The 72089-nt window shown below is 41.0% G+C and overlaps 2 long non-coding RNA genes across 3 annotated transcripts, besides 3 other annotated features; one reads left to right on the forward strand and one right to left on the reverse strand.

Moving 5' to 3' along the window:
* Window positions 11447–11866: an enhancer, noted in NCBI's record as "active region_5713". NCBI's record gives its function as "activates an Ori minimal core promoter by ATAC-STARR-seq in GM12878 lymphoblastoid cells {active_cell/tissue: GM12878}" and the evidence as "EXISTENCE:reporter gene assay evidence [ECO:0000049][PMID:35858748]".
* Window positions 11492–17352, forward strand: LOC124902786 (uncharacterized). 2 transcript variants are annotated; one of them, XR_007062945.1, is made up of 2 exons: window positions 11492–11527; window positions 14315–17352. It is a non-coding gene; the product is annotated as an uncharacterized LOC124902786 (long non-coding RNA). The 2 variants fall into 2 exon arrangements; XR_007062944.1 differs by lacking the exon at window positions 11492–11527 and adding an exon at window positions 11603–11995.
* A 6177-nt stretch (window positions 17353–23529) lies between these two features.
* LOC124902787 (uncharacterized) lies at window positions 23530–55484 on the reverse strand. The gene is made up of 2 exons (XR_007062946.1): window positions 55277–55484; window positions 23530–25678 (listed from the first exon to the last, which is right to left on the reverse strand). It is a non-coding gene; the product is annotated as an uncharacterized LOC124902787 (long non-coding RNA).
* Window positions 23842–23931: a silencer, noted in NCBI's record as "silent region_4053". NCBI's record gives its function as "represses an Ori minimal core promoter by ATAC-STARR-seq in GM12878 lymphoblastoid cells {active_cell/tissue: GM12878}" and the evidence as "EXISTENCE:reporter gene assay evidence [ECO:0000049][PMID:35858748]".
* Window positions 45427–46561: an enhancer, noted in NCBI's record as "amplified fragment containing the chr11:128194119-128195252 (GRCh37) CAGE-defined region". NCBI's record gives its function as "transcribed enhancer in T cells {active_cell/tissue: T cell}" and the evidence as "EXISTENCE:reporter gene assay evidence [ECO:0000049][PMID:24670763]".
* Window positions 55485–72089: the final 16605 nt, after the last annotated feature.

The following is a 72089-nucleotide window of genomic DNA, read 5'->3' on the forward strand; positions in this document are numbered from 1 at the left end:
TCATCATAATATTTCATAGTCCCTGTCTGATAAGTCCAATCCTGGATCTTTAGGGGTATGTTTCTATTGCTTTAGATGGTGTTTTCTTCCTCTAAAGAGGGCTTTATTGTTTTGTCTTGATTTTGTTGTCATTTGTTTGTTGGTTTGTTTTTCTCGTAGGCAGGTAGAGTACGTACGGATCACTTTAACCCTTTTTATAATGGTAGGCAAATATAGTGTGAGGGGTGCCGATCAGCTCAGTAGAGACTGAGCTGATTTAAGACTTCATATTAAATTTAGTAAGGCTAAGCCTATTTCTAGCTCACCTCTTTCTTATGGTGTTAATCGGGGCTTTTAACCAAGAGCTTGTGTGTTCACCGGGTCTCCTCTTCTGGTTAGATTTGTCTTCTCTCATTAGCAGAGTGAAATCCTCTCCTTTTTAGAGGTTTCTGACTTGGCTTTTTAGTGTTCCATCCCACACGGCTTTGTAATTCAGTGTCCACATCAACGACTAGTCTAGATGTGTGTTTTAGGCACCTCCGTCTTGTCACTGTAGCCCAAAGCTTCGATAATTACTCTGTCTCCAGCCATACGTCACTTCCCTGACTCAAGCCCAGGGTTGCTAGGAAAAAAAAAAAAAATACAGAATACCCAGTTAAATTTGAATTTCAGGTAAACAACAAGTTTATCTGCACCAGAATCAGAAACTACTTCCCAAAGTAGCTGCAGATGATCAACTCACCTCCCTGCAATTCCTCCTCTCCAGAACCTTCTTCTCTGACAGCTTTGTTGCATCCACAGCTCCCTGCCTTTAAATGTTTTTTTTATTTTAATCTGGCTTTTTAAGTTATAATTTATTAGAAACATTGCTTTGCCATTCATTATTCCACTTTACTGGAAGTTAAAATTTACCCTTACATTTTTAACTTACATACTCGTATACACATTCTTTTCCTAACAACACGTTTTTTGATGTCTCTGTCTATCTCTGACAATAACAGAAAAATTAGCATGCTTCATATTTCTCTTCCCCTATCACATCCTTGTTGCCTAGCAGTATGGGGTTTAAGCCCATGGAACCCCTGGGACTCCCTTCAAGAAGCAGAGTTTATATTAGCAGTTCACACACACTGTTCCATTGTGATACTGGTGAAATTTACAACCTAGTTCATGAGCCAGAGAGCAGCTGACAGTGACTGTCTTCCCATTCCTATGCTTAAGTCATAAACAGCAAATAGAGCTATTTTTATTCATTCTTCTTTCATGAGCTTTTTGCCCCACCTCTGCTGTTAAATCCTAAGCAATGCTCTGGCATCCACAATGCATAGGGCAATCGCAATCCCCAGAACCCCAAATGAGCTTTAAAAACACAAAGAAATGTTCCCACTCCACCCCATGCTGTCATACACAGCAGACTTCAGACTTCAGCCAGGTCACTGCTCATTATTTTCTCATTGATTTCTAAACTCTCTTTATACATGTTTATTCTGCTTTCTCTCTTTCTTGTTAAGCTATTTTAATTTTATCTGCTACTGCTAAGTGTTAGCAACACAGAAGGTTTCTTGAATTATAAAATAACAGTATGTTTTTTTGTTTGTTTGTTTGTTTTAGGCAGAGTCACTCTCTTGTTGCCCAGGCTGGAGTGCCATGGCACAACCTTGGCTCATTGCAACCCCTGCCACTCTGGTTGAAGTGATTCTCTTGCCTCAGCCTCTTGAGTAGCTGGGACTACAGGTGCCTGCCACCACGCCTGGCTAATTTTTGTATTTTTAGTAGAGACAGGGTTTCACCATGTTGGCCAGGCTGGCCCCGAACTCCTGACCTCAGGTGATCCGCCCACCTCCACCTCCCAAAGTGGTGGGATTACAGGCATTGAGATACCATGCCTGGCCTAAAATAACACTAGATCTTTTTGCTGTTGTTCTTCAGAAAAAAAAAATATTTTATTATAGGAAGAAACTATTTTTAAGAGAAAGTGTCTCATTTAAACAGATACAGCTATTTATGGGCAGTGCCAAGACCAGAGCTGGGTCTTCTGACTTCTAACTCCTAGTCTACTGTACCATGTAATAGGGCTGAAAATAACACTACATCTTGACTGGAAATTCAATAGAGTTTTCTTTACTTTCTTTTATTCCTTTACTGACTTGAAAGACATACATTCTACTTCTGTTTTGTTGGAGTTTACATTTTTAAAATTAACAACTGGATCTTCTACTTTTTCTAACAAAAAAAATTGTTTTTTATCTTCCTTGTGAAGAAAGTAGTGACTTTAGAGTACATTAATATTCCCCCTAAACCCTCTCTTTGCGTCTTCTAAGCTGTATCTGTCTAATGTTTTCTTTCAATTCTTATTTTAAGCAGAAACCATTATTTTTACATTCTATACAAGTTTAGATTAATTAATGTTTAACCAATATTTTTATCTACCATTTCTCTATGCAATCCATTTTTTCTCTTCCTAATTTACTTTCTTCTTGCCATAGTATAACTTTAATAGTTCTTTAACTGAAGCTTTATTAATTTTTAGATGTCTAAACATTTCTTTATCTTTTTCTCATTTTAAGGCTCAATTAGGTAGGTATATAATTTTAGTTTCAAAGCTATTTAATACATTAAACATATCCTTTCCTTTTTTTCTATCACTCAGAGTTCTTTAGGAGAAGTTTTATATTCTCCCTTTATACGTAATATTTCTTTTCTCCATTGTAGTTTTTAATACTTTGTTTATCTTTGATATTCTTATATTTTATTGTAATGCCTACGATGTGGACTTTTAAAAATTTGCCTCTATACTTTGGGCACTTTTTAAATGTGAATATTCATGTGTTCAAATCTGAAAAATTCTCATTAATTAGCTTATCAAATATTGCTTCTTCACTATTCCCTGTGCACTCTTTCTGGAATATCTATGAAAGAAGGTTGGATTTTCTATACTATGTATTTCCTAACTTCTGTTTCATTTAGGAAAACTTTTTGATATGCATTTTCTATGATCTCTTCATGTCTATCATTTAACGCTCTAATTCTTTTTCAATATGTAAAAAGTCTCCATTTTCTAGCCCATCTATCGAGTTTTCACTTTCGATGACAACATTTTCCAACTTTAGTATCTTTTCGGTCCTTTTCTATATTTGTTTATTCCATTTTATAATCTTGTTTTATGAATTATATTTCTTACAGCATTTTTGATTTATTATAAAGTCACATATCTCTAGGTCTTTGAATGTAAATTATTCTGTTTATTGGATCAGTAGACTGTAGTATTTTCAGGCACGGTCATTCCCTGTTATTTGTGTATTCATATTTGTGAATTCGTCAACTCATTAAAATTTACTTGTAACTCCAGAGTCAATCAATATTAAAGGCAGTTTTGCTACGATCCATAAACATGTGCCTGTGGCACGCAGTGAGAAATGGGAGTCGCCTGACATCTTTGCTCCCAGCTGAAGTCACAAAAGGGGCGACGCTCTGCCTTCTTGTTTGAGCTTGCCTACTGCCAACACATGTCCTTTTTACAGAGTAGTTAGTTCCATCCTGTTTGCATTTTGTACTTCTTGTTAGTGATTGCTCTGTTTTAAATGGCCCTTAGTCTGTGCTGAGGTGCTGTGTAGTGTTCCTAACTCAAGAAAGCAGTGATGTGCCTTATGGAGAAATATGTGGGTTAGAAAAACTTCCTTCAGGCATGAGTTAGAGTGCTATTGGCCATGTGTTTAATGTTAAAGAATTAAGAGCATATATTAAGTAAGGTGTCTTTAAATAGAAACATACATAAAGCAAGGTTATGTATTGATTGGTTGACCAAAAAAAAAAAAAAAAAGTGACCAGCAGCTCAGAGTAACAAACCCTATATTTCCCCTAGGGGCAATAATTCAGTATTCAGTAATGTGGTGATTGTGGCTACTTCATAGAACATAACTAGCATGACTGGTGGATAAAGAAAATGTAGTGTATATATATACAATGGAATACTACTCAGCCTTAAAAAGGAATGAATTAATGGCATTTGCAGCAACCTGGATGAGACTGGAGACTATCATTCTAAGTGAAGTCACTCAGGAATGGAAAACCAAACATCGTATGTTCTCACTCATATGTGGGAGTTAAGCTATGAGGATGCAAAGGCATAAGAATGATACAATGGACTTTGGGGACAGGATGGGAAGGGAGTGAGGGATAAAAGACTATAAATTCAGTTCCGTGTGTACTACTCAGGTGATGAGTGCACCAAAATCTCACAAATCATCACTAAAGAACTTACTCACGTAACCAAATACCACCTGTTTCCCAAAAACCTATGGAAATTAAAAAGAAAATAGCTACATTTAAGACTTTAAAAAAAAAACTAGCAAGAATAAAAAGAATCAACTGTGTTAGATTTCTGTATATGTGTTAAGGGTTTTTGCCTAAGTGCTTATCTTCTTTTGGTGCCATCTTTCGTAAGAGTCATGTAGAGTCCCAGATAGTGATGATTCCTTAGGAGACACTTTTACAGTTTTCCTGGGCTGGGTCTTTTGTATTTCAAGAGACCTAGACCAGTATTGAGGTGAGTTTCTCAGCTCAGACTTTCCCCACCTCAATATTATTGTGAATTTGGGCCTTAAATCTTCTCATAATACAGAAAACAGATTCTGATTTCCCATGAGTGGTTCTATTTCCATCTGTGGTCTGGAATGGGTGGCTTGCATCTCAGCTAAGCTTTCAGCCCAGGTCTTAAAGATATTTCAATCTCAGTTTACAGACAAGCCAATGTTTTACCTTCTCCTGGTTTTATTCAGAGAGCCAGATTCAGAATTCCTGCCACATGAGAGATCTGTGCTTCAGCTTTCTTTCCGGATGGGGGTTTTCACTCTGGCCCTTAGTGGTATGCAGTCCATCTGGCTTTTCCCCTTGGCTGTGTAGCACCAGCTTCCTCCCATCACTGTCACAATGGATTTGTTCTTCTCAACATGGAATTGTCCACTTTTGCTTATAAGGCCAGTTACATTATATATTTAAAACTTTAAAAAATCTGGCAATGCCATAGCTTTGGAACAGAGTCAGAGAGATTTCTATATCTGGTTAGTCTAAAATCTGTAACAAAAGTCCTGTAAGGCACTTAAAAAATTCCATAATCAGAGATCAATTATCTGTCTTATATGTCTTCCAAAGTACCATGCCAAAAGCTCATATCCTTTCAGGTCATGATAGCTAATACTTTTGAGGGCTTAAGCACCATTCTAAGCATTTTATGTTCTTATTTATCTTTACAGTAATACCATGAGGTGGACTTTACTCTTGTACTCCATTTTACAGATGGGAAAGCTGAGGCACAGAAGGTTGAAAACCTCCCCAAGCTTACATAGTTAATAAGGAGTGGTTCTAAAACAACCCATGCTTTTAAACTGCTAAGCTACCCTGAAAATATATTTTTCAGCTTATTTTTCTCTCTTTCTGTAGTATCAGTCACCCCAATCTGTCCTCCCTGTCTTTTACTCATCTATTGAGACCCATCTCCCTGTAGCAAATGTCACATTCCTCTGCAACTTAAAACAGATACTCTCCACCTTCTCTGGATTCTATAGTTCTGTGTTCTATTAATCATTTTATATTGTTATTATCTACTTATAAGTTTGTTTTCCACATTAAATGTTGAATTCCTTTAAGGCATGGACTTTTTTTTTTAATCTCCTTTGATTGGCAGTGGTGATACGGTGTATGGCCATAGAGTAAGTCTTTGGCAGATCTTAATTGGATAAATAAAGTTCTGGAGAAGCAGCTTGCTAAGCCATTTTTACAACCATATTAAATTATTTTAACAGTTCAGGTACAAGTTTTTGTGTGACTATCAACATAATAATACTATATCGCAGCTAAATGTGCTAGGAAAAACACAGATTTTTGGAATCAGGCTGATCCAAATTTTGCTTACATTGACACATTGATTTTTGCTCCATTTCTGAGAGGCATGGATTTGGGTAAATTAAACTCCTGACAGAGTATCAGTTTCCCATCTGCAACACGAGCCTCATATGACTCCTCATGTGTGGGAGTCAATCTGCGAGACGGTCCCCAATGGCCCCTACCTTCTGATAATCATACCCCGTGTACTTCCCCTCCCTTCAGTGTTGGGAGGACTTAGGGACTTGCTTCTAATGAATAGACTACTGTACCAATGATAGGAAATCACTTGCAATATTTGGTTATAAGAAAACCATGCCTTCAGTCTTAGGTTCTCTCTCAAAACTCTCTTAGATCACTTCAGTTTGGGGGAAGCCAGCTACCCTGCCCACTTGGCATGCAGTTGAGGGCTGCTAACAGCCACGTGTGTGAGCTTGGAAGTGGATGCTCTCTGAGTTGAGCCTTGAAATGACTGCAACCCTGGCTAACATTTTAGTCGCAACCTTTTGACAAGACCCTATGTCTGAACGATGAGGCTAAGCCAATTCCAGATTCCTGACCCAAGGAAACCCACGGAGAAGAAGTGTTTGTTGTTTTCATTCAACAGCTAAGGTAATTAGGGGTAATCTGTCCCATAGCAATCAATAACTAATAGACTATGCCAGTGGTATTCTTATTCAAAACCTATATGCTAAGCCTTTGAGACAGAAAAAGCAAAACAAAACAGAAAGAAGCAGGCCTTGGGAAACTTACAAAATTAGAAAAGAATACAAACACCAATTTATGTCAATTTAGAAACATACTTATTACAACTTGCTTGTAGCTCATCAGTTAGCGAGGTGCCACCCCACTCTATGTGTGGGGTTTTAAGAGGAAATGGCAGATGTTTCTGTTAAGATTTCCAGGAGAGGCTGAACTAAAGAGAATGCCTAACTACATAGGACAGGATGGTTATCCACTCATTGAAGGACTGATTACCTCGGAGGGTTGCCCAGTAGGTCATCTGAGGTCCTTATTGAATCTCTCTTAATTTTATTTCCACTTTTAAACTTGCATGAATAGTTCTGATGATAATTACCAAATGTTGATATGTATGGAAAATCAGCATTCCACAAATATCCAACTTGGGCAGCTTTCATACACGTGTGGCTGCTTGAAATTCAGCAAATTTCATTAGAATCACATGTTTGCTTAGAGAAATAGTAGCCAAAAGCTGTGCTGGAAACACACACACAAACACACACACACAAACACACACACACAAGCAGTGCAAAAAAGAAGAAATCTTAGGTTGAACGTGTGCGAATTGCAAGCTTCAAGCTGGATCTTCTGAGGTCCCTCTCTGCCACTCTCTTAGGTTGTAAAATCTTGGATCAATCCCTTAATACTCTGCCTCCATAGTTACTGTATTTAATACTTTCACCTATTGTAAGGTGTCTCACTCCCTACATTTGATTTTTGTATGTACCTGTGCTAACAAGCACTTTGCTCAATTGCCAAATATTGTAAATATTGTTAAGGAAATATATTTAATTTCTATCAACTGCTACTATATATGGAGTCTACCTCCATATCCCTTTCCCAATTATCCATTATCCACTAGCCTTTAGGATGTCATCAGGACATTCAACCCTTGTTCCTTGCAATTTCAATTCAAGTTTATTGTTTTAGTTTTGGATTTTTCTTCTCAACTGGCATCCTGCCCGCATCTGTAACAACCTCAAGACATTGAACAAGAATGACATTTATGATTCATATTGCAAGCTAAGGTTCTTTACTCTTAATACTCTGACCTTAAAACCCTTTGGCCTTCATCTATGCTCTCTTTGTGCCTAGAACCATTTCCAGGACCAGCATTTGACATCTTCATGTGGCAAAAGAGAATTCCTGATTTTCTATAATGCCAATCCTCACCCTCACCCACTTCAAATCTGCTCCTCTGTAGTCTTTCTCATCTCTGTAAACAGGACCTGCAGTTGTTTGAGCCAAAAGTTTAGAAGTTATCCTTGATGCCTCTTTTCCTTTTATCCCCCAATGCTAGAGCATTTCTTGTGATCTCTTATCACATGGTTGCCTCTATCTAGTCATTCAGGTGTTGACTTAGCTGTTCTTTGAGACCTTCCTTTCCCAATTAGTGTATGGTAACCCCAGCCACCTTCAGTCACATCACTCTGTTTATATCATCATCACCACCTGATATTTTCTTTACTTATTTTTTTCATATTGTCTGTTTCTTTCTGCCTCCTGCCATTGCTATAGATCACAGCTCCATGAGGACAAGGAGCTCGCATGTCATATTGACTATTAGGATCATAATAGTGAGGCGCAGAGTTGGTAAGCAAAACTCACATGCATTCATGCTTTTGGAATTCACCTTAATATCAGGCCTCCTGCCTTCTGATCACAATAAGGCCACAGCAATTTCTCACCCTTCATTGTGATCTGTTGTCCCTCAGTGAATCCCTGATTTCCCATTTTCCTGCCCACTTCTGGTCCTGAGGTGGCCTTGTCAGTGCTTCTCTCTTTCAAACGCTGGAATCCTCATGTGCTTGGCTGTTCTTCTTACTTCTAGTGCTAGCTTCTGCCTCCTGTTTTCTCTTTTCCCACTCCCCAGCATCCAAGAGTAGCTCAAGAAATTCATAGCATGGTGCTGATTTGATCCATAATAAGCACATGTTATCTAAGGACCTTCTTCGTTACGCTTTGTCAGCTCTTGTTACTAACAAATGAACTATCTTCAGACCTTCCTCTCACGGTTATCCAGAAAGAGGATATTTATGGTTCTGGCCTCAATTGTCTTACTATCAATTCATTCATTGACACCTGGCTGTTTTGTTTTACAAAAGCCCTTGACTATTTTGGGTTCCTCTAACCTTGGAGTTCTGGCTAAGTCTTGCCTGATAATTTTCTCTAATGTTCTGGTTTGAGTCCACTTTCCTTCCTTTTTCTCCCCTTGATATTGTGCTCACCCTGATGGCTTCAATTACTTTCATTAGAACAATTCCAAAATCTATATGTGTCACTCGGACTCTCATCCTTAATCTCAATACTATGCTTACAACTCTTCATTATTTTATTAGGAATGTTCCTCAGATATCTTAAATTTATCAGGCTTCACTCCAGACTTACAGTCCTTATTTCAAAGCTACCTCTCATTTTTCCTATTTTTTTGTCATTGTTAATGATTCTCTCAAATTCTTGTTCAAGTAAGTACAAAACTTGGGAGTCATCATTTACATCACTTTTTTTTTTCTTTCAGCCTCCTGATCCATCATGTTTTCAGGTAAGCCTGGAACATACAGGCTGTAAAATGCCAATCTTAGAATAATATCAGACTTGTATATAATGGTTACTGGTCTGTAATGCAATGACAAAAATAAGACAGTCCAGTGGGTTAAGCACAAAACTAAAAACTTATTAACCTAGAGGACTGCCCTTTGTAGCGAGATTATGTCTTGTCTGCCTTTTCATGTGTTAACACCGTCTCATTTTCATAAAGCAGAATTGATGGTAGTGTTCATTTGTTTTAATGTCCTCATGGGACAAAATTACACAGGGTTATTTTTTAAAATAATCAGTTAAATCTAAAACTCAGGTGAACTCTGCTGTAAATTTCTATTCGCAGTTTCTCTCATTAATCCTTTCTTTCCATTCCCACTGCCATCACCCAGCTCAGGCTTTTATTGCCATTTTTCTTGATAATTACACAACCTCTTAACCAATTTCTTGGTTTCCATGGCTTTGCTCTTTTCCAATATCCTGCAAACAGATCACTATCAAAAGAAACTTATAAAACCATAACTTTGGTCATATTACTGTCTTTCACAACATCCACTGCCACCAGCACCGGGGCCACCACCACCAGTGGCTATCTCTTGCCTGCTATGATCCGAGATTCAGCTAAATGCAAGAGCTGGCACTGAGAGCTCTCCATGGTCCCTGCACTTTGTTCATGCTGACATAGTTACTCCCTTGCTCACTACCTTGTGTTAGTGTCTTCATAACATTATCACTATCAGGAATACTCATGTATTTGTTGCTGTGTACCATCCGTCCCTGTTGTACACATATACCAGAATACAAGTTACTTGACGATAGGAATTTATCATTGTTCGCTATTGATCCCCAAGGCCTACGCCACAGTTTAGGTGTGCTATAATTGTTGAAAATATAAACAGAAAAAAAGAAAGAATAAAATCTCTCTCATTCCCAGTACCTCTCCTTAAGTCAGTGGTTTTAAACCAGGAATAATTTTGCCCTCAGGGTAACATAGTATATAGGTCTTCCTTTCTACTGCAGCAAAGGAAAACAGACCAATGCTTCGGGGAAATTAGCACCGACATGTTCTTGGTGACAATCCACTTTAGAGGACAAAAAGTATCATGTACTACTCATGTGCCACAGGGAAACCAGCATTCTAGTCTCCCCATCAGTGGTTGCTGAAAGTTGGATAAGCTGTGGGCAGAAACATACAAAAATGGTGAACGTGAATACAGAGAAAAGGGCTGTCAGAGACGAGGCTGTTACTCTGGAAAACCAACCGCTCCTTCCGCAAAAGAACTCATAATGAATCAAGTGTCGGTTTAGCTGAACTCTTTGTGAATGGAATGCTTTCTGTTGAATGAATGCAGTTCTGTCATGTGCAAAGCCTGACTCAAAATGAGCTGAGATATGAGCATGATTTAACTGATTGATGACTTCAAGCGTTTTCCCTCTGGTCACCCACAGTCGTTTTGGTTTTAGTCTGCAGCTCAGTAACACCCAGGTTGTAGGAGAAATCCAGTCATTTATGATATGACTAGATCATTGTCCATTGACTATTTTCCACACTGATAAGCTCTGCTAATCAGAGGACTAACGTCTTCAGGCCAGTGACAATCTTTTCATTTACAGTTTTCTTCCAATCAGAGAAATGGGGCTGGATTGTAGAATCCTGGAATTGAGAAGGAAGGTCTACAAAAAGTCATTGCATTTTGTTCTGTTGTCATTTTGTGATTGTACCAAATTCACTAAGAAATATAATGATTAGAAATATGATTACAACTTTCAAAGAGAGACACACTTTGATGCCTCTTAGGTGTTTCTGGTCTCTCAAGTCTTACAATCAGAAGGCTTTATGTTGTTTTGTTCTGTTTTCTTGCCAACATTAGACTCACAAGTCCCTCTTCTAATTTGTTCTTCCTTATCCCATCCACTTATTTAGGAAAGTGATACATAGTACAAAATTACATGTAGGTCTTCTGTAGGGAATAAGTTTTATATAATCAAAGATATCCAGCAGTTTTACTATAACATCTCTTTTTCAAAATAGAATTTTATTCATCAACCCTTGCAGGGATAAGACAATGATGCAGAGAGTTTGTCCTATTAGTCTTAACACATGTTTGTACCTGTAAACTTAGGATTAAATCTGTCCTTACTTGGCATCAAACTAGAAGCCTAAATGTCAAGTAAAATTGAGTTATCTCAAATATCCCGGCCATTATAGAATATGGTTATTAGTCTGGGTCAAGGCAGTGTCATGTCTTCTAAAATCATGCCGCTAGAGGGAGTAAAACCCAGCAGTCTGCAAACCATCCCAGGCCAAAAGAGCAACGTTGTCTGTTTCACCTTTCTCTTTAAACAAATGATCCTCAGCTTGGTTGCCCCAGAAAAACACCAGCATCTGGTGAGTGGTGTTTATTCTGAGGTTACTCTTTCTAAAAATAGTTTTCTGAAAACTCGCCCTGGTCGGCTGGGAAGCACACAGGCGGAGTGGCGAGCCAGTGAATGGGAGGCTCTCCTGCAGCGGGGGCACCTTAGAGGCTGGTTGTGTGGGCCAAGAATGCACTCGAAGAGCAGGAACAGAGTTTGCAAGGGGGGCTGCCGGTGTCCACGGGAACCGTGGCAGGCCAGACACACCCATCCCTGGAGAAGCAGAAGGTCGGCTAGGAGCTATGAACATCCTTGCTGAGCCCCAGAAGTGAGGAGCAACAGGGGAGGAAGGAGGCTCCTATCTTGAAGCTGTTGGGCACCTACGCAAGTGGCACAGGGAGGGGCAGGGTGTTGGCTCCGAGTGAGAGATTTGCTTAAGCCAGATGGTGGCCGATGAAGGAGGCCCAGGCAACCCCTTCTGGTCTTCCAGACAGCACCACAGGTTTGTGTGGGTTGGAGGGGTGCTATCTGTCTGTCCATCCACAAGCACATGCCAGAAAGAAGAGGATGGAGGAGGTGAAGATTTTGGGGGGTTCTCATCATTTTCCCTTTCCAAGTTTCATCCTTATCCATGCTTCTAATCACATGGAGACCATTACCACTGGGGGAGTCATTTCCATTTTTCTTTAGATTCCATTCTAAAATCCCCTAAAGACCTAAAGTAAAGAACGTCAGCAGTGGCATTTCTATTCCTCTAAAGGGTATTTTAGACAATAATTTTGGATAGCCCCACACTGCATGAAGCAGGGAACTGCATGCCCTTCCTGCTCGGGAGCCCAGCCCTGCCTCCAGCAGCTCCAGCTTCCTTTCCTCTCTGTCATGGTGCTGCCTTCTGATGAGCAAGAAGTTAGTCCCGACTGGCCCTCGGCAAGCTGGGGCTTCTAAGAGAAGAAGGGCTGGGCTGCCCCCTGCAAATCCTGGATAATGCCACTCAGGGAACGGGAGAAGCTGATGCGCAAAATATGCCATACCCCGCTGCTTTCCTCTCACTCAGACCCCAAGTCAGGTCGGAAGCAGCTCTTCCAGACCTCCCCCAAGGCAAGTTGCTAGAGGATAAGGCTTTTATGTGTTTCCTGATAAATGTGTGGGAGAATCCAGCCTCCCTGGATACTGGAGAAGTCTCCTATCTGGAATTGCAGTGTTACTGCTGATCCAGCCTCCCTGGATATTGGAGAAGTCCCCTATCTGGAACTGCAGTGTTACTGCTGATCCAGCCTCCCTGGATATTGGAGAAGTCCCCTATCTGGAATTGCAGTGTTACTGCTGAAACATGTAGTTTCTGAGCCTTTGTGTTAAGGCAGAGAAAAATAGCAAACTTGGTATTAAGAGAATTCTGAGTTCTCATGCTTGCTCTATTCACAGCAAACTCTGATTTCAGACAATTCATTGCACTTCTCCAGGCCTCAGTTTCTTTGTCTATAAAATAAGAATGTTAGACAAGACTTTCTGTGATGGCTTTTCTGGTTCAAAATGTCCATGATTTCTGTCTGGTGAATGTACATGGGGTTTTATTGTTGTTCGTTTTTTGTTTTTTCTTTAACTATGTCTAGCCTACTACCCCACCTAAAAGTCAACAGAGAGAGCTCTGGGGTAAAGTGCATGCCAACCTCAGAGTGCATAGCCATACTGTGTAGGAGGAAGCAAATTTAGAAGGAAACAGGCTTCATTTATTCTGCCTGATATGGTTATCTCTCTGAGGCTTGTGCCCATGCAAGCGAGATGAGAGTGCGGAGGAAGGCGGGGGGACACGCTGTCAAATGTCAAATGTTTAGCAAAGACTTTGAACTCTGACAATTGAGTCTTCCGGTAACTTGTGTCTCTACTTTTGCAAAAATGGAAGACGGGGGAAAGAAAAAAGAGAGAAGGAGAGATAGGCAGAGAGAGAACAGAAAATGATTAAATATGACACCATGGTCATGTAGGTTTCATGCAAAAATTAGGCAAATAATATCTAAATTACTTGCAAGTAATTTCAGCCTCTTTTCTTTGGCTGTCTTTCAGAAAATCCCTGATAATAGCTCTGAACTAACACTGAATTCCAGGTCATCATGATACTCTTCCCAGCACATAGACATGGGGCCACCGCGCTTGTCCATGTGCTGAAAAGAGGCACAAATGTCCGAACCTACTGAGAATCATGCCAGTGTAGGATGAGAACATTCCTAAAGCCTCAGCCCTCGAGGGCTACATATTTGTTTAAGGAAAATAAGGCATGTGCATACACTAATGAACAATAAAATGGAACAGTGCAAGGTATGATTCGGGGCAATATTTTATAAAGGTCAAGTACACATAGGTGGGAAACACATCTAGGAACTCTCATGAGCAGGGTGGGAATTAAATGTTAAGGTGGGTGTGAGTTTATATATAATACAGAGGGGGTGTATTTTGAAGAAGAAATCATGAAAAAAATCACATTTAGCTGTCAGCCACCTCCTCATCTGCATGTTTTGCCAATCAAGGACATAAAATCTATCATTCTGTGCTTCAAGTCTCCACATAGTAACTAGAAGACACAGAAAATTCTTATTCATTTTGAATTCTGATAATTTAGTGCAGGAAATGGGTGATGGCAAACTGATTATGTATGAAGAGCCCTCATTTTGCTGGTGAAGCCTGGGTATGCCCAGCTACTAATAACAAGTGGTCAGGCAACCATGACAGCCTCCCTATGTGAATATAATGCTAAATGTATCTAAGCGAATTTAGGACCACCTGTTCTGATTTATTTTTTAATCCTTCAAATACAACATGGAGTTAGATGGCTTCTCCATCAAGACTTCAATCTCAAAGGGCAATACTGTGCGGCAAAAGAAGAGCTGGCTCCTGGAGGACTTCTGGGGCCCCAGGCATGGATCAATGTTTGCATCAGAAAAGAAAGCCTGTCAGCAATGGAGGTGCTGGAGGATTTCTGGAAGGGGGGGGCCTCATTCAAGACCACCAAGGGACTGCTGACTGTTCTCGTTCATGACGCCTCTCTTCAAGGAAATTGACCCTCCCAGAGTGCAAGACGGAGAAAAAGGTTCTTAAGAACTTCCCCTGGAAATCACCACTGAATGGATGCCAGGCAATTCTAGAATCTCCACTCTTTGGTTTTTTGGGCCCTTGGATGGATGAGAAGTGATGTGCAGATCTGATGGGAAAAATGGCAGAGACCACAGCTTCTCTCCTAAACCCTCATTCATTGCCCATCGGACAATTCTCCTGTTTCCGATCCTGTAAGGTCACAAGGATTTCTCATTTCAGGTAGACCAGAAAAGAAGCCACTGATGGAATGCTGCAAGAAGGGGTTTACCATGCGGTGTGATTTCTGGGACCCCTTCTTCCCTGTTGAAAATATTTCACAGGCCCCCAGGACCTCCCCCAAAAGACAAGGGCAGAAACCAAAGAAAATGCACTGTTCCAATTTTGTCCAGGCTGCCTGTGGAATGAGAAACCCATGAGAAAGTTATTGAGACTTCAGTTTTCTATTCCTCTCCTTATCCGGCCTCATTACCTCCCCAACCCCTGAGAGAAAAAATAAATAATTCACAAACAAAGGACGAGGGTGTGGTGGATTGAGAGCAGGTTTGCTTGGTGACAGGAGGACTCTGTAGAGGGGGTCTGTTGGGAGGTGAGCAGGAGGGAGTGGCTGCTCCAGAGCCCACAGTTCTGTCCAGAAAGGTGGAAGTAACACAGGCATCATGAAGGCTTCTGGAGGCAGGGGCTGAGCCCTCTCACCGCAAGGACCACAGAAGCCAGGGCTGGACTCCTGGCCCGGGAAGCTCCAGTCCCATGGACTCTATCCCACTCCTTTGTCTCTTTCTCCCTCCTGTGCCTGCCCCGCCTGCCCCTTGCTCTGTCTTCATCCTGGGAAGCCAGCTGCAGCATGTAGGAGAGAAGGGCTCTGTCACGGCTGTCTCTAGTGTGTTATTGTTAGTGTTACATTACAAATCCCGTTTCCATGCCAGGGTCCCTCGGGGGTCATAACCAGGAGAGGCCATGACCCTGTCAATAAACAGAACCCCAATCCTTAATGTAACCGTTTTGCATTCACTGAGCCGGCTCCATGGGTTTGTATACCAGATTCCGCTCCTAGGCAGGATCACTTCAGAGAGGCTCCCGTGGAAGTCAAGGTAGAGGGCACGTGGAGGTAGACCAGATGCTGCTCCTGCTGGCAAGAGGAAGTCAGGCATAGGTTTGGCTTGTGCTCCTCCAGAGCCCCCAGCTTTTCAGACCAAGGTGCTTTAGGGGTTCAACCATCACTCTGAAGTCTCTCTTGCTGCTCCCTTGCTGAAGTCTCTTTTCCCTTAGAAGACCCTCAGCAATAGAGAGGCCTTTGCTGATCTGTCAGATGTTTAGCCCTGGGGATTGTAAGTAAGACCATTGAGCAAAGAGGAAGCAGGGCAGGGAATGACCTGGCACACATTACTCAGCCAGGAGACATAGTTGACTTCAGCCCACTCTCAATTTTTTTTGTTGTTGTTGCAGATTAATCTGCCCAATATAGTGTGCTTTCCTTCCCAGTGCAGAGCCAGCTGATGAATGATGGGTAGAACCAAGTAAAAAGAAAAAAAAGAAGAAGAAGAACAGAAATAGAGTCTGCTCACTCATTCAACAAATATTTCTTGAGTACACAGTTCTGCACATGGATACCAGACAAGAAAAAGAATTATAGGGCAGTTTGATTGGCGCTATGGGTTGAGAAGCAATTTCTTTTTTTCTGTCTTGCATCTAACAGCCATGTATTTCAGAAGCTCTTGATGCCAATACTTGGCCTTCATAGCTATCACTCTCCATAGATCCCCTCTGCTTGGCCTAAAGATAAAATATTCCTGGGTGTCTGTTGTAGGGACTAAAATATTCACATTTGGAAAGAGATAGTAGTGTTAGACTTTGCCCGTCAAACACAGCCTCAAAGTTAATTACCATTGCCTGGCTTGTTTCTAAAACCACCAAGTGTCTATTTGAGTGTCTGGGGGAAGAATAAGAGAGTTGGGCTAAATGAGGTACTATTATTTCTGCTGAATTAATTAGACTCAATTACAGAGTTAGATGGGGTCTTGTAGCTCTAGGGATCAGCCCTTGTTTCCTAAATATGGGAACCAAAGCCTGGAAGGAGAAAGATGTTTGTCCCTAATCACAAACACAGTTCCTGGTCCTGGAAAAATGTGACCTAGGTGGAGAAAGAAACAATAAAAAACAGAAAAGAAGGAGGCAAAAGAGGAGCCAGTGACCAAAGGCAAGCTTCACTTATTTATCCTGGGTCTGCCCAGGAATCTAGCATCAGACAGTAAGAGCCAACATGGAGACAAGTCAGGCCAGTGACCTCAGAGGCACGCGGCCACTAGAAAGAAGCCCCCGATGGCATGAAGCTTTGTTCTCTGACATAACCTATGCATCTAGCACTGTGCCTGCCTACAGGAGGTGCTCAGTTACTAGGAAATTAACAAAACTGCCTTGCAGATCTTTCCTGGCTGAAGATGAGGAGTGAGGGAAGAGAAAGAAGACAACTAAATTAGGCCCTCAGCTCCTATTTCCAGAACAGTTCTGAGAGTGTCTGTTTCAGAGTTTGAGTTTCCACAACTGCCTTTGTTAACAGGAGGGATCTATAAAAAACCAATGGTCTGGACCAGGGGCTCCCACTCTGAAAGTCTGTGACTACCAGGGGCAGTGGAGTTCTTTCACGATTCGCCTAATGTTGTTGTCTTAGAAATAATACCACTTATACAAAATACAAAACCAGCAGGACTATTTCCCAAATAAATGTAAATGAGACTGGAATTAATAAAGGTAAATTCATTTTTTAAAATTACAAAATACATAAAATCCTTTTGCTATTAAGTGTCAATGAGCCATCATGAGTATAAAAACTATAGTATGTTTTATGACTGTATTGATATTTGGAAGGGATTTCCCTGTTCATAATGTTTGGAAACCACTGCTCTGGACCTGTCCCCTAATTTCATAGATAACATCTTATAAACTTCTTCCAGAGGGGAAGAAGGATGTGGCCAAAGCCACTCAGCCTTCTGGTAGCAGAGCTGGGTATCAAATTCAGGTCATCTCTGTCTTTTTCTTTACATCACATTTCCTGAGGTGGCATTTTCTAATACCTTGATCCAAAAGGACCACTCAGTTCAACTCAATTTATTTCCCAACTGGTGATGTTGGTAGCCTAAATGGTGTGCCAGGCACTGCATCCTCTAAGTGTATTATTGTCACCACCCTTACATCACCTCAGTGAGGCAAGTCCTATTATCATTCCCATTTTAAATGTTAAAAAAAAAAATGGGGACTCAAAGAGTTAGACAGTTTTTACCAGGCCACATGATCAGCAAAGTGCAAAGCAAAGCTCAAATTCTCTGACTCCAAAGCCCAGGCTCTCATGCACTTTACTGCACACGACTTAAGGAACACATTTATAACAAACACTGGTGTCCATTGAAATAAAATTTAAGGGCATTAAAGGCAGCCCTCGGCAGTGTCAGCGATGACCCCACAATGACTGCTGTGGGCAAGGAGTGGCAGGAGGCAAGAGGTCCCAAGAAATGCCCCTAGAGAGGCCGTTTCTCAAGTGGAGAATGTGGACCCCAAGACCAGAACCACCTGAGTGTTTCCTGAGAATATCATATCTTAGATTTCATCCAGAGCAGTTCAAACAAGATCTCATGAGTGGATCTGGAGTATCTGCAGTTACTACAAAAACCCCAGCTGCCTTTGAGCTCACCGTAGTTTGAGAATGAGAGGGCTGAGAGACCCCAGGCAGGGTGTCAGTGTGAGGAGATGAAGGAGCAAGAAAGTAAAAGTCAACAGCAGGCCCAGCTCCAGCTGCAGAGGAGCCTAGTTGAGCCTCAGACACACGCTTGATGCTTCACATAGGGCCATTCCCCACAGCCTGGCTTTCTGCAGAGGGAGGAGGGGTGCCTTTCATGGTTCTGGGTGTGCAGAAGGTTTGCGTGTGTTTGTTTAGAACAAAGCCTATACTTAACTGGCACAAGTGAAACAGATTTTATAAATAGATGTGAGCATGAATGGTTTTTATGATTAGCTTGTTTTTAATCACCATGCTTGACCGGTGTCTGTGTTCAACTAAGTAAATATTTCTATGGTGATAGTATACACAATACAATGGCCATTATTTAATGTTAATACAAGTACCATATGGGAGGTCTTATCATGCGAGAGCCCCAAAGCATAATAAAAGCAGATAGGAATAGATAGGCAAGGGTGGGCCTTGCTGTACAGCTGGCTTGATAAAACATCTGCTCTTACAAATGTTGGCCATGCAAGTATTTATGCAAGATGGTTCTCCTGGGGGATTTTGGGGACAAGATCAGAAAGCCATGGATTCTGCGTTTTCTCTGTTACTCATTTGGTGACCTTGGATAAGTCTCTATACTAATTGTTTAAACATTTGTGCTTTAATTTCTCAATTCTTAGGTCTTTGCCTGCCCTCCAGAGACTAATGAAGATTAATTAACACCTGGCAGAATCCTTGAGTTATATTTTTAGAACAAAGAAACAGGGAAGGGTGGTGCTGAAATAATGCCTCATTATTTTAACATATAAAAGGGAGACAATCCAGTACATTTTTCACTTACAACTGGAAATTTGAGAAAACTTGAAGCTTCCTGAGATTAGTAAAGCAGCCTTGTCATGAACAAAGCCTCTTAGGAAATGTACTAGGTTGCAAACCTCGCCAGATGACTTTTCACTCAGTAGGAACAACTAAGATGATAAAGGGCATGAAACTAGAATGATTGTCTCCTGAAAAAGGGCAAATGGGAAGGTTAGAGCTTTTAGTGTCGTGGAAAGGGACATTTGCCTGTTCACAAAGGCGTTACTCCTCTGATTTGCCTTTCATTTTTTAACTTGATGATACTACAATGTTTAGTGCAATCCAGTGCTCCTAGCCTGTTTATGTATTATCTGGCATCATCTTCAGCACTAGCTATGAATAGATAAGAGTGTTCCATTCTACGCCTTAGTCTTTTGCATCTATATGTTCTAATGAAAAGTATCAACAAGAACTTTTCATATTTGTTTTACACTTCCTGTCTGTAATATGCATTTGCATTCATGATGTCATTATAGGAGATGGGTACTATGACCACCCACAATTTAAAACTGAAATGACCTCCAAGAGGCGATTTATCTAAGTGCAGGGTTTAGTTGGTGTAGAACTGGAGCTCAGACCCAAGACCTGTGCTCTCTGAGTGCAATGATTAAGGAGACTCTGCTTATTTGTGAATTAGAAACTGGAATTTGGCCCCAGGAAGAGGAGCTCTCCTGGGTGGTCAGGCTTACTATGGGGAACTCTCAATTAGATTTGAGGGTGTGGGCTAGTGCATGTTTTCCTTCTGGAAGTGAGGGCCTCTCGCAAGCACCCCATCATCTCCCTGACCACTCTGGCAAATTAACAGAGTGTTAATTTGTTTCATTTACTATCAGGGTGCAAGTTAGACGTAGGTGAGAAGAGACAGTGCCTGACAAATGCTTAAGGAAAGAGATGTGAATTCCCAGCTGTGTTTTCTAAGGTAATAAGATTCTTTCCAGTTGATTTACTACAGTGACCATAAATCTAGAAACAATATGTTCTTAAATATATTTGGAATGGCCACTGGGGAATGGCTGGTTAGCGTAGTACATGGCATGTGGGCTGAGAAGGGAATTATACATATCTAGGTGGGTAGATGACTAGGTTAACCAACTGTTCTGCCTCATTCCCCGGCTTAAATGTACTAGTGAAAACTGAGAGAAGGGCAGGGAGGTGTCCACGTTCCAGGCAACATCATGGTCCAGTCCCTGTTCTGAAGACGTGTGCCTCATGCTTAGTCCAGAGCCTGCAGTCAAGAAAATCACCCTGTCTGACCCAAGGAAACAGCTCAGCCTGGTCAGAAACAGGCACTCCTTTAAGTGGCTGTGAGAATCATGTGTGCTTGTGTATTCACATGCTTGTGGCTCATTTAGTCCCAGAAGGAAAGAGGGGGTGGCAACGCAGGTTATTAACAGGATAGGCTGAACAGCAGGACCGGTCTGTGGCTGATTTCTGCTCTTCTCTGCCTTCTTGACCCAACCTCCATGCATGTTTCTTATTATGCTGTGGATTTGTTTTGCACTGATGGGTGGGAAAAGACCGGTGAAGCAATAATCGTGTAAGTGAAAGCAATGACTCTCTGGTGTCCTCTACAAATTTCCCACAGTCTTTGCTAAGGCCTCAGGGCCCTTCAGGGTTTAGAATTACAGCTTTCAGTAAATCTCCTTAGACTCACACTCACATGTGCTGTAGTGAGACAGCACCAAATCTGTCCTGACAATTCTTCACAAAGCCAGAACCAGGCCCTCTGTCCAAACACTGATCGGTGATGAGGAGTAACTGTGACAATAGCAGCTACCATTTAGTGTGCAGGGAGTGCATGGCAGGCCCTATTCTAACCCCTTAAATGGATTCACCGATTTAACCCTCACAACAGTTTTTGGTAGTAAGTGCCATCATTATCCACCTTTGACAAATGAGGAAACTGAAGCACAGAGAGAGGTGAAAGACTTGCCAAAGCTAGTTATCAGAAGAACCAGCACTCAGGCCTGGACAGTCAGATCTTAACCTATAAGCACCACCACTTTTCAGGGACCCAAGAATGAAAAAAGGACAAGAGTTTGGAGTTATTTCACTTCAACCTTAATATCACCAATTAAGGAAATGAAACATTCATTGAATAAGAACAAGAATGTTTTCCTTTACCAATGGAGACATTTTAAAGTAAGAATTGCACTTAGTTTCTGTCCCAATAGGGTTGCCAGCCATAAGTTTATGGTGTGGTTATCATATTTCAAAAGATTTTAGTGGAAAGATCTATGGGAAAACTGTTGAGTGGAGAAATCAGCTGTGTTTTGCCTATCAAGATGACACTACTGACCCAATGCAAGTTAGGCTTCTATGCTAAGTAATTTTTCTAGTTGTGTTGACAAGTTGTCTTGAACCATCCAAGCCTCATCTTTTCTTCCCTGTTGATTAGTTGGGGATGAGAGACAGATGATCTTGGTCTTTGGAGAAGTGTTTTATTTTCTTGTATTCAAAACTAAATAACCCAAATGAGGCAGCTTTGCCCTCACTAATTTTGTGTTTGTACCCACTGAACCATCCTCTTGCTTTCATAGGAATGAAGGAAAAGAACAATTTTGTGATGGTAGCTGGAAGCCTCCCAGGTATGGAACTTGAGCAAAATGCTTCTAGGAAGCATTTGGAGAAAGATAACAGCAGGTAAAATGCCAGTTAGAGGGTCCACTTATAAAGAAGAAGTCACAATTTTGATGTTTTCACCCAGCTTTTCTGTGGTCTCTTTTTAAAAAAATAAAAATACATACTTTTGATAACTTACTTTCTCTTAAGTGATAAAGTTCATGTAACTCTTGATGAGGTAAAATATATCCTAGGATAATATTATTCTAACCTGATTCTAAATCGTATGTTTTTTAAAAAAAATGTTGTAGTGTTAGTCAACTTTGGAGATCTAATCAATATAGACAGCTCTGAGGAGTAGATCACTTCCCCTACATTTTTCTTATTTTTTTTAAGAGCAAGTGTTCTTAAACTATTAGGAAGGTGTGTGTCATGTCATTTTTCATCTGTAGCCACATTTCCTTTGAAATTAAAAGGAGATAAAAGTCCCATCTGTATACTGCTAGCAGAAAAAAATTGCCATGAACTTTCCCCAAAGACATTATGAAAAGCCTTAACAACAAGCATACGTGAGAAAACAGCACACAAAAACCTTGGAGTCAACCTAAATGTCCATTAATACATAATATGTATATAAATAAATACAATAAAATAATATATAGCTGTGAAAAATAGAGAATAGTTAAATAACATAGAAACATGGCCATACTGCACTGTTGAGTGAAATAGCAACTTGCAAAGCAACAATATGTTAGCCCAGTTTATAAAAACAAAAATACATGTGTGTATATTTGTGTGATATGTGTTGTGATACGTGTAGAGAAGGACAAACTCAAAAGATTCATACAAAGCATACCAAGACAGTTTTTTCTTGGTTGTAAGACTGTATGATTTTCAGGCTCTTTTTTGTTTTGCATTAAATTTTGACTATAAAATGTAAAATAAATCCTTGAAAATCAATATTTTAAATTTTATTTCGCAGTACTTGCACTTCACTGTAATTCTTGGTGTTGCTATAAAGCTGGTTATATTTACTACTATAATTGATTCTCAACATTCTGTCCCATATTCAATTCTATGTAATGATTCTTATTCTGACCAGGCCTTTTAATAAAGATGGTTGCCATCTGGCCAGTTGTATCATTTAAGTTTTATCTTCTGCTGCTGATCATCATTAAGCTTTAAAAACCAATACTTTCATTAATATTTATACTTTTTTAAATTTTTTCAAGGTACAATAAATCATTAATTAGCCCATCTTCACGGTATGTTTTCCCATTTCCTGGGCTATGTGATTTCAGTCTAGCTGCAGTGTCTTCAAACTGCACCTCCTAAAAGCAACAGAATGATTCAACTGAACAACTATTCAACTATTACTTGACTATCCACAGGTGCAAAACATGACACCAGGAAGAGTGGGAACGACACCAATAAACAAAAATGAGCCCCTGATGTCAAGGAGCTCAGTCTAGGGAGCAAGAAAAACACAGGCATAAGTAATCCCAATGCAATGATTTGAAAAGCAGTAGACAAGCACTCATTCCAATTCCTAAATGCATTCTGCACCTCTGCCAACTTCTTACAAAATGCCCATTTGCTTTATTCTTATTGACATATTACAGATTGGAAATGTCTCAGAAAGGGAAAGCATGATACTGTACATCTTCAATAGACATAAATGCTCAGAAAGCAGGGACCTGCTTATATTTTCCTATGATGGTGACTTATTAACTAAAATCCAACCCACCCGTTTGGGAACCAAATTAGATAAGTTATCTCTTTGTGTCATCCCAGTTCACTGGCTCACCACTCTCTGGACATATAAACACTCTGTTTTATTTCGCAGATGAGGAAATTAGAAGACGGGGGAAACTGCAGCTTGTCCTTTTCTCCTCAAAAGCCCATTTCAAAGTCCACATTCGATTGCGGGATTACGCTTAAGAGGTGGGCTTCAGATCTTCAGTTACTTATCCAGCTGCAGGATGCCCTGCACTCCAGTAGGTGTTTAGAGTTTGAGACTGGACAAGTGAAGAGTCTCAAGGCAGAGCTGACTCCACCTACCGTTACACTGTTGAGCAGATGAGAAAACCAGGCTTAATGTTTGTTACCAGTGTCTCTTCCTATTTCTTACTGTGTGACAATGATCGGTATCTGGTTGCCTTAGAGACTGTCAGACCTGGCATCTCTGCGTATCTGCAGAACACTCAGTGGTTTCTGAAAACAGGTGTGGCCTGGTTGAGTGTAGCATAGCCACAAGTTTTTTTTTTTTTTTCTTTTTTTTTTTTGTTTAGGTTGCTTTGACTCTGGTGGCTTTTACCAACTTTCCAAATGTCACTCCCTCTACCTCAGGGGCTATTTGTCAAAGTTATTGGTAAACTAGTTTCTTACCTGTTTTTTCTCTTTATTTTAAGAGATAAAATACTAGATAGAAAAAAAAAGCTTACTGAAGCAAAAACTGGTTTTAAGTGACAATTGTGTGTTCGTTGTGGCTTGCACTTTGACAATTAGTTCTGGTCCTCTTGCTGATGGTGTGGCTTTTGAGGTAAATTGCATGAAGAAAACCAGTTCTCATTTGGTAAGCTCCAGTGGGTTGCAGAGTTGAGGGAGCTGATACTATCACCCACCACCATATATTTGGCCTTACTGGTATAGAGCTAATGACCAGTAAAGGTATTGAAAGTACATGGGTCAGATTAAGTAGGAAAAATAGACCCTATTCAGCTATGAACATTTCTCCAAAAAAAAAATGTACAAAAATGGAACTATTTGTAGAAAGTCTTAAAAATCAATGAATTTAGAAAAAGTTGGAGAAGCTGGGTATATTTTGAATAGAGAAGAGATAGTTTAAGGAAGTCAAGAGAGCTGACTTCAAATATTCAAAGAATAGCATGTGAATGCACAAATAACCATAATCTTTCAGGCCAAAAAAGTGGGCTGACGGCTTAAAAGGGGAAATAATTTGATCCCAAGAAGGCAATCCATTCTAACAACAAGAGCACATCTCACAGCAGTGGAACGGGTACCTCGAGACAATGAAAATTCCCATCTCAGGAGCCAACACCAGGTGGTGATTTGTCAGGCTTGCTAGGGAAGGATTCTTATAGCAGGAGGGAGATTGGATGAGACCTCTAAGGTCTTTCCCAAGTATAAGATGCTATCTATCTAATTAATTGTCAGTCAGACTCTTAGGGATTGTCCTGGGCTCTCATCTCTGTGTCGTTGAACTATAGATTCGCTTCTTCCTAACTGTGAGATAATTGAGTGGATTCACATCTTTAAGTCAGCATTCAGCAGAAAGCAGTGATGGTGGAGAGATAAATCCCCAGACTTTCCATCTGATTAATTGCTGTCCCAGAGCCTTGGTTTGGGAAGATCCAGGAGACCATGAGGTTCATCAGAGTTGAGAGTTAATCCCACATGAAATCAACCACTTGCTTCCCCTGAGAAAAAAATAATAATAATTTCCTTTTATTTTCTGGGTGTTTGGGTTTGAGAATGGGTTTGATCTTTAGTGTTTTTTTGTTTTGTTTTATATTTGTCTATGTTTGGTTTTAGGTCTGGAGTTCCAAAATGCAACATAATAAACACTTGCATGTCCAAAGCACTTTTGTCTGTTTTGCTGGTGAGAGTTGAAAGCAGACAATCTGCAGTCAAGTTTTGGTGTCAGATCAGTCCCCTGTGTAGCATGTAGTCTTGTGCATGCTGCTTTATTTTCTGGGTCGCCATTTTCTCATTTCTGAAATGGAGTAAGCACCGTTTTATAGGTTTATAAGAATCCAATGAGAAAATACATGTCAAGGTACTTTCTATGCTTTGAAGCACCTTTCAAATTTTAGTTAGGGTTATTTAAGTTTTCTGAACTGTGTGTTGTGGTCAGTGTAAGATATAAAAAGCTCTCTTCACTCCTTGCATTAGACATTTTTTTTTTCTCAGAAGTGACATTTCTTGATCTTCCCATAGGTTCTGTAGAAAAACAAATGATTGATTAGAACCATTGTTTTGGGTCTGCACTTGTAAGTAAAACAGAACATGAGTGAACACCTGGAAAATTATGTCTTTCTCAAACTTTCAACTCTAGGTTGGTATAAAATGACCAAATAGGCAAGCAGCAGGAACTATTGAGTTTCATTAAGCAAGGCTAACAACTAAGGTAATAAGCCTGGAAATTCACAGGAAAAGGAGATTCTCTCTATCAAACCCAAAGCTTTAAATCTTAGTGTTTATTAATGATTAGGATTTGACACCCCATAATTATTTTTGCTCTAGAGGGAAAATGTTCATAGAGAGTCCCTCGAACACCAGGCAGCAAAAGGAAACTCCCCCAGCAGAAGACAGAAAGCATTTCACAGAATGGGCTTAGCAGAGCTTCTCACGTGCTTGTGGAAAATAAAATGTGTGACCACACTGTACTAATAATCTCTACAAATAAGTATGTTGTTGCTTGATTCAGGCCTTGTGTGCATAACATTGTCTATATGTTTTGTTTTCTTTAAACAGAATCATAGAAGATAAGGAGCCACAAAGGTTCACTCTGTTTTCAAAGGTGCAGTCAAAATGTTACACTTCTAAACTGTGGCAACGAGACACACCCTGAAGAAAGAGAGCGTTACACCTTCACAAGAAAACAGAGAAACCAAGATACCTTGTGATGTCTTGTACATACCAAGAAAAATATGTCCTAACCTTGAAAGCCCATTTTGGGTGTGAGTGGAACCACATCATTACAAAACCAAAAAGCTGTATCTTTCTCATCCACTATACCCCTTCTTTTCCAAATGGACACCTGAGACTTTGAGCTACTTCATACAACAGAGTTTCACACTGGGACCTCCCACGTCTACCTGCATTTCAGGCCCGAATCTTTCCTGGCATCAGATTTATCATCAAGAACCTTTCTGTGGTTCATTTCTTGGGGCACAATTCTCTCGTGATGGGGACTAATCCCGTCAAATCATCCATTTTTGTTAACATTAATTGTGATATCCATTCCAGGTATCTGCTTTGTGTATAAAAAGGAAATTTCTGAAGATACAGCTTTATGTGAAAAGGAGTGATTTTAGTTGCAGAGGTTTCATACATAATGGGAGGCTGGTGAAAAAGATTATTCCTTGCTGAAAAACTCTGGAAAAATCATGCCATACAGAAAGCTGTCCACATGGCCTATGCATGGATTCAGTGCTGTGGGGGAAGGACATACTCTTTACACTTTTACAACTTCCTGATGTGAGTGGTTCACTCACAGGAAAAGGGGCAATGCCTTTGTACTGACACTTTCACCCCAAGTTTCCAGCCTGTGGAGTGGAAGGTAAAACTAAAGGCGGGGTAATCAGGCCATCATGAACAAAAATAGAAAATAGTGTCTTGGCATGCAAATACTGTGAATTTCATTTCTCTCTCTCCCTCTCTCTCTCTCTCTCTTTCTCTGCCCCCCATCCCCCAATCTTTTGAACAGTTCCAATGTTACTAGTATATAATTATGACAACTGGGCTTAAATTGAATACTAAGTTAATGCATTTTGACACTCTATTATTCATTAACTAAATTTCAGTTATTTAAGCATGAGATTAACAAACACTTTTGAGCATCTACTATATACTAGGCATTATGATGATTACTGGGGATATAGAGAGACCAGATGTGGTCCTTTCCCCAAGGAACTTACAGTCTACTGGACAGATAAAAATGAACAGTAAATGAAAATGCAGTTGCCCTGAACTCAGGGTACTATGGGAACTTATGGCAGAGATATCCAGTATAGTCTCACAGAGTCAGGAAAAGCTTCATGGAAGGCCATGATGTATGTGTTGAATCCTGAAAGAAACAGAACAGGAAAACCTGCAAAGAAAGACCAAGGATTTGCATTCTTGGCAATTAACCAGCCTAAAGGTAAGAGATATCAGGGTACCTGAGGGGAACTGTGAGTTTCCAGCTTGACCAGACACAAATAGATGAGGGAGAATTGAAAGACAAAGTCTGGAGAGAAAAGCACAGGGAAGATTAGATCAGATTTTGCATGTTTTTTGTATCATTTCCAGCCAAATGCCTGGTCGGATAGACCTTCTCAGAGGGTATGGCTTGAATGACTAAGGACACAGAATTATAATATTGTAAGGAATTTAGAAATAACTTAGTATTAACACCTACCCTCTGTGCATAAGTACTCTGTACAACATCCATACAGGTACCCAGAGCCTCTTCATTACCTTTGGAGGTAAATACCTCCAATGAGCAGGAACACACTATTTGGCAAAGCAGCGTTTTCCCTCCCAGTCTAAGAGCCTGTGATGTAACTGACCTTTCTTTAAGGAAAGATGATCTTATGGTCCCTGCCCTCAAGATGTTTACATTCTAATGATTGTGTGGCTTATCCATTAATCTGAAAAGAATCACAGATAAAGTAGATAATAACATAGACTAGGAATTAGCATTACCAGGTATTTCAGATTTGGGGATTTATTTCATCTTATTTCTGTGACTTAGGATATGATAGAGGACCAGATACAGTCCCTGCCATCAAAACCCTTACGATACAAAGGCCAAACATATAAGTAAGCATGTAGGCTGGGTGCGGTGGCTCATGCCTGTAATCCCAGCACTTTGGGAGGCCGAGGCGGCTGGACTGCCTGAACTCAGGAGTTCGTGACCAGCCTGGGCAACACGGTGAAACCTGGTTTCTACTAAAATACAAAAAAAATTAGCTGGGCATGGTGGTGTGCACCTGCAGTCCTAGCTACTTGGGACGCTGAGGCAGGAGAATTGCTCGAACTCAGGAGGCGGAGGTTGCAGTGAGCCAAGTTCAAACCACTACACTCCAGCTTGGGCGACAGAGTGAGACTCCATCTCAAAAAAAAAAAGAAAAAAGTAAACTTGTAAGGACACTTTATATAATTGATGTGTGTGAACAATATGAATGCATGTGGACACTGACCAACTAAAGTAAAGGTAGTTCAGAAATCCTGGGCAGTTCCCATTAGGGCTGCCTGAACGGAGGCTGGGAGCACAGAAAGGAGATGGAGCTACAAAACACATAAATGTAAGCTACACAGAAAAAGGGTCAATTAAACAAATCTTGTTGACTCTGGAGTCTGGCTCTGCATCCCTTTTAAGTGAAGGCCAGGGGCTTCCCACTGGGTTTAGGTTGGAGCTGGCCTGCAGGATAGATTGTGTACTGGATATCATGCAATCAAATCCTATCTGGAGACCTATTAACGGGCCTCATGTGGTGTTTTTCATAAGGAAAATCACCCTCTGTTATTTAATGGAGGTCTGTAGACTTTGAGTCTGTTTTATAGTGGGGATGTTCTTTGTAGATGACAACTACAGGGATTGGAGACATTACTTTAACCCAAACACTGTGGCAGCTGGGAAAGGAAGATTTTTGGAGGAAATGAGACTTGGAGAACACATCACATCTCATCATATAAAAAGCTGTTCATAGATTCTGTTCTGCACCTTCCTTTATTCTCACGTTGCGTATAAGTTACTTGCGGATATTCTCCTCCAGATCCATAAATTGTAAGTCAACTTCCATTTTAGGTTTCTCAGACCAAGTTTGTGTGGTCAAAATTAGCATGGAGTTACAAGCTCTTAACTCTGTACTTCTGCCTCAAGGGAACATGTTTTTCTGTAGATATTTAGAAAACTCAGCACTCAGTTTGTGCTTCACATTATGGGGTTCCCTTTTCTTCTCAGATAATCCAGGTCTTCCACCTTGGTGTTTCAGGACTATCATTATTTATACATTTTAGATTACACTGCCAGACCCTAAGGTTGTTCCAAGAGCTCTTGGCTGCACTGGACATTGTATTCTTTTCCTAACAGTGCTGTAAGAAATGGCCAAAAATTAGTGTTTAAAGCAATGTAAATTTACTATCTTCTAATTCGGAGTCAGACTTTCTAAAATCAGTGTGTTGGTATGGCTGCATTCCCTCTCAGTGCTCTAGGGGAGGACCCATTTTCCTTCCCTTTTTAGGTTCTTGATCCTATGTGCATTCTTTTGCAACCCTTGACCTGTGGCTTCTTCTTTCATCTTCAATGCCCACAGTGTATCTTCTTCAAATTTCAAGTCTCTTTCTCTTCCTTATTGTCTCTCATTTTTATAAGGCAAACAGTAAAAGCATATGGTCTCACGCCTTCCAGCCAAAACATAATCATTCTGAAGGGCAAAATATGGCATACAAATATTTTACATGTGGCCTCATTCTTTGGCTCGGTGGCGTCTTTTCTTCAACTTCAGCTTCTTCAGGCCAATCTGTGGGTATTTCTAGACATCTGCAGGAAAGCTCTGGAATTCTTGTATGTTGCACAGTGTTCCTAAAGATTGGTCATGCTACAGATTGTGCAGATTGTTTCTGTACCAGCCAGTCAATCAGCCAACAGATAATCAAGAAATATGTATTAAGTTTCTATTATTATACCAGGTACTCTGCTGCATGTAGGGGATACAGTGGAGAATAAGACAGATGTTCAAGCGTTATCAACAGACAGCATCAAAAAAGCAAGCAGAGTAGCAGAAACTGAATTACGGCTATTTACTAGGCATATCTTCAAGAGCAGAATAAGCAGAATGCAAACTAACACAATGCAAAGGAGGAAAGATTGGAGTCTGCGTCTATAATAAAACTGCACTGCACTAGTTGTTCAAGAATAATAGATAAAAATTAAAAGACTTAGATCCTGCATTCAGAAAGTTTTCAGTGTAAGTGGGCAGACAGAATATTATACATAAAATGATAAAATAAGTTAGCCAATTATAAATATAAATCAAGAGCAGGAGCAAGGGTACGGAAGGAAGAATTGTCTAGCAAGGTGAGGGAGCAATGAGCTCAGACCTGAGGGACTGTTGTGAACAGTCATGGAAGGAGGCTGGAGGCTGCCACATGTAGTGGGAGTAAAGAAAGATTTGGACTTTCAACAAAGCATTTTCAACGCTAAGGAATAATCGCTGTTGGTAGGGCAAAATCATTCTGTAAAGTACATCTGCACGGGTGTTGACAAATCTAGATGAAAGTTGCTACATAGATATCAGGTGTGGTTACAAAATCTAAGCTCCTTGATGGACGGGACTTTGCTTTATTCACCATTCTACCCATAGAACTCAAACTACTGCCTGGCACAGAGTAGGCAGTCAGTAAACATTTGTTGGTGGATAAGTGAGTGAACAAATGCAGAGACAGAGGAATGAGCAGAGAATTGCACTTTGGACCAAGGACAGTAATAAATAGACCCCTCTAGCTTACCTCTCTGGAATGCAATACTAATCACCCAAAAGCAGGTTATCATCAATTTCCTTTGCCTACCTGGAGAGCCAAAGAAATCAAGGCCAGACATGGAGGGTCTTAAGTCACAGACACAGCTTGTCCCTGCACACCGGAGCAGGAGTGGAAGCTGGGAGGTCTTTTTATTACATACATCCTATAACAGTTCTCATGGGCTTGGCTTACAAATCCTACAAAAATAAGAATGAGTAAAAGAACTGGGGAGTATTTCTAGGAACTCCCTTGTTCTTCCAACACCCTACTCTTGTCTCTTTCAAGTGATCTGCTCCAATGACTGCCCCATGTGGCATAAGTCCCCCACCCCAGCACTGAGAGCCACAGTGTCGCTATTGGAGGAGAAACCTGAAGACAGGGGAACTGACAGAGACAAGTGCGTTAGACTAAATCCAGCGTCTAATGAAGTTCCACAGCAATTACTTGCCATGCTGTTTATGGAAACAGTTTCCTGTCTCCTTCATGTGGCCTCAGCAGGCCTTTCAGTATCTCATGCTTTGCAGAGTCCCTGTGAAATTTTCCCTCAGCCTTTCTCAGGGTGCTCCCATACACCTTGGAGTTTCTTTTAGCCAACATCTCAATCAACTGGGGCTTTGAAGATGGATTTTTGTTAATAAAGTGAATTATGTGACACTATTCTTCCACAGGACAATTTTTCATCTATCAGGCCAGGCCCTTGATGCAGGAGAAGGTGGCAGTGAAGGATCTGGAAGGGGCGTCTTTCTGTGTCTCAGCTGTTTCCTGGAAGTTTGCTCCTGGGCACCTCCACCTTTTCTTCACCTCTACCTTCCTTCATTAGGAGAAACCAGAATGGTCCCCGACTTCCCAGAGCAGGTCCCCAGCAAGGAGCAAAGAAACAAAATACAAAGTAAATAAACACTGGGACAAGAGGGCATGCAGAGTAATGATAATGTTGTGAACATGAAAAGCACTGTGGCCTCACTCCACATCTGATATGTTCGGATATTTTATCCCCTCCATTCGCATGCTGAGATGTGATCCTCATGTTGGAGGTGGGCCTGGTGGGAGGTGTTGGGGTCGTGGAGGTGGATCCCTCATGAATGACTCGGTGCCCCCTCATGGTAATGAGTAAATTCTTGCTCTGTGAGTTCACCCAATATCTGGTTGTTTAAGAAAGCCTGGAACTTCCAGCTCCCTCTCTCTTGCTCACTCTCTCCCTCATGTGACATCCAGGCTCCCCTTAGACTTTTCACCTTGACTATAACATTCCTGAGGCCCTCACCAGAAGCAGATGCTGGCACGATGCTTTGTGTGCATCCTGCAGAACTGTGAGCCAAATAAGCTTATTTTTGTTATAAATTACCCAGCCGCACATATTCCTTTATAGCAATGCAAATGGACTAATGCACCATCCCCAGTGGCCTCCTTCCAATCCACAACCTGCTAGCCAAGCAAGGGTGGTGGAGGCAGATTTGAGGGTGAGCCCTGGGATATGAGGCAACTCTCATGTGTGACTGGCTGTGGCCTTGAAGCAGCTGCAATGATTTTCATCTCCTGGGCAGACTGAGGTTAGGAGTTTAATCTATGCTACGGGGTGAGGTCAGAACACCTTCCCTTGTTTTGATCTCATTGGGCTCCAGCCTCCCTTATAAAGGTCCTATTAAAAGGGGCTATAACTGCCTCTGTCTTGGCCTGCCTACTCTATGGGAATTTTCCTATAATTTTGAAGTATTTCAAATCAAAATTTAATTATTTGGAATGGTTTATTTAAAACCCTTCTGAAGGAAAGAGGAAGGGCTAAATGAGGTCTTTGGCATTCTCCTGTACTGCTACTTTCAGTGGGGCTCTTTCTGCCCAAGGCTCTTTTTCAGTAAATTGCCCTGGTTGGCTAAACCCAGTGGGTTTCTTCCTATCACCATATCCCATATACTCTTACAGGAATTTCAGAAGAATTACTCCTTTTTGTTTCCTGAAATGAGCATTCTATGAGCCTATGTTTTTAAATAAAATAGCCTGGAACCATTTTCATTAAAAGATAGTACAGCAGTACAGTGCAAACATTTAACTTATGAAAACTAACAAGCAGATGAAACAAAAAGAGTTGAGGGCACTCAGTGAGGAATGCTCACTATTGAGGTGTTAGTCGTGAAGCACTGAAGAGAGTTTGAGAGAGTTCAGGGAGGTGTTCTAAGCACATCTGCCCTCAGCATGTACTGTTTGTATAGGATGTGAGGTTCTGGACCAAGTCTCAGCAAGGAGAGAAAAGGAGTGGGGAATGCAATGAGGTCTCTCTCCTCATAGTGCTCAGTCCAGGGGAAACCTAGAAAGGAGTAAGTCAGGGTCACCCTACAACTATTTTTGAGGCCACAGTTGCACAGGGCACCCACTGAACACCATTTCAGTTCAAAAGACACACTTGCTTATGAGCCTCATTGAGGGTAACTCATCTTGTATTCACCAGAGAAAGGGGGAAACCCACTAATCTAGAAGTAAAGGGACCTGTAACACAAGAGCTTCTGTATGACACTGCCAAGGCTCTGTACTGACTTTCAAAAACAAAACAAAAGTAAGAAGTTTATAATGGTAAGAAGAATTGAAACCTGCAAAGCAAGTTTATCAAAATATAAGGTTAAAGTGGGGATTCCAAATTGTCCAATATAATATGACGCTAAGTCAAAATTTCGTTACCACCTTGAAACTTTTCTTCATGAGAATTTTGTTCCATCTGTGTCTCATTAACATGTTCACTTATGTTTACTGTCCTATGAAGTCATTACATAGCCTCTTTTCTGAGGGCTCAGACCTCTAGACAGTCCTTCCTCAAGTTCACCTGAGAGTCACACCTGGCCTGAAACCTTTAAATCTAAGAGAAAAACTCACCTATACATTTCAACAATGTTTACTTAAAAATCCAAGTTATCCAAGGTCATAATTTTCATGGAATATTGCCAGAGGGTCTTTAACTAAATGTCACCTTTTAATTAAGAAGGCAACTGGCAACTATTTCTAAAACTTAGATTGCCGTCTCAACATTCTCTATTTCTCTTTACCTCTCCTTATTTTTTCCTTAGCACTTACCACCATTTAACCTAGATTATATTAAATGTGTCTGGTTTGTTGTCTGTGTCACATAGTAGAATGTTAGTTCCATAAGGGAGTAAATTTTGACTCTTATTTACAACTATAGTCCCAGTATCTAAAACAAAGCTTAGAACACATTAAGAACTTGATAAATATTCATTATCAAATTCTACAGCTCAACTTAGCACCACTAGACCCATTGACTCTGATGCTGATATCTTCTCAACAAAATCATACATGACATAAGAAAAATAAATAGCTTCTTCTCATATGATGGGTTTTCTAGACCAATATTAACCAGTGTCTACATGTGACTGTTGAGCATGGAAATGTGACTAGTCCAAATTGAAATGTGAGTATGAAATACACACTGGATTTCAAAGAATTTGGATAAAAAAAGGATGGAGAATATCTCAGGAATCATTTTATATTGATTGCATATTGAAATGATAGTATTTTAGATATATTGGGTTAAATAAAATATATTATTAAAATACTTTTTACCTGTTTCTTGTTTCTTTTTTAATGATGCTACTAGAAAATTTAAAATTATATACATGGCTTATATTATATTTCTATTGGAGAGCACCTCTTCCAGAATACAATTTTCCAATGCCTGAAACACTTTTTTGAGGAAATGCTAGGATGCAGACCAAAATGTAAAGAACCTGACCTCTTAATCCTCTTTAGAGGAATTCATATTATTTGTGTACAGTTGTCCCACCTCATCAGGGGAGGTTGAGCATTCTGCAGTTTCAGTTACTCAGGGTCAACTGAGGTCAAAAAACAAGTGAGTACAGTACAATAAGATACTTTGAGAGAGAGAGAGAGAAACAACATTCATATAAATTTTATTACAGTATATTGCTATAACTGTTCTATATTATTTTCAGTTATTGTTCATCTGTTTCTGTACTAACTTATAAACTTTAGCATGAGTATGTATATATAGGAAAAAACATAGTATATAAAGAATTCAATCATATCTGTAGCTTTAGACATCCAATGGAAGCTTTGGAACACATCCCTTTAGGATAAGGTGGAATTACTGTATAAGGATAAGGATTTTAGAAAATAAATTCCCTTCTACATGATGGTTTTAATCTGTTTCTTTCTCAAACATGAAACAAAGGAATTTTGGTAGAACACAGAGTGAACTAGGGCTCTTAAACTCAAGTAATAATAGAAGTATTACTTGTCTGTTATCTGGCATATAATCATGTATTAGTCTGTTCCCACACTGCTACAATGAACTACTTGAGATTGGGTTATTTATGAGTAAAAGAGGTTTAATTGACTCACAGTTCCTCAGGATGTACAGGAAGCATGACTGGGAGACCTCAGGAAACTTATAATCATAGCAGAAGGTGAAGAGGAAGTCAGCACCTTCTTCACATGGCTGCAGGATAGAGAGAAAGCAAAGGAAGAAGTGCCACACACTTTTAAACCATCAGATCTCATGAGAATTTACTCACTATCATGAGAGAAACAAGCGGGAAATTCACCCCCATGATACACCACCTTCCACTAGGCCCCTCCTCCAATTCAACATGAGATTTGGTTGGGGACACAAATCTAAACCATATCATTCTGCCTCTGGCCCCTCCCAAATCTCATGTCCTTCTCACATTGCAAAATACAATTATTCTTTCTCAACAGTTCCCCAGTCTTAACTCATTTTAACATTCACTCAAAAATCCACAGTCCAAAGTCTCATCTGAGACAAATTAAGTCCCTTCTGCCTATGAGCCTGCAAAATAAAAAGCAAGTTCATTGCTTCCAAGATACAATGCGGGTACAGGCATTGGGTAAATGCTCCCATTTAGGAGAAATTGGCCAAAACAAAGGGGCTACAGGCACCATGCAAGTCCAAAACCCAGTAGGGCAGTCATTAAATCTTAAAGCTCCAAAATAGTCTCCTTTTATCCCATGTCTCATATCCAGGGTATGCTGATGCAAGAGGTGGACTCCCAAGGCCTTGGGCAGCTCCACCCCTGTGACTTTTCAGGTTACAGCCCCAGTGGCTTCTTTCATTGGCTGGCATTAAGTGTTTGTGGCTTTTCAAGGTGCATGGAGCAAGCTGCCAATGGATCTACCATTCTGAGGTCTGAAAGATGGTGGCTGTCTTTTCACAGTTCTACTAGGAAGTGCCCCAGTGAGGACTCTGTGTGGGAGCTCCAACCCCACCTTTTCCTTCTACACTGCCCTAGTAGAAGTTCTCCATGAGGACTCCGTTCCTGCAGCAGACTTCTGCCTGGACATCCAGGCATTTCCATACATCCTCTGAAATCTAGGGAGAGGTTCCCAAACCTCAACTCTTGCCTTCTGCATAGCTGCAGGCCCAACATCAAGTGGAAGCCACCAGGCTTGGGACTTACACCCTAGGAAGTCACAGCCTGAGCTGTATCTTGGGTGGCTGGGATGCAAGGTGCCATGTCCCAAGGTGAAACCATATTTCCCTCCTAGGCCTCCAGGCCTGTAATGGGAGGAGCTGCCATGAAAGTCTCTGAAATGTCCTGGAGACATTTTCCCCCATTGTCTTGGCTATTAACAAATTTCTGCAGCTGGCTTGAATTTCTCCCCAGCAAATGGGTTTTTCTTTTCTACTGCATGGTCAGGCTGCAAATTTTCCAAACTTTTATGCTCTGCTTCCCTTTTTAATATAAGTTCCAGTTTCAGATCATCTCTTTGTTCATGTATATGAGTATACACTTTTAAAAACAGCCAGATTGCATCTTGAATGCTTTACTGCTTAGAAATTTCTTCCACCAGATACCCTAAGTATTCTCTCTCAAGTTCAAAATTCCACAGATCTCTAGGGCAGAGGCAAAATGCCCCAGTCTCTTCGCTAAAGCATAGCAAGAGTGACCTTTACTCCAGTTCCCAATACGTTCCTCATCTCCATCTGAGACCACCTCAGGCTGAACTTCATTGTCCATATCACTATCAACATTTTGGTCAAAACCATTCAACAAGTCTCTAGGATGTTCCAAACTTTCCCACATCTTTCTGTCTTCTTCTGAGCCCTCCAAACTGTTCCAACCTCTGCCCATTACCCAGTTCCAAAATTGCTTCCACATTATTGGGTATCTTTATAGCAGTGCCCCACTCCCAGTACCAATTTTCTGTATTAGTACGTTCTCACACTGCTATAAATAACTAGCTGAGACTGGGTAATTTATGAAGAAAAGAGGTTTAGTTGACTCACAGTTCTGCAAGCTGTACAGGAAGCAGGAAGTTCCTGGGAGGCCTCAGGAAACTTACAATCATGGTGGAAGGCTGAAGGGAATCAAGCACCTTCTTCACATGATGTCAGAAGAGAGAGAGCAAATGGGGAAGTGCCACACACTTTTAAACCATTATGTCTCATGAGAACTCACTCACTATTATGAAAATAACAAGGGGGAAATTCGCCCCCATGATCCAATTGCTTTCCACTAGACTTCTTCCAATTCAACATGAGATTTGGGTGAGGACACGAATCCAAACAGTATCAAATCATTATTCTGATTTTCTCAAGTTTAACTGAATTCTCAAATGATACTGACAGATTTATCTTAAAGTTTATATTCTTTTCATGTCTCAAAGTTATATTTCTCTTGAAACAAATGAATATAGGTTCTTTAGAGATGGTATCTGCATTTTATAGTCTGTACTAAAAAGCTTATTTTCTGATGGGCCACTCATCTAAAATGAGTGTGTTAAATCATAAAAGGAAACAGCTGGTCAAATTCACCAGTAAGCATAGCATAAATGAGTGTCCATGTAACTAGTGAATGGTGATATACTCAACACATTTGATAAATATTTTCTACATTGGTCAGTGGAATATTAAGATGATAATATGTTGAACCTATCTTCAAAGAGTCTGTAGTTTTATGAGGAAGATGACACATAAGCAGTTTATTTCAACATCATGTGGTAATTTTCTGATAAACAGCAAAACTGGGTGCAATAGGTGAACAAAAAAAGGAACGAGGCCCAACTGGTTAGTGTGTGTGTGTGTTTGCAGATGCATCATGTAGTGAGGTGATGGAAGAGATAGGGAGGAACAAATGTTATATCTCCAATTAAGAATCAATATTATTGATTATTGAATAGTTAGACTTTTCTTGTTTATCATCATCTTGATATGCTACATTAGTTTGAAAGTGACCACTTCCTTCTTATCGGGACTTTCACTATAACTGTCCAGAGTCTTCTTGTGTTAATAAGGAGTAATGAGATCAAGTAGATAAGACAGCTGTGATGACATTTTCTGCATTTCTTTACTTTCTAAGAAATGCTCTGCCATCAGAGAAGGAAAGACAACTTCTTCCTTGCTACTAATGGCACGTTTCTACTCAGTTATCCTGGCCAGGTCTGTACGATCTTGCTCAAGCCCCTTCCTGAGCATTCCATCAAACCCAAGGAAGCTTCCTGAGAAAGTCTCAATCCTGCCTGTAGGATTGCCCTGGGACTTGTCTTTGGAAGAGATGGAAGAGCTTATGTTTAGGTGAAAGAAGAGACCAGCCTTCTCAAATGTCAAAATATCCAAAGTGGCTAATATGCAGGTCTGGTATCAAAAGCTTATGGAAATTCCTTCAATTGAGAAGCAGTTTATGGATCCTGCTGGAGACTCGAAAGTCAAATTAGGGTATTTCAACTGCAGTCATAATCATAATGCTTATTCATAGATAAATGAATTTGCGTTCAAGGAAAAGAAGTTCAAGGTATTCTAAATTTAGTGATTTCTATCTAACTAGACTATCAGAAAGCAACAGGCCTACTCCCCTTCTCCCGATGCAAAATGTCTCATACCCAATATTTGATACAGTAAAAATAAAAACATACAAAATTATTCTACATGTATAATTAAACCATTTTTAAAGAGATAGTTTATTGTGTGTCATTATGTGGTTCAATGACTCTTTGCAGTACATAACTAATCCAAAAATTTATTTACAACTTAGAATCTAAAAAAAAATGATAGGCTTATATCTGGTTAAAAAACAATAGCCCATCATGTTTCTCTAATTTTCTTGCCTGCCAAGAAGCTCAGGAAGTGGTACTGCTCAAGCAAGTAGCTCAGTGTTTCCCAAAGGGTGCTCCACAGAGTTCTACTGCACGATGATTTTAAAAACATTTGTTTAATGACATAAATGTGAGAAAATAAATGTACAATTCCATCAGTATATTAACAATTCTAAGAGATCTAATAATAAATGTTTATATTTATGTATTTGTTTATTTTTATTTCAATAGCTTTTGGGGAACAGATGGTTTTTACATGGATAGATTCTTTATTGTTGATTTCTGAGATTTTGGCGCCCCTGTCACCTGAGCAGTGTACACTGTACCCAATGTTAGACTTTTATTCCTCACCCCCTTCCCACCCTTCTCCCTGAGTCCCCAAAGTCCATTATATTATTCTTATGCCTTTGTGTCCTCATAACTTAGCTCCCACTTATAAGTAAGAGTATACAATGTTTGTTTTTTCATTCTTGTATTACTTCACTTAGAATAATGATCTCCAACTCCATCTAGATTGCTGTGGATGCCATTATGTTGTTCCTTTTTATGGCTGAGTAGTATTCCATGGTATACACACACACACACACACACATATGTATTACATTTTCTGTATCCACTCATTTGTTGGTGGGCTGGTTCCATATTTTTGCAATTGCAAATTGTGCTGCTATAAACACAAATGTGCAAGTGTCTTTTTCACATAATGACTTCTTTTCTTCTGGGTAGATACCCAGCAGTGGGATTGCTGGATCAAATGGTAATTCTTCCTTTAGTTCTTTAAGAAATCTTCATACTGTTCGAATTTGTTTTATCCAATCTTTCCTAAACTTATCCGACTGTAGAATTCTGCCTTTGCATAATATCTGCTATTTCAAAGCTCACAAAGTTGGGAAAGGCTGACCTAGGCCGTTGACTGATTTATTTCCCTCTTCCTTCTAAAGGTCCATTTTGTTTTTCTCTACTTCCATGCCTATCTTCCATATATGGATTATAAGGCACAGATAATAAACTGTGAGTGGGGGCAAGTCTGTATGTATATGTAGTAAACACACCACAAAAGGTGTACGTTCTGCTCTGCTTCTTCCCCCGCTCCCCCCTTTAGCTATTGAGCTCAAGCTTGTTCCTGGCAGGACCTGCACATAGCAATATAGCCTTCTAGGGAAAACCCAAAGCCCTTCAGGAAGTGGTATGCGATGATGTACTATAGTAGCTGGTATGTTTCCTTCTGAGTCAGGGCTACCACAAGGGGGTCCCCAGGATTTGACACCTCTCTGAAAAGATGCCAAGATGCTGGTGCCGAGGTCATGACTGCCTCTCCCTTTGTTAAGGGCCCTCTAGGGCTTTTCCCAAGTCACTGAGATTAATAGAATCCAAACCAGATTTCAGCCCAGGCCCTCCCCTCTCTTTGAATTACCGTTGCTTCCTTATTTTTTTCTCTTCTTTTTTTTTTTTTTTTCATTGAGACAGAGTCTCGCTCTGTCACCCAGGCTAGAGTGCAGTGGTGTCATCTCGGCTCACTGCAATCTCCACCTCTCGGGTTCAAGCAATTCTCCTGCCTCAGCCTCTTGAGTAGCTGGGATTACAGGTGTGTGCCACCATGCCTGGCTAATTTTTGTATTTTTAGTAGAGATGGGGTTTCACCATGTTGGTCAGGCTAGTCTCGAACTCCTGACCTCGTGATCCGCCTGCCTTGGCCTCCCAAAGTGCTGGGATCACAGACGTGAGCCACCGTGCCCTGCCTGCTTCCTTGTTTTAATGCTTCCTTGGAGTATCTTCAGTCTCCCGTTTATGGTTTCACATCCTTCTACCATGAAAGGCACACTTCAGTGCTGCATCCAAAGCAGCGTCATAAAGATGTTCCCATGGGTTCATTTCGCATTTGCTCCCAAATCTTCCACATGAGAAGACTAACTTAAAAGGGTTCCTGAAACATACCATATGCCTGGAGCAGTATTAATAATGCCGTTTCACATGTTTAGAGATCTTTAACTCTTCTTCCCTGTGCTGGTCAGTGCACGTCTTCAGAGGCTCAGTTCTATAGGGCTCTGTCAGGCTGATTCTTACAGAAAAATACTCCCATGCTCCTTATATAAGGAATTAACACTACTGTGAAAGAATCCTAGAACCATTGCCATTTAGTTGAAATCTTGCTTCTTTTATGCAAATTAATAATAATATAATTATTAAGAGAGTTCAGAAGTGCTAGCCAGTTTCTCTTTTGTCAGCAGCTGTCTGGAAAGCTTTTACCTAGAGAACAACTTTACATTCTAGAGCTTCTTTTCTCTAGAAGACTCCAGATAATTCTCAAACCATTCTCTTTGAAAGATGGAGAAAACTAGGCCCAGTGGAAGGCAGTGAATCTCCACTGGCTGCTTTCGAACCTGTTCCAGATTCAGTGTACAGAACCTCAGTCCTAGGTCAACTTTCCAACATATGGCACTGCTTCCTGGACACAATCTGTCATTTAAAAAATAATGTTTATAAAACATTGATCTGTGAACCAGAATCTCCTGGAGTGCTTATTTTAAGATTAAATTTTAGTGGAAAAATTGGTGAAATCTGAATAAAGTCTGTAAATAGTAAGTGAATAGTATGCGAAAATTAAGTGAATAGTAATGTTCCACAATTGTGTATGAAATTAACGTTGCGCTTTTGGGTATTTAACCAAGTGAATTGAAAGCAGGGACTTGAACAGATATTTGCAAACCCAGGTTCATAGCTGCATTGTTCACAATAGTCAATAGGTAGAAACAATACACATATCCATCAACACACAAATGAAGAAAGAAAACGTGGTATATACATGCAATTGAATATTATTGAGACTTACAAAGGAATGAAATTCTGACACATGCTGCAATATAAATGAACCTTGAAGACACTACGTTAAGTGAGACAAGCCAGATACAAAAGGGCAAATATTGCATGATTTCATCTATATGAGGTACCTAACAGAGTCAAATCCATAGAGACAGAAAGTAGAATGATGGCTGCCAAGACAGAACGGAGTGTTATCATTCAATGGCTACATAGTTTCCATTTGGGAAGATAAAAGATGGATGATGGTGATGGTTGCCCAGCAATGTGAATGAATATTCTTAATGCCATTGAACTGTACACTTAAAATAATTAAAATAGTAAATGTTATATTATGTATATTTTACCACAATTTTTTAAATTAAAATTAGGGGAAATGGAATGGAGGTGAAGGGTATACTAAATTCACAATACTGTCTGTGTGACTTTCTTTGTAGCTCTAAAATGATTTCCCAAAATAGTTGATTTTTTTTAAGCCACTAATGGAGGACTAGACGTTCACCATAAACAACAACAAGAAAAATATATTTCTGGCCTCCACACTAAACTGTATCAGAATCTCTGGAGTTGGGAGGTGGGCAAGGCACTTTATTTTTAATAAGTTTTAAAATTTAAGAACCACCTTTTCTTCAAGTTATTTCTAATAATTATGTTCTTTCTTCCTACCTCTTTCATCAATAATGGAATGAAATCTGTGTGTGAATTTCCAGGCCACCAATTTTGTAGGTGGATGTTGCTTCATGACTGTGCTCTGGTTAGGCTTCGGGGCTCAGCGAGGACCACTGGGAGTGTATGTAACCCCAGAACTAATGGTGTCGTCAGGCCCCCACCCCTTCCCCAGATCCTCTCTCTGTGGCTCCCACTTTCTTTTCACTTCCACTTCTCTACCTTAGAAAAAAGGCTCCATTCCTGAGAAACTTAGTAACCATGAGTTGATTAGGTCATGCCCAAGCTCATTTCCCTCTCCTTCCTCACCCTCTTTGAATGACCCCTTTCAAAAAGGGTCAGGGTCAGATTTGTAATGGAATACAAGAACAACAAGCAAGAAAATGTGACAAGAGCATTGAGCTTTAAAACCTTATTGTGTCGATGCTACACTCAATAAAAAGGAAAAAACAGTGGTCATGGGCATGTCAGGCTGGGGACTTGGAGGCTAGAAGTGAGTCCTGTTTCCTCCATGAAAGCCACAGCACTTTACTTCTCAGTGACTCAGTTTCCCACTTGTAAAATGGGAGAGGTGGAAGAGAAAGACTCTAAGGGTTTCCCCATCTTTGAAAGAGTGTGATTGAAAAAAATAAGACCATCCTGACCTGAAGTGGCCACTATCCTTAGGAGCAAACTTGCACAATTAGCAGCTCAACGCTCAACATTTCTTTTCTTATCTCTTTTTTTTTTTTCTTTTTTTCTTTGAGACAGGGTTTCACTCTCATCACCCAGACTGGAGTGCAGTGGCATGACCTCGGCTCACTGCAACCTCTGCCTCCTAGGCTCAAGTCATTCTCCTGCCTCAGCCTCCCAAGTAGCTGGGACTACAGGCGTGCACTGTCTTGTCCGGCTAATTTTTGTATTTTTAGCAGAGACAGGGTTTCACAATGTTGGCCAGGCTGGTCTCAAACTCCTATTTCAAGTGATCTACCCGCCTTGGCTTCCCAAAGTGCTGGGATTACAGGCATGAGCCACCGCGCCCAGCCAGCAGCTCAACATTTCTTAATAAAGATGGAACACTAAGATGATTCAAACTAAACTTCTAAATGTAAGAAGATTATATGACTGAGTCAACTTTTCCAACACCTCTAAAAGAGAGGAGTGTTGGGAGGAGAGAGGCACTGGTGGCCTCTGAGAGACCGTGAGGTGACTCTGTTTTCTGATGTGTATGTAAGTGGCTCCTGTCTTATTCTTTATTGAAGAAAAGGAAACTGTGACAGCAACAAGTTTGGTGTTTAGAAGAAGACAAGAATGTGGGGGCTTGCTGATGCCCCCACGCTCTCTTCTCATTTTTCTCCTCACTCGTGATTTCTGGCCAAGCAAACAGTTCCCTGGAGGATGGCATGACCTTGAGTGGGCTGGTCTAGTCTTTGGAGCTTTGGAAGCCGGGATGCTGAAGTTTGGAGATGGTATGCTTGCTGCTCAGGGTTGGAAGCTTAGGTACTTAATAAAGTCTGAAAGCTGTTGTTCCAACAGGGATAACCAGTGCCCCAAAGCCACTCTGAGCAGCACTGAGTTAGCAGCTCCAGCCAGACTAGAAGAAGGGAAGCAGGTCAACTGAGAGCTGACACAGAGAGCCCAAAGCAGGGTGGGAAAAAAGGGGGCAACACAGACAGATTGAGATGAGAGGGCTCCCTTCTGCCAGAATTGCCCTTCCCGCATGAGCCAGGGTTGTCTAGGCACAGCAGCTTCCTTAAGCATCCCTAAATTCACCTTCCTGGGCTCTGGGGTATCAAAATCTTGTAAGCAGTCCCACAGGCCTGCCAGAACTTTGTCATTCCTCCTGCTGCTTTGACTGACTTTGGGAACTGGATGATCCTTCTGCCTGGTTTGTGGACTCTTGATTTTATTCTTGCTGCCACTAAGGCTGCTATAATGGTTGTCGGATTTCCTTGGAACTTGAAGATGGGCAGAGGGTGCTTTCATAGTTACTGACAAGGTAATGTCAGGAGCACTCATTTCCCTGACTCTGGAGATGAAAGCAAACAAAAACAAAAACAATAAGCAGTTTATATTGGGCCAACCATCTGTGGTTAAGGAGAAAGGCCAAGCAATGACTACAGCTTCCCAGCCCAAACAGGCTCCAGGAAAGAGGGCTCAGTTCACAGGCTGGGAATATGGACAGCCAGAGACACTAAGGCCGGTTATGAGCTTTCATGAATCTGAGCTGGAGCCTCATCTGCCTGTTTTGCATTTCAGACAGGAGGAGGCAGTGTGGATGAGACTGTCAGAACTGGCAGCATTTCCCCTTGCAACTCCACAACTTATTTGCTGAGTGACCTTGAGCAAGCTCCTTAACCTCTGAGAGGCTTCAATTCTCTACCTGTGAAACAGAACCAGCAACATTTCATTAAAAGTTAAGGAACCTGGAGCATAATGACATTTCTCTATTAGAGCTTTCTCGGCTTGCCCCTTGGTAATTTTTGCCTTTCAGCACCTTTCTGGAAAGAAATGAAATGAGTAGTGTCTTCTTGTGAATAGGTGTCTTTTATAGAGTTATGGAAAAAATAATTCCCTTGCCCCGGCACCTTTCTTTCGTTGCTAGTTGTGCCACTGACTTGTTGCATATCCTGGATCCAGTCAGTTTTCTTTTCCTTGCCACTAGACCAACACTAGATCTTATAGCAGCCCCCATATACAAATGATTTCCACAGGATCCTCATGCTGCGTGTTCTCAGGCTCCTGATAGTGAGTGTTGAACCATCAGGCCATTCAGAGTTCACTGAATATGACTTTTGCAATAAAGATTAGATCCTAATAATCCCTGCTCACAACACGATTACTAGCTAATCCGTCCCAGTCGAGGGTTTCTTTTCTCCTTTGAGTCACAAGGAATCCTTATTACATGAAAGATGAAAACATGAAATGCCTATCAGAGATATCACCACATGCACCGCCCCCCGAACCAGGCCGTGGGGTCGGTCAACGAGTTCTCCCTGTGGTTTGGATGCTGACACCTGAGTGACTCCCCTCATGAGCTCAGAAGCAGAGAGAGGGAACTGTTTTCAGAGCAGAGAGGTGGCTTAGAGGAAACATGTACAGGACTTGGCAAAGAACCTGACTCCATGTGAATGCTCACTCCGTGTGAAATTGTTCTTATTATAGTGATTTGTGGGGAAGAAATAACCAAGGAGGGAAATAAACAACCACAGTGACAAGATAAAGGAAGAAACCTAGGCCCTAGAAAGGAAAGTTTTCTAGGCTGATTTCTACCCCTGAAATGCACCCATCGACTCTTCTGGAAACTCAACTGTGCCTCCCACCTCTGAGGTCAGCCCCTCCCGGGGCTAACTGCAGCCCAAGCAAGCCCCCGTGGCAGGAGTGTGGCAGGGGCCTTCAGCTCACCCACCTCTGCTCTCTGAACATGGCACAACGAGCCTGTCAGACCACTTGCAGCCCTGCTATTTGATCTTATCGGGCCCTGTCAGGGAGGTGAAGTGCATGCGTCAAGAAGTTCGTGCCTGTTCATCATTGTGGTTGCCCCGAAGTGGAGCAGGCAAGGTAACACTTGAAGCCATTTTTGCAGAGAATTGCACAAACAGCAGCGGGTGTCATAGACTCAGTGGTTCCACTTCGGATCGAGAAAACACCCACAGAATGGTAGAGGCTGCTAAAGAAACACCACAAAACACAGAGCAACATATACTCATGCACACACACCAGAGCAGTGTGAACCAAAGCCCCGGGCAGGAGGACGTGCTGTGTGCCAACAAAAAACAAAAGGGGAGATGCATTATTTGTTTTGGGGTAGAAAGGTTGCGGGACTGAGGCTCTGCTGCAGACAGATGGGCGCTACACTTATTTGTTGGGTGGCAGAAAAGTTGGGGGACTGAGGCTCTGCTGCAGATGGGTGGGCACTGTATGACTTTCTTTGAGGAAGGCACTTCTGAGAGTGAGAAAAAAAAACAACTGATAGTTCTTGGAGCTTGAAACTGAGAGTTTCTACTATGGAGAATTGAAAACAATTTCCTTCTGAGGGAGAAGGTAGATGGAGCAAGGGAAGTCCAAATTAGGCCCCTTTTGGAGGTAATAGATATTTTCAATCTGCTAAGCAGTGAAGCAGGCAGAAACTGACAATTGTTATAATTATTCTTGTATAAAGTAAATAAGATTTTTCTCAAAGGAGAAAGCACCTGTTGATTTGGCTAAGTTAAGCATTAGAAACACCTGAACTTACCGTTACACATTCTTCAATTTGGCAAATGCAATACAAGAGTGAATGAGACAAACCTTGACTTGTTCTCATATAATTTATTATCTAGTAGAAGAAGACATTAAGGAAACAGACACTGAAATATATAATTATGAATTATGATTTGTGTTTTGAAGAGAGTGTTCAGTGTTTATGAGACAGAATATCTGTTTTTACCTAGAAGTTTGATTGTCTATTCAATACGCATTTTAAAAGTAGTTATTCCATGTAAAATTGTAGGGATATACAGGAATTATTGATATATGATCTTTACTTTCCAAGAGCTCAAAACCTTTTAAGGGACTCAGGCACGCTGATAGATAAATAGTAGTATTTAAAAGTAGAAATAAGGCCAGGCGCGGTGGCTCATGCCTGTAATGCCAGCACTTTGGGAGGCTGAGGTGGGTGGATCACCTGAGGTTGGGAGTTTGAGACCAGCCTGACCAACATGAAGAAACCCTGTCTCTACTAAAAATACAAAATTAGCCAGGCGTGGTGGCGCATGCCTGTAATCCCAGCTACTCTCAGGAGGCTGAGGCAGGAGAAACGCTTGAACCAAAGAGGTGGAGGTTGCAGTGAGCCGAGAGTGTGCCATTGCACTCCAGCCTGGGCAACAAGAGCAAAACTCCGTCTCAAAAAAACAAAACAAAACAAAAACAACAACAAATAAAAGTAGAAATGAGAGATTTATCACGAAATTATTCTAAAACCTACATTTTTTCTAGAAAAAATATGAATAGGCTTTGTGCTATATACTTCTTCCAGTTATCCAGATCTGAGCTTTTTAAAAAAAATATAATTAAGCTTAACAAACACGAAAGATATTACTATTCACCTGGTGGAAACCATCCAACTATGGGCATTGCATTTTACAGCAGTGCTTCTGAAGCTTTAATGGATGTGTAATTATCTGTGGAATTTGTTGTTAATAAAATGCAGATTCTGATTCAATCTGTCTGGAGTGGACCCTGGGATTTCACATTTTTTTGTATCAATTTTGCAGATAATGGGATGCTAGTGATCTACAGAGCACAGTTGGAGTAGCAAGGTCTTAAGGAAGAAATCAAATTCTACAATATTATGTTCAATTAGTATTCTTTCACTCAACATAAATTTATTGCATATCAGCTATGGAGTCTGGTTATATGAAGCCTTAATCATCCCTTCCCTTACAAAAGCAATTAGAAAACAAATTTAATTTTTTTTACAAAAGAGTTCTGAACTCCATATTGGCTTGACTCATGGTAGTGTTGTGTTGGATGATATAAATTTGTATTGACATAAATGTATTTGGCAGAGGTTGTTCTGAAACTCAACGCAACTCACAGACACTCTCATGCGAGCAGAGACCATCCCTCTGGAGCAGAGAGCACAATGTGCCTTCTGCCTCCCTCCCCAACTCATCACCTTCCCTCTCAACGTCCTTCTGCCCGGCTGCCCCTCAGGCAGGCGGCCCCAGAGGCCGTGGGCATGCTGCTGTCCCTCCCCACAGTGATACTCATCACCAAAATGAAACCTGACACCAGAATTGTCATCTTACTGAGAAGATGATAAAACTCATTTAACCTTTCCACTCAATAGGCTGATAATTCCCTCTGTCCTGATGAACGTTGGTGAGGTTCACTGAAGAGACTCAAGTTACCAAGGGCATGCTAATGCAAGGGTTATTCTTTCCTTTTCACATTAGGAGTTCACTTCTACCCAATCATTTTCAAACTTCACAGAAATGGAATTTCCATACTCAGATATGAAGAAAGCACCTTGATTTCCTCCACCTTCACATCATGAAGAACATCGAAGCTGGGATGAACGATGAAAGGAGGTAATATTCTAGGCATAGACAAAGCCCTTTCTCCACTGCCTTCAGGCTGTCAGGGAAGTAATTGATGTGTCTCCCAGAGCACAATCGCTTCACACTTTCAACACCTTTTTGTCCTGCTGCGAATTAAACCTGTCACTTTGTCTAATTCTCCATTGGTAAGAAGCATTCACTGCCAGAGACTTGTCAATGGGGGTGTGATTACTTGCACTGATAGCAACTGTAATATTTAATATTCCCCAAATGAGGGACAACCCTGAGAAGACAGAAAAAAAAAAGGCACATTTTGTAGAAGGAGTAGTTGTTCTTCATTGTGTAACTTCAAGGGAATTACTGTCTACACTGTCGGAACTAACTCGATTCAAATCCAAATTTTTTAATAGGAAGAGCTAGCCAGAGATTTGAGAGACAATTTGAGTAAAATGACTCTAGGTGTGTAGTTGTTCATTCAAGATGCTTATGCACACTTTCCATGGGAAGGCACTATTACAGACCCTTTCCATTGTTTAAGGGGAAAATATTTTGAAAAGGGGGAGGATCAGCTAACAGGAGATATAGGGAATATGATATACATAAAGGAGAATATGATGAGGCTGTGGGTGAGGAGGGTTGGACTCTAAATCGAGTTCTACCCTCAGCAGGCTGTGAGAATTTGAGCTCACCCAGTTCCCAATTGCTCCATTTGTTTAATGAGGAGAACTGAATTCTTGGTAAAGCTAATGTTTCACGACTTCGTTTGATTAAAACCTTCCCATCTTCTAAGGAAATTGTATCTCTCCCAATTCTTCATTTTGCAAGTGATTTCTGGTCTGGTACTAAACCACTCAACATAAGAAGACCTGGGGTAATCAGCCGGGCGTGGTGGCACATGCCTGTCATCCCAGCTACTCGGGAGGCTGAGGCAGGAGAATTGCTTGAACCCGGGAAGTGGAGGTTGCAGTGAGCCGAGATCGTGCCACTGCACTCCAGCCTGGGCAGCAAAGAGAGACTCCATCTCAAAAACAAACAAAAAAAGAAGCCCAGGAGAACATGATACGAACTTCACAGTCAATTACTCATCCTACACTACCTAAAAGGCAAGTCTACATATCTCAGTGGGTGTCTACAAAGGGCACACTCTATCTGCTTTAAGAAAATAAAAACAAGATGACCAAGGGTGAAATAAAATTACATTCTCCTATTAATCTTACTATGAATCAGTTTGGATACTTGGGACAGAGCAGCTTGATACAGGCACCCTGATTTAACTCTGTGCCAGTTTTGGTTTCTGAGTTTAACAGGACAGTTGTGGAAAGAATATAGACATAGCAGAGTAGAGTTAAATGTAGATTTAAATGACATGATGCATATAAATGTTTAACTCACAGCCTGGAGCATAGGAGATACTCAAACTTTATTCCCTTTCCATATATAAAGAGATTAGGCCCATAACATGAAACTGAGAGATAAACATTCTCCCTACAGAATGGAAAGGAAGAAAAGAGCATTGATGAAGCAGCTCGATGAACTCTTGTAAGACCTTTCTCCAAGTGAGTTATCATTCCAAGGTTCCTGTTGTTACTTTCTGAAGGGCTTTGTGCTTATGAAGCAGATAGGGACAGAAGGGCGGGCCGGACCCCATGGTCATCTGGCAGCCTTGCTTGTGTTGGGTCAGCGTGCCAGCATTCATGCCCCTGGGGGTGTGAGCACCCTTTCTGGAATCTTGAAAGGAAATGCAACCTCCCCAAACCCCACTACTCTCTCAAGGAGTCATGGGTGATGAAGATGTTTCCTGCCATTCTCTGCAGGACAGAGAGTTGCTTAACCCTCGTTTCATTATCAGTGGAGGAGCCAGCCATTGGACCCCCACCCCTCAGAGTGAGCCAGCAGCCAGAACTAGCCCTTTGGCATCCCCCGTCTTGATTGCAAGCAAGCAAACCTGTCACCTTCCTGTTTTATCTACTCATGGTGTTTGTTTCCTTTGACGTGGATTCTTACACTTAGGGTGGGAGGGATTTCTCGAAAAACATTTGTTGTATGCCACTGATCCTGGCCCCACAACGCCCCTTTCTCTTTCCTTTTCAAGGCTCCAGGAATTGCTAAATGGCATATCCTGAACACCCAGCACTCTGGGGCTAAAAATACCAGAGGGTGTGTTTATCTAGATTGGGGCTTCCTCTCCAGGGGCTTTACAGACGTTATCTCATTTATCCTTGAAAACACTCTGCGAGGCAGCATGTAGTCAAATAACTTTACCCCAGAAAGGTACGGAAGGCTTGAAGAGGAAAGGTCATCGGTGGAGGTTCTATTCTGAGGCCCAGTAGACAGGCTCAGGTCTTTAATTTCTCAGCTTAAAATTCCATTCACTCTGCATTTCCCCCTTAGAACTGTGGGAATCCTTAAAAAGCAAATACAAACCCACGACTCCTGGCACATAGAAAAAGGCCAGGTTGAAATACCCCCCAGGTTACCTCCTCTCGGTGTCTTCATTACATCTTTACAAATCCGAGATCCCATGGCCTTTGGTCATCTCTTCTAATTGCTCCACATACACAGGCTCCCTCGAGACCTCATTTGCCACCATGGTTTAAACTCTCACCTATCTAAACTGATGGTAGACACTTTCCATATCTCTCACACCCTCTCCATAGTTGATATAAAATAATTACCTACTAGAAGTTGTACATGAATTTGTTACATACACAGCATTTCCCCCTCATTTTGCACATCCTCGATATTCCCTGGCCCATACCCAAAGACCTGAGACTCCTGGCACATTCCATCCCCTCTCTGACTGCCACATGCAAACAGTTACTGAGTTAGCTATCTTCCAGGTGCACCCCCAGATGCACTTTCCCTCCCTCCAAAATGCATGCCTAAGGAGCCTGACTTACAGGCTCCTTCTTTGCCCTCTGGCTACTCCCTGGGGTTGGTCTTTGGTGAGCACTGGCAGGAGAATGGGAGGAGGCAGGAGAGGGATGATGCTGTATGTATTGTCCCATTCTTCTCCCTGTGGGGTTGCCATGGACTGGCTGCATCCTGGATACAAGGTCAGGTCTCATCAGGCATCCTTTTCCACACAGCTGCTTTCCTGGTGGCCATCGGGCCTGGAGGTGGCAAAAGCTGCTGCCTCCTGATGGCATCAATTCCAGGGCACCGCTCAACCCCTGGTGCATGTTTTAAACTCCACCCACACATGCTGTAAATAGCCCTTATATGAAAGTTATTACAACATCCAGCTAGAGTGGGGTCTCCTCTCTTTCTGGATGCTACCCAAACTAAAGTCACCAATTTCTATATTTTACCATTCAATTCAGATGACATTTTACATGTATGTATACATATTTACTTGTTGAATTAGAAAAGCCAAGATGGCATTATATTTTAAGCCAATACATCAGACTTCGATATATGTGTTACTTCCAAACCTCTCTCCCTGTAGTCTCCTCACCATTGTTCAGATTGTCAAAGTGTCATTTCCAAATACCTGTGAAATTACATTAATCTTGCATAAGTTCATCAGAGGTCCCAGTATCTTTCAGCATATGATTCACTTTTACTTATGTCTGTCTTTCTAGAGTAAGTCTTTTATCTCTACTTCCAGGACATCCTCAAATGTTTTTCAAACATTTATCAAATAGACAAACACTGAATGGAACTTTAGGTCTTAAATAAGTGTAGCTATTTCCTTTTACAATATTATTTTCTTTTAAACTGCAATTTCTTGTCCTACTGAATAAGTCCTCCTTACGTGGCTACAGGAATGCAAACACCTGGGTATAATGTGATGACTTTCTAACTTTGCAGAACTGTTATCAATGAGGGCTTAGACTGTGATGTAAAAGTAAGGGCTCTAAACTAGATTCCCTGGATTCCTGATTTCTCTGCTAGTCCCGCAACCTCGGGCAACTTACTCAACATTCTATGCCTCCATTTCCTAACCTATAAAATGAGGGTAGTAATATCATCTAACTCATGGGTTTGCTGCAAGAATTAAAAGAGTTAACACACACACACGGAACACTTAGAATAGTGCCTGGTGAAAACACAGTAGAGTTAACTGTTATTTCTTAACTCATTCTTAGTTTACCACCATCATCCTCAGGCTGTTTGCCTGTGGTTTGTTTAGCTCACCCTTTCTTGAAAACAGACCTTTACCTGAAAACATTCTGATATCAAAACCCACAATACCTGGCATTTGTGACCATGAGCGCTTCACTGGAAGTTGGTGCATGGACTTCCTTCCCTTAACATCTGCTGAAGGCATTCTGCATGAACGCTCTCAGCAGTTTCCCCCTTCAATGGTTTGTCAGAAGCCAGGGAAAAAAAAATATGAGTACTTAAAATGTCTTTGTATATTATGTTTATGACTCCCCATGATTTTTTCCAAAACAAAAAGAAAATTTCCTTCTACATGCCTGCACCTTTGTCTTCTTCTCTCTTCCCTTTTTTTTACTTTTTGAAGAGACTCACTCCCAAGTCTTCATTCCTTGCAAAAATCGATAGAGTAACCTAAATTTGGAATTTCAAAACTAAACTTACTGAGCCAAAGTTTTACATAGTTTTTATTAACTGATTATAAAATACATGTTTATTATTAGAATTTTAGAGAAAGTATCAAGAAAAAAGAAGAGAACTGCCATTCCAACACCCTGAAAAAATCATCACTAATGTTTTACAGAATCGTTTCCAGTCTTTTTAAATTTACATGTATTTTATCATTGAGAATATAGCCTATATGCAATTTTTATGCTGCATTTTTTCATTTTGTCAAATAATATCACTGATCCAAATTATATATAAGTGATTTTAATGACACCATTAATTTAACAGTGCCATCATTATATTCTGTCATTTGTTTTTAATTAAATATCCTGTTATTAGAAAAATTTTCTACTTTTAAAATTATTTCTATAGAACTGGAATATGATAAACCTCTTTAGTTATAAATTGTTGTCCAGATTTTTATGAAAGTTTCCAAAAATAAAATTGCTGGGCTGAAAATACAAATATTTTAAGACTTTTGATAAACTGTAATAGAAAAAATTGCTTGCTTAGAAAGTATAAGCATGAATTTCATTACTGGGTATATACCCAGAGGAATACAAATTATTCTACCATAAAGACACATGTATGTGAATGTCCATTGCAGCCCTATTCACAATAGAAAAGACAAGGAATCAATGTGAATGCCCATCAGTGACAGACTGGATAAAGAAAAGGTGATGCACATACACCATGGAATACTATGCAGCCATAAGAATAAGATCATGTCTTTTGGAGGGACATGGATGGAGCTGGAGGCCATTGGCATTAGCAAGCTAACGCAGGAACAGATAAACAAATACAGTGTGTTCCCATTTATAAGTGGGAGCTAAATGATGAGAACTAATGGATACAAAGTAGGGAACAACAGACATTGGCGGCTACTTGAGAGTGGAGGGTGGGAGAAGGAAGAGGAGAAGAAAAATAACTATTGGGTACTAGGCTTAGTATCTAGGTAACAAATTAGTCTGTACAACCAATCCCCGTGAGATGAGTTTACCTATATAACAAACCTGCACATGTTCCCCAAACCTAAAATAAAAGTTACCAAAAAAAAAAGTATATGCCTGTTTATAGTTTCACCAGCAGCATATCAAGGTTAAAGATAGAGTTAGGGTGCCCTTAGTAAGATCTAAATTTACATATTGGTTAATCTTTTCTCACTGAAAGTCAAAGCCTATGTCTTTTAAATATATGTTTTAAATAATAAATATTAAAATAAATATAACGTGGCTTGCTTAACCTCCATTTGAGTTTCCTATGTTTTATTTCACTAAATGGGACTTCGAATGAGACCGCACTTTATCATATGTGCCATGGGATACAGAAGGAACAGCGCCTCCCATCAGAGACATCCATGGCATGGTGAGCCCTACAGTCTTAGAGGGCACCCTGAACATGCATCCGTGGTTAAACAGCCCTGGAGGACCATGCTCAGACCCCTGCAATACACATGCACCCCAGATCCCAGCTTCCAGCTGGCTCCTTACAGAGACTGCATATAAAACAGAGGCACTTAGAGAGCATTCGTTCTCCTGCTCACTCACTCAATACCTACTAAGGGCCAATTCCATGGGAGAAACTATGCTCAGCACCAAGGAAACCATATCAGTAGGAGAGGCTCAGGGCCTGCCTTTGTAAAGCTTACATTTTAGAGAAAGAAATGACTGTTATGTAATTGATTACCTAATTAGATTTTTAATCATGTTTATGATGAAGCACTCTAAAACAGAATAATAATTGATACAAGGAACATTCAATCTGGGGAGTTCATAATTTCTGCAAAAGGTATATTTTATGTCACAAATATCTTTGTACATGGAAATCACCCTGTAACTTAGAAACACCTGGTATGCTTTAACATGAAGAAATGGAGCACATGCCAGCTCCTCTAACTCAGTCTGTGTGTCAGGGTAAAATATATATTTCCAGTGCTGGGCAAAGATGGAAAAGAAAAATAAGTTGACCTAAAATCTTTCTGTTTCTGTAAGTTTAGCGTCTCATAGATCCTCAGTGACCAACCCCATGTGGTGAGGAAAAATGAAGCCTAAAGAATTTCAGTCGTCTATCTTTTGCATAGCTAATCGTAGAAAGAACTAGGAACTGTCCCACAAAAAAAAAAACAAAATAATAATCTAGGTCCTTCAGGCAGCTTTGCAAATAGCCACTTACTCACCTGCTTAACCAGCAAGTAATAATTCATGCTGGACAAGTGACGAAGAATCCCACTTTGGTTTATTGCCTTTCCCATAGCTCTTCAAATGTTTGATCTCATTTGCAAGGTTATATTCTGAATACAAAAATGCATCTCTCCCCACGGCCAGTGAAGGGCGGCATACTAATCTTCCATTCCCATCCACACACCAAGTGAATCTGGGGAGACTAAACCAAAGTTCAGCTCTGGGGCATTGTTTGTTTCCCTGCAGATCCTCTTTCCCTTCCTTTGGTGCCTATTTGCTTACCAGGGTGAACACAAGGCAGAAAATGCAGCCCTGAGCCCACTGTCACCACCGGTGAGGAATGGTGTCCTCTGAACACTCAACTAGCTTCCACCAGCTTCCGGTAAGTGAAGCAAAACAGAGACCTTTGACATGTAGAGACCAGGGAGAGGTTCTTGAAGGAACAATGGGACATACTGTGGACTGTTTACAGACCCTGCTACCCTCTGTTGTGGCTACTGAGTCACCGGCAATTTGTATAGTTTGATTCACAACCCCCAGGCCCCCCTGGACCGCCAGCGCCAGTATCTGCTTCTGCTCCATTATTGTCACTGATGGACTCATCCTGGCCTTCCCCACCCCCCACACCCACTGCCGCCATCATCATTTCCCCTATTGTTTGCCGAGCCTGGCCCTGACCCCTGGGTATTTATAAAGGCCACTTCCCACTGCATCATTGTGTGCTCTGTGGCCCTCAGCTCCCCACATTTCCTGACAACGTGGGGGTGGCGGGGAAGGGCTTGTTAACAACCCGAGTCCAGCTCCCAACTTCCTCCATGTCCTGTTTACTGCACTCTGCAAGCATCTCCCTGGCCACTCCTCAAGCAGAGTCCGCAGGCTCTGACTTATCCCAATGTGGGCTGCAGTGAGGGAAATCCTATTTCAGCCTCGCAGTTTGCCTGCAGTAAAACAAGCCAAAGAGCAAAGGGCTTCTTGTGTAATGGAATGGGACTCAAAAGGTGTTTCTGTCTCTGGATTAAACCACTGGTGTTTTGAGTCCAAGCTGGAGATGTCGGACTTGGAGAGTTACACATGCAGCCTCTTTCCCTGTGTTTCTCAGTGTATGGAATTGCTGACAATTGCAGTCTCCACATTACCTCTTGGGTTCTCTGGAGCTTGGAGCCTGAAGGTATACACTGCCAGGGCTATCATACATTTAGACAAAAGTCCTGCCCTGTGGGCAAACGTGAGGGAAGGTAGACAGAAATACGGCATTTCTGTATTTTCTAGAATGTATTTTCTTTTTTCCTCCACCTTTTCCTTGCTTTCCATTAGAAGCGTCATCCGCTTTTGTGGAATGATGCATTACATTATACACATTGGTAAATGGAACGAAGAGTTGCTTTGTGCATCTGTGACTATAATCTTTCAACATTTGTTTTTTGTTTGTTTTCTGACTTAAGTTGATAAGGAGCTCCTTTCATTTTTCCAAACCAAGATGAAAGAAACAGGCTCACTCAGAGAGTTTAAAAACTCACTTAAGGTCATGAGCCAGTTGCAAAGCCCCTTCCCTATCTAAAAGCACTAGGGCTTATAGCTTTGGTCATTTGCTGTTTCTTCCCTTGGTGCTTTGCTGTGCCCGATCTGCCCATCCGTCCTTTCACCATTCATGTACTCTTCTGGGAGCGTGATGGGATTCCTGGGGTTACATCCACCAAAAGCACAAACTCTGTTTAGAAGGATTCATGGCTGAGCCCTTGAGACTCCCAGCTGTCAGAGAAGAACTTTCAAGGCTCAATCCACTGGGATGAGCTTCTCGTCAAATCAGGCGCTAGCCCAGGCCGGCTGTTGTGATGCGTGGTCTCTCCCACTGTGCAGCCTCTCAGCAACTGAGATTTCGGCTGCCCCATGTTGTTTATTATTGCAGTCAGAGCTCTGCCTAGGGTGGGAAACGAGCAAAAGGTGACTGGAGCCCCCATCGTACCCTCCAAGACTACTTTCATCCCTGGATTGTTTGGTTGGGCAAAACCACGATCTTTTCTCAGCATCCGGGTACCAATAGCCAGACACTCTTCTCCATACATTCATTTGGCCACTCTCTCTGTCCCTGATCATCCACACTTCCTTGGGCACACAGCTGAATATGGATGAGTGTTTGGCCTGAGCTGCCTCATCCTCCCGGTCCAATAGCCTCCACCCCTGCCCTCTCTCTCAGCACGCTTCCTGTTTCATTCCCAGTCCAGCGGCTGTGCCAGACTGTGAAGCTCCCAGCAGGCAGCAGGCCAGTCTCAGGACCATGACAGGGTGAGTAATGCACAGGCCAGCCAGCAGGTCAGAGGGCAGCCGCTCCTGGAATTGCATCTCCTTAGATGAGGAGGCCGGTAACTGTGATCACCCAGTGGAATTAGTTCCCAGAGCTGATGGGCAAGATAAAGCACATTAGCAAAATGTGTCCTCTCTGACTTTATACCACAGGGGGCAGGGCCTTGCCTGGAGGATCTGGACTCACCATTGACTCTCCCCCAAGCTCCCGCCACTACATGATCATCTTATCAGCACCATCGTAGTCATGTAACTCTAGAATGTCAGAGCTAGAAGGGGCCAGACAAACCCCTTTTATAAATGAGGAGACAGTGCCCTAAAGGGCTCAAGCAGCTTCCTGAAACTTGCACCCCACTGTCCTGTCCATCTCAGTGACCCCTTCACTACATTTTGCCACCATGACTGTGAGAGACCTCCCCAGGGTAAAAAGAGCAGGTTGGGAGTATGAGCTACAGAGGTGAGGATGTCCCTATTTCTCAGATTAGCTTCAAAAAGGGAAATGCCAGGAAGGAGCTCCCCACCCCACAGACATATCCTTACTTGCAGGCAGGGGGAGAGATGGTACACTGCAATCGCCAGCCCTAGAGACCAGCTTCTTCTCCATCCATCACTCTAACCTACTCCATGTAAAGCTAAAGTCATACAGCCACAGAGAAAAATACTAAGAATAGTAAAGAAACATGCCAAAAAAGACAGCAGCATCACCAAATAGCCTATAAATGTGCACAGACTTGTGTAATCAAGCAAACACCATCCAACTCAAACTAGGTAGGTACCAGTTTCTGATGTATAAGCATATTCATTCATTCATTCATTCAATCAACAAAGACATATATGAAGGTTCAGTCTACACTTATTCATATTTTATGCCAGCCACTAAATAGTTAGCAGGATAATTCATCTGTGCAATAGTTATATTGGTGCCTACAGTTTGGTAGGGGTAATAGATATAGTAAAAACAGTACAGCCTGATGTAAGAATATATCAAAAAATACACACACACACACACACACACACACACACACACACATCCATAAAATAGAGATGTGCACAAAGAGATTAAGCTTGCTTGGGATGGATGAGGAGAACATCAAGAATGTCTTTGCAGAGGAGATACTATCGGAGCCAAATTTTGAATGATGACACACTCTGGGGAGTAGACTAAGAATTGAGCAGGCATAGCAGACAGACAACAGCAAAGAGAAGAGGACACAGGAGCCTTAGGCTGTTCAGAGAGTCATGCAGCATAACTGGAACGGGAGGTAACCATGGCTCTGTGTGTAGAGCTCAAATCACAAAAGGCCATATTTGCAAGAGCATGGCCTTGATGTTGAAGGTACTGCAGAGCCATTAAAGACTAGCATAAAAAGAATGACAGAATTAGGCTTGCAATGAAGAAATACTCTGCTTCTCAAATGAAAAGCAAATTGAAGGGAGGTGAGGCTGATGGTCAGGAGGCTATGGAGCAGTCCAGATGAGGGCTTCCATTTGTAAAGTGCCTGATCATACCAGATACTAAACTCATCACTTTTATGACAACAAGTATGAATGAGCAGATGCTAGTTTCCAGACACTGTTCTGGGCAATGTAGACACAGTGGCTGATAAGCCTGACAGAGTCCCTGACCTTGAGCAGCTTACACTCTAATAGGGGGAGTTAAATACATAAGACAATTTCAAGGATGGATAAATCCTAGAAACTGATCATCTCATTATGTTACTTGCCCACAATTATATGGAAAGTAAGAGAAAGAGCCAAGATTTGAGCCCAGAACTGAATCCTCAGTCTATGATCTAGCCCACATGGACTTTAGGATAGAAGAACAACTTGGGCTCAGATGCGGTGGGAAGAAGGTGCAGAGGAGCTGGGGAGATAAGAGTCTGGATGATCCTAACGGCAGACTCTTCACAGTGTGCTGTTTAATCAGCTATTATTGGCTGTGGGTCAGCTAGCTGAGTAAGTTTATAATTTGCTATAAGTCTTAGAATTTTCGTTAACTCATTTATTCACTCATTCACTAATGAACATTTACTCTGTTCTTGGCGCTTGATCTCTAAGCATGGAGGTAAATATAGAGCCTTTCCCTTTAATTTGTTCATAAAAAAGTGGGAAATCAACCAAATAAACAGAAACATAGAGAAAAGCAGGATAGGTGCCCTTAAGATAGTTAATACTGTACTGAATAGCTGCCTGCCAGATGCGGCATTACATGAAATATGGCAGGAAATATCAAAAGACATCTCTGTTTGTTACTGTTACTTTTTTTTTTTTTTTTTTTTTTTTTGAGACGGGGTTTCGCTGTTGTTGCCCAGGCTGGAGTGTAATGGCGCGATCTTGGCTCACCACAACCTCCACCTCCCTGGTTCAAGCAATTCTCCTGCCTCAGCCTCCCGAGTAGATGGGATTACAGGCATGCACCACCACACCCAGCTAATTTTGTATTTTTAGTAGAGACAGGCTTGCTCCATGTTGGTCAGGCTGGTGTCAAACTCCTGACCTCAGGTTATCCGCCTGCCTCGGTCTCCCAAAGTGCTGGGATTACAAGCGTAAGCCACTGCACCCAGCCTGTTACTGAGTCAGGCAGAGAATGGCAATCAATCCAAGAAGAATGTGGGAAGGCCAAGATATGTGTAAGACAGTGTGAGAAAACATTGAGGCCTGAGAAACTTAAGGAAGATGTTTAGACTCTAGAAATATCTGTCATTCCAAATGGCACTTCCATGCATACAGAAATGTAGCTTATTTCTTATACAGAGTTTTGTTTTCCAAACCAGAAATGCCAGAATAAACCAGCTACATAAGAGTTTTCCTCTTAAGGAGGTCCATTCTGTATTTGGTTGAATTGTGTTCATATTACATAAAAGAGTTCTAAACCTAATCTTTTAAAATTGCCCCCAAAGCCTGAAGCACATTGTCCCAGATATCTTTTCTAGTGCTTCATTTTTAGTCCTTCAAATATAAATTTGATTTATAGAGACAGTCTAAATCTGTTAGAGCCAGGTGTGAAGAATACTAAGAACAATTTTGTGGGATGAATAATGTTTGATAAAAAAGAAGAGCAATAATTATAATCTAAAATTCACCGAGTGCTTTCTCGGGGTCAGATGCTGTAACAAGTGACTTTTGTTCTCAAAAAAATCTATGATATGGATATAATTATTTTTATTCCTACTTTATTGGTGAGAAAAAGATCTGAGAGGTAATGAACTTGTCCCAGGTCATATAAAGATTCTGAATCAAAATCTGTGTCTGAATCTAGGACTTGAGTTTTTAACCATTATGTCATTCTATTCCTCTGCCATACGAGATTCTAAAATGAGGGCTTATAAGTTAGACAAGCAGCAAGACCATTTTATAAAGCTTCTTGTAGCTTAACATTCTAACTTTTGGAGACTACACATCATAATACATTACACATATGACATATTACACATATGACGTACGTGTAATGTACCTATATTTTGAATAGATGTGGCTTACAGATAGTCTCTTGAAATGGCTAACAGATAACTACATAAACAGGTACTCAGCTTTACTAATCTTTAGGGAAATACAAATGAAAACGGCAATGAGATATCATCTCATACCTGTTAGGATGACTATTATCAAAAACCCGAGATAACAAGTGTTGGTGGGGATGTGGAGAAAAAGAGAACTTTTGTTCACTGTTGGTGGGAATGTAAATGAGTACAGTCACCGTGGAAAACAGTCTGGTGGTTTCTCAAAAAATTAAATATAGAACTACGCTATGACCCAGCAATCCCTCTTCTAGGTATATATCTAAAGGAAACAAAATCAGTATCTCAAAGAGATGTCTGTGCTTCTAAGTTTACTGCAGGATTATTCATAATAGCCAAGACATGGGAACAACCCAAGTGGTCTTTGGTGGATGAATGTATAAACAAATTGTGGCATATGTATACAAAGGAATATTATTCGGCTATAAAAACGAAATCCTGACATTTGCAACTACATGAATAAAACTTGAGGGCATTATGCTAAGAACAATATGTGTAATGACACAGACAAATTCTATATGATAAGAGAAAGACAAATACTGTATGATCTTACTTATATGTGGACTTTAAAAAAGTCATATTCATAGAAACAGAAAGTAGAATTAGAATAGTGGTTGTCAGGGGCTGGGGGAAAGAGAAAAGGAGAGATGTGGTCAAAGGGTACAAACTCTCCGTTACGAGAATAGGTTCTAGAGACTTAATGTACAGCATGGTGACTATAACAATACTATATGATATAATTGATTTTTTTTTTTTTTTTTGAGACAGAGTCTTGCTATCTCCCAGGCTGGAGTGCAGTGGCATGATCTTGGCTCACTGCAATCTCTGCCTCCCGGGTTCAAGCGATTCTCCTGCCTCAGCCTCCCAAGAGGCTGGGACTACAGGCACGCGCCACCATGCCCAACTAATTTTTGTGTTTTTAGTACAGACGGGGTTTCACCATGTTGGCCAGGATGGTCTTGATCTCTTGACCTCATGATCTGCCTGCCTCGGCCTCCCAAAGTGCTGGGATTACAGGCGTGAGCCACCACACCTGGCCTTGAAATATTTTTAAACAGTAGATCTTAACTATTCTCACTGCACACATACACAAAAGATAACTATGAGGTTATGGATCAGTTAACTTGTTTGTGGTAATCATTTCACAATGTATACATCTATCAGAACATCATGTTGTACATGATAAATATACTCAAATTTTATTTGTCGATCATACCTCAGTAAAATAGGGGGAAAAATAATCTGTGTTGAATTGCTACAGTCTCTGACAAAATTATTAATAAGTTAAATATGTATTAATTTTTATTTACAGCTTTATTTTTACATTTTGGGCCCAGTCATTCTTTTTTCTAGTCTCATATTTTGTGAAGGCATCGAAAAACATGCTGACCGTAGGGGCACCATGGCTATAACGACTTGCCTACAGTTTGTTTCCAAGGAAAAGCCGTAGAAAGGATTAGAATCTCACAGTTGGATTATGTCTGTAGTCTCTTAAAATGAATACTGTACTGTGCCAAACAACCTTTAGTCTCCTTGCTTAAAAGCCTCAAGTCAGATGTATGATCTCTCTTACTCTGAGGAAATGCAGGGGCGTGTCCCTGGTGATCATCTTGGTTGAGTTTCCTGTCTTGGCTCCGTTGCCTGAAACCTCATCCAATGTCACCTTTTAGTGAATCTAAAAGCCACTCAGAAAATAGGCAGAATCTACCTATTACTCTGAATTATTCGTGGGCAGGGCATAGCGTACCCATCTCCCAAATCACACTTCAGCTTTAGGATTTCTACGTCTTACCCCCATAGGTATTTTGAGGAGCAGGGCAGCCTCTATCGTGGCTTCATTTATTTTGCTTTCGGAAAAGTGGAAAGAGATTTCCCTAAGCACTGGAAAGAATCTGAGATAGGAAAGAGAAAGCCAGAAGAGAAACAAACTTCAGACAGCAGCGTGGAGGAAGGAAGTGGAAACAGAGACCAGATGAATTCCGCTCCCCAACTTTCAACCCAAAACTGCCTCCTGAGCTGCGGGGTCCCAGAGGCTCCTGGGTCCTCCAGCAGGAATCAATGTGCACATTTCCATATCAAAGAAACAAGCTCCCCGCACAGGACCTCAGTGAAAGGAGATCTGCACTGAGAAGAAAGCGAAGTTAGGCGCCTCGGCAAGCATTTAGAAATAACTTTAAGCACCAGCAGCTCAGGCCTCATTTTTGTAATGCTCAATCACGGATCACCTATCGACCAACCCATCAAACTCCCCGCCCCCAGCACTTTTATTTCTCCTCTTTAGGAAGTACACTTCAGTATCTTTGGCACAGTGCATGAGCACGACTAAAGTAAAACATCGCAGAAAACATAGCTTTAGTCTACCCTTCGTGTCCTAAAAGGAAAACCAGTAGCTTCCCAGGCCACCGGAAGGGCAACACATGTCCTCTGCAGTTTCTGCACACGGGAAGGTAAAGACAGAGAGAGGACCTACTCCTCAACACAGAAACATTTCAAAATCTTTCCTCGCCTGCAACCCAAGCTGAAGTCATTCTCCCCAGAAATAACAAAAGTTGGAAGAGAAGCCGGAGACAGGATAGGTGCAGGAAGCCCACACTTTGAGGGCAGCACTCAGACACCCTCTCCTGTGTGCAGGACGTGCCGAATGTTCAGGTGCAATGAGAATGAGCCATGCTTGGCTTACGAGGGCAATCTGGCCCATCAAGTGGCCTTCGCCTCTGGGAGTAACAAAAATGCACTTCAAAATAGCTTCTGTAATCAAGCTGCATGGGTGGAGTACTCCCCAGCTGACTCCAGGAAGTTCTCTATCCAAAGCTATTCATTAGGCCAGAGCTGTGCAAATAATTAGTCACCCACTTGCTCCATAACCCTCCATGACAGCCCAGGCATTGAGTCCAGGTGGGACCATCAAGCCATGCTCTGGTGGCTCATGCATTATCATAGAAATGGGAGGCTTTATTTATTTTACTAAAAAGAACAAAAACAACAGACTGCTGTCCTTTAGACAATAGGATCACGTCATCTGAGCCCTCTGTGCCCCAGGTGACAAGCCCAGCCCCAAGTTCTCTTTCCTCAGCCTCCCCACACATGTTCTGGAGGAGATGGGCCCAGCAGGCTGCTCTGAGGCCTGGCTGTCTCATCCTGAGAATGCGTCACCGTGAAGTGCCCTTGCAGATGTTTCCTGGGCTAAGCCTGACAAGGCTGAGAGCAGAGACTTTGGCAGCAGGAGGCCAGGGGGAAACAAGAGGCAGCCCTGAACTCAGCCTTCACGGCCCTCCCTAAACACATGGGCCAGCCACAGGGAAGAAAAAAATGCCCTGTAGCACAGGAATCTAAAACATTGCTGTTGTTCTAGTTAATAAAAGGACTTAGAGATTGAAAAGAAGTACCATCTGTATGGCTGGCAACAGACAGCATGATTTTGATGACTGACTCTGGGGAGATCTGAGAAAACAGTACATAATATGTCCTTACCTCTGCTCCATCATTCATGACCCAAGCTCCTGCCCTGTCTTCTCAGGAAGATTCTTACAGTAACTCCAGTTTGGAATTCCCCTTTCATATTTGAAATAACAACAGTAATAGTGACCACTAATGCTTACCGAGTGTCCACTCTGTGCCAAGCATCGTGTTTTTATCATCTTTTTTGTTAGGCACTGTACATGGATTAATACAATTACAACCCACCACAACCCCATGAGATAAGTACTTGTACTATCCTCATTTTATGGGTGATGATACAAGAAACAGAAAGGTTCAGCAACATGCCTAAAGCCACACAGCTACTATGAGGCAAAGTCTAGGTTTGAACTCAGAAATTCTGACTTCAGACTCACTTATCTTATTATACTTCACTTAGTATCTCCCATTAATTAATTCATTCATTCTTCCTTTTATTTGTTAATTCACCAAATATTCTGGGAAGCTACTTGTCTAGACACTGTATGAAAAATGAGAATGGATACAAAGCAACCTCAGACATGAACTCAAGGTCCTTACAAGCTTAAACGTATATGATACATTTCCAAATAGCAATACTATGAGGACAGCTGATACTCACAACATAAGTCTTGGTGGTCACAGGAGATCTATCATAGGATTTCACGAAGAACCTGACACTGAAAACCAGAACTTGAGGGAAATAAAACCAAAATAGAAAGCATTGCTCACAGAAGCACGTTCAAGCGTAGCCCAGCAGAATGCATGTTTATAGACAGCAATTTTCTAGATTGGTAATTATGACATATGCATGAGTAGCACCATGAGTGATAAGAACAAGACTGGCAGGTTATGGCCAAAAAATGAAGATTACTGAGTTTAGGTTTATTTGTAGACCAAGGGGAGTCCATGAAGGTATTTGAACAAAAGAATGATGCAATGAAATTGTGCTTTGGGAAGATTAATCTGCAGTGTACATCGTGACTAAGTTAGAAGGGAGAGAAGAAACAGAGGATGAGTTGGGTGACTATCACAGAACAGGCAAGAGATAATGGCAAGTTAAACCAGAATGAGATGGCAGTGGTATAGAGTAGAGCTGCTGGGGAACCCGCAGGGAAAGTTCAATGAAAGGACGTGTTGGCCTTCTGTATATGAAAGCCCATGGAGGGGAATTGTGCGTAACTAGGGGGCTGGAGGAATATTGTTCTATTAAGAAAGAGAAGAATTATGAGGATGGTGTAGTTTATGTGAATAGTACCAGAGAGTTTGACTTTGAGCTCCATGTAAGTATGTACATACTTACAAAGCAGAGAACTGAACATCTTTGACTATAGCTTAGGAGAGAGTTCCAATGTGCTGAAAGAAATTTAAGCATCATCCACACAATAGTGGCCATTATAATGGTAGATGGAGATGGAATTGACATAAAACAGTAATTGCAGAATTTTTTAAATTATAGAATGAAAAATAATACAGGCTGGAAGTTCCCTGAAGGTGTCACATATCCCTGATTTATATTCAAGGCCATAGGCTACACAATAGGCTTACAATAAATAGTTATTTGTGGAAAAAATGAAGCCTTGTAGATTCAGGATAAACTAGAAAATTAGTCTGGACAGCTGCGGAAACTTTAACTTCTACCCTGAAAATCATAGTAGTGGACAAATTAAACTAAATTTCTTCTCTAAGCCATTGGTAACTTTCAGCTCTAAAATGTCAAGCCTTTCAGAAGAGTGGACTTGTGTTTCCCATCTCCACATCCCATCCGCAAAATGCGGGCAGAAGTTTCACCTTCAGCCCTAGAAACATCTTTTCAAACTCCACAGAAGAATTTTAGACACTGTTCTAAACTGCAAAGTAATTATTAAATGTTGCATTTAATATTAAAAAAATAAGTCCCTTTTATCAACTTCTTATAAACAGAAGTTGTTTTTAAGAATTGCTCAGCCTGGTTGACAGATTGAAGAGGGTGAATTCTGAGTTAGGGCTCCAGCCAGCTTTCCCCAAATCAAGGATGATGGACATGATGTGTGTACACTTGAGATGGGTCAATATTCAACAGTGGCCAAAAGCACACGCTGAGCGGTAGAATAATTTCCACTCGAATTTTCAGGTCAACCCTCTAAGAGATATTTGGGGCAACATGATGACTCTGCAGTGGTTTTTCTCTGGTGGTTCTGTGTAGATTGAAGGATGGTTGAGGAGATAAACAAGGAGACAAACAGAGTGTTACCACAGATACCTGAATTTGTTTCTTCTCATCAAAAGTTATTTACCACACACTGGTTCTTTTGATCTCTTTCTGGTCCCTATCAAAGACATTGGCTTGTACCTTCACCTAATTCTCAAATCAAACTTTTCAAACTTTAAAATTTAAAAAAAAGAATTTAATTCATTATTTTATTTCATCTTTTTACCCTTTCTGCCATCGTCTTTATATTTCCCATCTCCCCAGGTAGTATATGATGAAATTTCCTCACCTTAGCCTTATATGTCAGGGGAAATGTTGAAATTAGCTATTTCTTGGGACCTAACACTCAAACTTAGATTCATTTTTTTGGTCTTATTTTTCAGACCCAAAGTAAGATCAAAGCCTTAACTAAGATCACCCAGCACTGGAGGGACTGTGGTGGGACATAAAATCTACAGCTTCCATAGCCTGGGAGCTCAGAGCATGAGGAAACAAAAGACCATCACTTCATCATCCTCAGCTTCAGTAAGGCACTAGATTTAAAGGGTTAGAGATAGTAATAAGAACCATTTTTAAAACTAGATTAAAAGGTTAAAGTAGAAATTGGTATTGTCGTCTTTTTGTAAAATGCATATGGAGAGGGGGAAAGGAGCATTTCGGTAATCCATCTCCAGTCTGTGCATTTAGTAAGTAAAACGCTAACCAGCATGTCCGCGTCCACACTTCTACAAACACACTCCTCCTCCTCTCTGCTAGATGTAAATGACTCCACAAGTCAGAAGCATGGAGTCGGCCTGAAATATCTTGCCCCTATTCCCTTTCCCTCATATATAATCAATCTCATTAATCAACACTCCCACGTTTAAAGTCTGCTCTAAAAACAAACACATACATATCTATCTTGTCAAGACTAGTAATATCAAAGGGGAATTTTGCCCCTGAGAGGGATATTTTATATATATTTATGGTGCTATTACAATTATATGATCAAGAATCATTGTTTCTGTATTTTTAATTTAAGGCATGTTTCCATGAAGGATACCCATGCATATGAATAAATGAAACTGTATCTGTTTTTCCACAAAGATGTTTGAAATTCTTTCGTGAATTTCACTCAAGAAACTCTTTCTTGAATGCACTTTGCATTCAAGACCCAGGTTCAATCCACAATTTGGGGTAAAGGTCCCCACAATCAAGTCACAGAATCTTGTTTGAGCTAACAACCAGTTATTCTACCCAAAGTAAAGAGTAACTTAAATTTTCCCATTGTTCTTCCAGGCTGGAAGATGTAAGAAACACACACAGTATAGTGTAGGTTTCCTCCATAGTTAAGTACCCCAGAGCTAGGCTGAAATCCAGTGTTGGATTGTTTCCAACTTATAGTAGGGAACCGCCAATGACATGAAAGAGCATTACCTTACCGGACTGATTCATATTCTACTTCCAGTCATAGTACAAATGATCACATGTCCACACCCACATGTGCTCTGATAAGTAGTCAATTGAGAGGAGTGAGTCAGGGAGCCGTAACTTTGCAGCCAACCTGCCAAGAAGAACTGATGCTTTTAGAAATTCAGCAGCTTTCATTGGCATAGAAGTTTCAGCCTTATAGGCCCAGGGTTTCTCTGAGGCAGAGGCAAACCCTGTTGTTATGTTGTTATCTCAGGATTCTTTTTTTTTTTTTTGAGACAGAGTCTCACTCTGTTGCCCAGGCTGGAGTGCAGTGGCACAATCTCGGCTCACTGCAAGCTCCGCCTCCCGGGTTCACGCCATTCTCCTGCCTCAGCCTCCCGAGTAGCTGGGACTACAGGCGCCCGCCACCACGCCTTTCTAAATTTTGTATTTTTAGTAGAGACGGGATTTCACCATGTTAGCCAGGATGGTCTCGATCTCCTGACCTCGTGATCCGCCGCCCTGGCCTCCCAAAGTGCTGGGATTACAGGCGTGAGCCACTGCGCCCAGCCTATCTCAGGATTCTTAATGTAAAAACAGTTCAGTATGGAAAGCGTACTTATGACAGAGCTGTTGCAGAATGTGAAATCACCCATGTGCCTAAGTGTCTCCCTACTACCTGGAACACTAGACCACATGCAGCAGGCCCGCCTCCACAGGTGAAGGCCTCTGTTCAATTGAAGAGGAGCTTTGACACCTTGGAAACAGAGGTGGAGCCAAGAGGCTGGAAAAGCCTACCTGTCACTACTGAATTTTCAGAACACAACTGTAAATACCCTCTGGGTTTATTTGGGAGAAGAATGTGTATTATAAAGTATAGTTTGTAAATCAAAGCAAAGCACATAAATATGATCTTGTTCACATAAGTGCTAAGAAGGGCTAAATATATTTCCCTAGAATCGGCACGATCCCAGGGCTGAAGGCTGAAAGAAACCCCATCAAGCCCAGAAAGACACTGGTAGGTATAGTGGAAATAGTATTTGTCTTAAATTTAAAAAGCAAAGGTGGAACTCCAAGTTTGCCACTATCTATAAGCTATTTATCCCTTCTATATTCACTTTCCTTATGGATAGAGAGGATTGAGTTAGTTGGCTTTTAAAAATCTTTCTCGCATGAAACTGACTGTAATCTAAGTCCCTTTTCCACTTCCTTTTTATTTGGTTTTTATTTATTCATTCAGTATATTCATTCAGCAACATTTATTCAAACACAAGACATTGCTAGATATGCAAATAGCTGCAACACCTTAAGCCCAACTCATGGTCTCCCGTGGCTTTTCATATGTCTTATTCTCTTTGAGCCTCACAATAATCCTGTGAGTATAGGCAAGCCTGTCATGTCTATTGCACTTTAACATGAGGACACAAGGAATTGGTGAGAATAAATGTTTCAACAAAAATGATATGTCTAAAAATGATAAGAAATGGGGTCAGTAACCATATCTTTTTACTCTTGGATTAAACTTTCATCTACTATTTCAAATTTTCTCACCAAAATAATATTCTGCCCTTTTAATTGGACATTATTCTTTATAAAATACCCTCTGGAAAAAACCTAATTTGATCTTTACAAAACTCATACAAAGTTGTTAGAATCAAGCCTATCTGACACAACCAGACACGAAATAAAGACTTGAGCTATGTTAACTCAAATATAGTCGGCTACTTAGCTGAATTCTCATAGGCTAAATATAAGGAAGATTATAAACCACTCATTTTCTGCTATATATCAGGCAGGTACTATGCTATTTTCTTAACATATGTCTATTTAAAAATACTTACAATAGGCTGGGCACGGTGGCTCACACCTGTAATCCCAGCACTTTGAGAGGCCAAGGTGGGTGGATCACCTGAGGTCAGGAGTTCGAGACCAGCCTGGTCAACATGGTGAAACCCCATCTCTACTAAAAATACAAAAATTAGCCGGGCGTGGTGGCATGCATCTGTAATTTCAGCTACCCGGGAAGCTGAGGCAGGAGAATTGCTTAAGCCCAGGAGGCGGCAGTTGCAGTGAGCCAAGATCGTGCCATTACACTCCAGCGTGGGTAGCAAGAGTGAGACTCCATCGCACAATCAATCAATCAATAAATAAATACAATAACCCTCTTCAGAAGGAATTATCATTTAACAGGAAAAAATTAATGAGGCTCGGTTAAGTAATCTGTATAAGGTCACATAGCTAATAAGTGGCTGGAGCAAAACGCAAATATAGGCATGTCTGACTGCAAAGTTCCAGCTCTTCACACAGTTCACAGGGAGAGTCTATAATTGAAAATTGATAAACTTGGTTCCAGGTCACATCAAGCTATCTAACTGATCTCTATCTTTCAAGAGACAGTGTTCCTAACTTAGATATATCTGGAAGGAAAATCTGAGAGGGTGGAACTAAGAAAAAACACATTTACAAATAATATAATCAAATGAATTGGGTGATACAGATGCCAGGATGAGAAAAATTCTACCACAGTCCTACAGAGAGGGGTTGTGCAGCTAGCGAGCAGTGGTTAGTATTATTTCTTAAATGTATCACAAAGCTCTGTCCAATTACATTTTGAAGAGTTCAGTGCTTGAGGCTGGAAGTGTCATAGTTTTATTTGTCAGGATAATGAGGTTATGCTGCAGGAACAAATCAACCCTCAAAATCTCAGCGGCATAACGACAACTATAAAGTTTTATTTCTCACTATGCAAAGCCTGCTGCAGGTCCAGTAGCTTTCCAGGACAACTCTCTTTTGTGAGGTACATCAGGCTCCACTCTACTTCTCCAATATTTTTCTACAACACGCCTGGTCTTCAGGTTCCCATAGCAAAGAAAAAGACACATGGTCAAGTGCTGTCCCTTTAATGCTACAACCCAGAAACAATATGTGCCAATTCCACTTGTAGCCCATTTGTCAGAACTAGTCACATGACCTTACCTGGCACAAGGGAGCTGCGGAGCACGTGGTTTAGACGTTTGGGAAGCTATAACTATCTCTGCCATATTACTTTTCAAGGACAGTAAATCCCATTCCCAGCACATCTAAAGAGTGGGTATTTGGGGTTTTCCTTGCAGGGGCCTCTATCCTTTTTTACCCTTCTCTGTGCACCGGGAGACTGAACCAGACACATCAAATACACGCCCTCCTCTTCACTTCCTGCACCTCTGACTTCCTCTTGTATTACTACAAGAAGCACCTATGGAAGAGAAAAGTAAGGTCAAGATAATGATTGTTTTTTTCTTCCTGTGACATCTCCAAGGAATGAGACTAGGGCTCTACCATTTTCCACTTTAACTCTCTCTTTCTGGGCTCCAGAAACCATTCCTATCCTTCATCCCTTCAGGGACCCCAGCAACCTATTCTTATGGAGCTGAGGGCATTGCACCATTTCTTGTGATTTCTCTGTACTCTGCCCACATTTTTATAAGTTATCTGTCTACTAAACTCTTTCCAGATTACCCAATTTAAATTCTCCTGGTTCCTGCTGAGATACTGACTGATACAAGGGAATTCTGAAAAAGGATTACATATTTTAACTATTCAAAAGAGCCTCTGTTGGACTCTACCACTTGAGTTAGAAGTGTATTAACCTGTAATAGAATTTACTTATAATAACTGCATAAATTGGTGTTCTCTTTCTATTTCTCTCTGCATTTCTATCCATCCTCAGTATCATCAGAAAAGTTGATTGATTTTTTTGGATAGTTTGTGTTCTTAGAATCCCCTAGTGACCTCTCATTACCATAGAAAAATATCCAAAATTAATAGCCCAGATTTCAATACACTCCATTAATCAGCCAATTTTCAGTTCACTCCAGGTATATTGCTCTCAATTCTCCAGACCAAAGGTTAGTAAACTATAGCGTGTGGGCCAAATCTGGTACATTTATAAATAAACTTTTATTGAAACACAGTCACACTCATTCATTCTAT

Source organism: Homo sapiens, chromosome 11, assembly GCF_000001405.40.
Source record: "Homo sapiens chromosome 11, GRCh38.p14 Primary Assembly".
Classification (NCBI taxonomy): Eukaryota; Metazoa; Chordata; class Mammalia; order Primates; family Hominidae; genus Homo; species Homo sapiens.